The sequence below is a fragment of the Salmo salar genome, chromosome 26 (assembly GCF_965601325.2).
Source record: "Salmo salar chromosome 26, fSalSal1, whole genome shotgun sequence".
NCBI classification, from domain to species: Eukaryota; Metazoa; Chordata; class Actinopteri; order Salmoniformes; family Salmonidae; genus Salmo; species Salmo salar.
The window spans coordinates 42717029-42789117 of NC_138316.1; the positions used below are offsets into that span (position 1 = coordinate 42717029).

The 72089-nt window shown below is 44.5% G+C and overlaps 2 protein-coding genes across 3 annotated transcripts; both read left to right on the top strand.

The window, feature by feature from the left end:
• The first annotated feature begins 1888 nt into the window (after positions 1-1888).
• Positions 1889-12966, top strand: LOC106587730 (membrane progestin receptor gamma-B). Of its 2 annotated transcripts, XM_014176335.3 has the most exons (8): positions 1890-2036; positions 2405-2532; positions 4210-4415; positions 5717-5843; positions 7145-7189; positions 9717-9813; positions 10506-10650; positions 10986-12966. In XM_014176335.3, exons 1-8 carry the CDS (start codon positions 1983-1985, stop codon positions 11228-11230), a joined length of 1047 nt encoding a protein of 348 aa, XP_014031810.3. In that variant the 5' UTR covers positions 1890-1982; the 3' UTR covers positions 11231-12966. The 2 variants fall into 2 exon arrangements, with proteins under 2 accessions (XP_014031811.3, XP_014031810.3); XM_014176336.3 differs by lacking the exon at positions 7145-7189 and having other exon boundaries at positions 1889-2036.
• A 400-nt stretch (positions 12967-13366) lies between these two features.
• LOC106587728 (kinesin-like protein KIF23) lies at positions 13367-37749 on the top strand. The gene is given in 24 exon segments (XM_045708378.2): positions 13367-13475; positions 17004-17070; positions 17197-17325; positions 17422-17527; positions 17637-17773; positions 18066-18184; positions 18418-18588; positions 20207-20319; positions 20406-20527; positions 21049-21151; positions 22234-22313; positions 22427-22546; positions 23180-23342; positions 23504-23665; positions 24066-24232; positions 24390-24437; positions 24439-24564; positions 27466-27672; positions 31275-31529; positions 34916-35152; positions 36367-36455; positions 36773-36851; positions 36990-37042; positions 37166-37749. Coding segments are annotated over 24 exon segments (2880 nt in total). The 5' UTR covers positions 13367-13461; the 3' UTR covers positions 37179-37749.
• Positions 37750-72089: the final 34340 nt, after the last annotated feature.

A 72089-nucleotide genomic window follows, 5' to 3' on the forward strand; every position in this document is an offset into this window, starting at 1 on the left:
ATGAGTGAAAGAGATGTTTCTTTCTGCCATTTACACCCTTCATTCATTGCCAGCCTTTATCTGGTGTGACTGAAACTCAGTTTGCATATTTGGCAGAGTTCAATATGGCTTGGTCCCAGATTTGTTTGTGCTGTTACGCAATGACCATACAGATGTAGGATCTTAATTTGATCAATCTTTTTGTTGCTGAGAATTTTCCTGCCGAGCAGGAAATGCAAACTTGTAGTGTATTCAAGGTTTAAAAAGTATTCTAAAGTTTATCATTTCCATTTTAAAATGTCACTTCATTTGCTCTAACGAAAAATGTATCAACCCTTACAAAAATGTCCATTAATTATAATCCACATAAGAATTCACATTTCCTGTTGCTACAGGATTATTTTCCCCCTGTAGCGAACTGGCTCAAATTAAGATCCTACATCTGTAGGAGTTGGAAAAACAGCACAAACAGGTCTGGGACCAGGCTAAATTCACTGCTAATCTCCAGACACCTTCACTTAGGTGTCTCTTAATGGAAAATGGCCACCCATTCTAAAGTGATTCTTAAGACAATGAATGTCAGTAACAGCTGGTTCCTTGGAGACTGAGGTAGTGCTTGTTTTTGTCACTGTTACCTTGAAGTTGAACCAAGACTCCTCACTGCAAAACCTTTTTTATAAATGTATTGTCAAGTGCAGGTAAAAAAAGATAAAATTTCTTTACAATGAATAGCTTAAATAATACCTGTCTTTATTTTGTATTTCTTCCCCATGACTTGCATACCCTCATGTACAGCATCAGAACAGGTACAACCATGCATAGTATCAGAACAGGTACAACCATGCATACCCTCATGTACAGCATCAGAACAGGTACAACCATGCATAGTATCAGAACAGGTACAACCATGCATACCCTCATGTACAGTATCAGAACAGGTACAACCATGCATACACTTATGTACAGCATCAGAACAGGTACAACCATGCATACACTTATGTACAGCATCAAAACAGGTACAACCATGCATACACTTATGTACAGCATCAGAACAGGTACAACCATGCATACACTTATGTACAGCATCAAAACAGGTACAACCATGCATACACTCATGTACAGCATCAGAACAGGTACAACCATGCAATCAGACAAAAAAAAAAAAAGAGTTCATATTCACATGTCTTATTTCTTATTGATTTGCTCTTATTGACATGAATCTGATGTGGGACTGCCAGATATTATGGAAATCATTTGGTTCTGCCTTTGATGTTACAGTAGGACCTAAATCTTGTCCTCAAGGATGTAGCTAGATATTTAATTTAGCCACTGTGTTCAAGTAGGAGGATTGTAGATTTCCAGAATAATGTTATGCATTTCTTTGCTGCATGCATAGACAGATCAATATATATTTTTCTGCTACTTATTCCATGGACCTAGTTCACGAGTACCAAGCAGACACAAGCGAGGCAGGGGTTGAAATCTCTAAACATTACTGTGAAAGCTGCTAAACTTGCTGTACTGCTGTGCTCTTTCCCCTTTGTGATTGTTAGGCTACCGTAATCAGTCATTAACTCATTGTTTTTACTTCAGAGAACAATAGGCCAACTGCTCTCAAAGACAAACTCTGTAACTCATAAACCATTATCTTTCAAAATATGAAAGCTTTTGGTTAGACTTCTGTTGCCTTTTTCAAAAGTTTTCTCCCTTGGCAGCTTTTTCGAAGAATGTGAATATTTTTGTGTGTCTGTGTGTGAACATGAACTCAGCTGCTCAACACCTTTTTGTCTTAGGGTGAAACTAGATGGGGTGTGCAGAGCCTGATGGGAGGGAGAGAGAGAGAGGAGGAGTGGAACAGGTGTACTGAATGTTCTGGGTGGGTGGGGAGTGGGAGGAACCGACAGAACAACATAGCAACAACCTTATAAAGGGAAAGATGCTCCCTCTCTCTGGCTTCAGTTCATACAGCAAGTGAAGTCAACACCACTGTCCTCTCAGACAACATGCTCAGCCTTATTAAACTGCCCAGAGTCTTCACCATCAACCAAGTCCCAAAAGTAAGTTACTTTACTTCACTACGTTTTATAATGACATATCCTACAATATTATTTTCAGAGTCGAGGTTATATTTTCTATTTAAGTCCAGTTAATTCAGAAGTTGGACATGTGGACATGGAATTTGAGTGGAACACTATTCTGAATCGTGTGTTTATTCGTGCCACTTAGAATGTCAGGAATGTATCATTGTGACTCCCCTCAAGAATGTATAGTCAGTCCTACTTTCACTGGGAAATATGTCAACATCATCACCATTGTCTTTAGAGTAAACAGGTTACCCTCCATATGTATCTAGATATAGCCTACTACTGTGTGGTGAATGAGTGTTGGCCAACTGTGCAGTAACCCTGGGTTTTGTTTTGTTTAGGTGTTCCATGAGGACAGCATCATCTCAGGCTACCGACACCCTCGCAGCTCAGCCACTGACTGCATCCTCAGCCTCTTCCAGCTGACCAATGAAACGCTCAATATCTGGACACACTTCCTGCCCACATGGTATAGCTGAGCGACCCCTGTTACACTTACGGGGTTCCTTGTGAACGCCACATGGGGGCACATGTTTTGGTCACACTTTATTTGGATAGTCCCACACAAGATGCTCTGTAGATGCTCATACTATCAACAAATCTGTTTAGCAATTGCTTGCTAAATTTGGCTTAGGGTTAGGTTTAGAATCAGGGCTAGGGTTAGTGGATAGTTATTTCAATCAATCAAAAGTATTTATAAAGCCCTTCTTACATCAGTTGATGTCACAAAGTGCTGTACAGAAACATTGACATTTGTTTACAGTTATTGAACATCTACTGAACATCTACTTGGGACTATCTAAATAAAGTGTTACCCAGCACTAACACACCTAATTCAAGGTTGAATGGTTACGAGTGCTGGGTAAGAACTAAAATGTGCACTCCTGTCACAGCAGTGGTATGTGTCCTTCAGACAGAGTTGTAGTAAATTCACAACCTTAACATCCTTCATAGATTAAAACAAACTGAGCTCTTTTCCTTAGATTCTTTATTCCAAAACTCTTCATCCTCAAAAAACAATGATCCGTATAGTTAAATGTGTGTCAGGTAATCCTGTGAATTGTAGTTAATAGAAGATGGGGGGACTTCTCAAACTATTTAATAACCCGTATAACATCTCTTTGAGGATCATTGTAGTATTCAATGCAGACCCCCCCCCACCCCCCATGGCAGTCCTCTGCTTCTTATTAAGGACGTGTAAAGAGCAGGTGTAGTCATTTAACATGATGGTTAACTGGAACCTCAGGGGACAGTCTCGTGTCAGTGATACTGGAGGCTTGACTGAGACGAAAGTAAACAGTTGAACTTTTCTCTCATGTTTAGTTATTATCTTTATAATTTGGATATGAACAATGAACATAACATGTATTTTAATGACAGAAAAGAAGCAACTGCATATTGAAACATGCTCTCTCACTCTCAATTCCCTGGAACAATGTTGCTTTGGATTTGGACTAAACCAGAAAACATAATTAACAGGTTTTAGTGAATAGCAGCTGAAGCATATTCCACAGGCTTGAGGCCTTCCACAGGAAGTAGTAGTTGATTAGCAGTGTAGCATGGTGTATGTGACTGTGTCTACCTGATGATGACAGTCGTTAAGACACTTGCCTCTGCACTGCAAGTATCAAGGACTCCTCTTTCTATTTCTCTCTCCCTCTCTCTCTGTCTCCCTCTTCTCTCTCCTCTCACAGCTCTCAAATGAGTTGCCACAATTAGTGAACAGCTCTGTGTAGTGATGGGGAAAACCACAAATAAGGTTTATTTGTTAATGAGGTGTGCAGAGACATGGAAACACAGCCCGCTGCCTCTGTAACTACTGTGTACAGGCCAGGGAAAACCTTGTGGTAGATACAGTAACTCACTGTGGCTGACTGAACTGGAGAATACAGTAATCTTACAAAAGACCAGGCTGGTTAAAGGGGATTTCTTTCTTTTTTTAAGCTATCACTGTGATGTTTAGGCGAACAATCCAAAATAACTATTTCATTTTGAAGAATCATAATTAACTTGCATTCTGATTTAATGCTGAAACAAGTACCACAAAATTGGTAAACGATTGCTCCCCCGATAAACAATTGGTCCTGAAAGGAATGCGTCCTCCAGTGCCAAACTAACCCCCTCTGTCCTCTGTGTGTCCTGACAGGTACTTCTTCTGGAAGCTGCTGACGGTGGTCCTGATGCAGGACGTGTGGCGCGACTCGTTCACATGGCCCCTCCTGGTGTTCCTGATGTCGTGCTGTGTGTACCCGCTGGCCTCTAGCTGTGCCCACACCTTTAGCACCATGTCAACGCGCGCGCGACACATCTGCTTCTTCTTCGACTACGGAGCTCTGAGTCTCTACAGCCTGGGTGAGTAGACATGTCATAGAAATATAATTATTTTCAAAAGAACATTGTTGCCCCTAGCAACATGACTACTATATTATGCAGGTGTATTTCTAGAGGGAAAGGCATTGTATGGATTCTATCTAGTCAATGTATAAGGGGTTGGATTTGTATAGAGTTCTGAACCTGCAGGTCTTTTAACTGAGAGTCGTTGTATGATACCCTGATGGAGTTAGAATGGGTAGGAAGCACAGGGGGTTGGTGGCACCTTTATTGGGGAGGATGGACTTGTGGTAATGGCTGGAGCGGAATCCGTGGAATGGTATCAAATACATCAAACATTGTTTGATGCCATTCCATTTGCTCCGTTCCAGCCATTATTATGAGTTGTCCTCCCCTCAGCAGCCTCCACTGATAGAAAGGGAATGTAGTCCCATTCAAATGGATGTTCTGTGGTGGGTACACTGGCCAGTCATACTTTTGATGTACAATTTGGAGTGTTGGATTGATCACATTACACATCTATGCCTGTTTCATTTGATCTAATTCTGTGGTTTCCCCCAATCCCAAATCAACCCCTAGCCGCTTGTTAATTCCTCATTACAGATCTGATGGAAGTACATGTGTCTGAGATAACTGGCACCAACTGCCTGGCCTACCACAGGCTTTATGACCATATTTGGCCCACCCATTCAATCCTTTTGGATTTTGGAGGGGCTTACAAAAGGTGTCTAGGGGTGGCAGTTGGGATGGCAGTAGGGGTTGATGTGGAAAAACGCATGCATAATGGTTTGCATTTATATAGCTCTGCACCCAGTTTTAAAAATCCCTTAGTGTGTAGCAGGTCTTGAACAGGACATAATGTACAGTCAGGGTAACTATACCCTCAACTAACTAATGTGAAGCACCAACCTGCCATACAAAGGGTGTTATTAGTTATGGAATCCATGCAGGAATGTGCTTAACCACATGTACCATGCATACTGAGTCCTGGACCAACCAGTCCTCAGATTGGAATCTACACTTCTGCCAGCATCTGCATGCTGAAGGGTGACGGTGTGTGTTTGTGTGTACACACGCATGAATGCCTTAGCCACATGAGTTCCCACATGTAGGATCTTAATTTGAGCCAGTTTGCAACAGCATGAAAGATCTCCTGAAACAGGGTGATCAAATTAAGAGCCTCCATCTGTATGTGTGTATATTATACACATCAATATAGTCTATGGTATATACACATAGTTTGCAGTGCCTCTGTATGCACACACGTTTGTATTTGTGTCTATTCCTGCATGTTTGGTTATGCATATTTCTTTCCCCTCCAGGCTCTGCCATAACATATTCTGCCTACGTGATTCCTGATAAGTGGGTGAACAGTTTGTTCCACCAGTACTATATCCCCATCGCTGTGCTAAACACTGTCATCTGTACCGCCTTAGCCTGCTACTCCAGGTAAGAGAGCTTTCTACTGGAAGGCCACTGTTGTTTGCAGGTTAGCGTTTTTCCTTGTTCTGGAGGCAGCTCTGCAGTGGTCACTAGCTGGCACAGCCACAAAGTCATCAAATCTGATTTAAACCTTAACCCCAAACACACTGATAAACCTAACCTTAAATGAAAACCAAAAAGCAAATGTTTGTTTTCATGAATGTTTACAATATAGCCAGCTGGCCTATCTAAGGGGAAAACGCTCAGTTCTGCCTCCAGGTGTCACGGTTGTCGTAGGGTTTATACCAAGACGCAGCGGTAAAATGTATACTCATCTTCTTTTATTAAAGGACAAAGAAGGAAAACCAAAACGTATACAAAAAACACGACGACAAACACCAGGCCGGTAAGGCACAAAGCTATACACAGCAACAATCTCCCACAAAAATCCCATGACAAACACACACCTATTTATAGGACCTTCAACCAGAGGCAACGATAGACAGCTGCCTCCAACTGAAGGCCCCAACACCAATTAACTAAACATAGAAATACAAATGACTAGACTGAACATAGAACAATAACCAAAACCCTGGACTAATAAATCAAATACCCCTCTACATACATAACCACCCCGAACCATATAAACCAAATACCCCCTCTACATGAACACATACACAAACACACCCTGAACCACATAAAACAAATACCCCCTGCCACGTCCTGACCAAACTATAAGAACAAATAACCCCTTTACTGGTCAGGACGTGACACCAGGACAAGACTCATAACAATAAATGTCAACCTGCCTGTTGTTTAGCAACCACTCAATCTCAGGCATCTCATAGTGCTAATGAGGATATTGTATAATTAGCTCTGGGTTTTAAAGGAATGTGATTGTTCAACTTGACCCCTAGCTTTGGATGAATTAATAAGATTACAAAATGACAATATTCCTCCAACCAGAAACAATCACATTTAGTCTAAATCCTACTGTGTGGACACATATTTGACATTAAACATTTTAATGTAGATTTGATACACACACTGCTGTTAAAAATTAATTTGGGGGAATGAAACTGCTCCTTTCAGCTCCTTTCTGTCAAAATATCTTGCATGATAGGAGGCAAATTGGACCAGTCTTTTACCTCAGCTTAGCTTCACTGTGTAGCAGCTATTGTGACTTCGCTTGTCATCGTACACTAAGCCAACACGTTGTTGTTAAAACGCACACTGACTGATTTGCCTACATTTCTTCATAATTATTACTGAGTATTATCTGCTTGATGGCAGTCTCACAATGCTTCTCCCTCCTCTTTTCTGCCAAGGCTTGGTTTACCATATATCCAATATAACCATGACATCATAAAAAGGTAAACATCATGTCGTCTCCGTTAGTCATGCGTTTTCTTTTGCTCTCTGTCAACTGCTGTGCTACTGCTAACCTAACTCACTGTGCTACTGCTAACCTAACTCACTGTGCTACTGCTAACCTAACTCACTGTGCTACTGCTAACCTAACTCACTGTGCTACTGCTAACCTAACTCACTGTGCTACTGCTAACCTAACTCACTGTGCTACTGCTAACCTAACTCACTGTGCTACTGCTAACCTAACTCACTGACTCACAGGAGGTTGGTGGCACCTTAATTGGGGAGGATGGGCTCATGGTAATGGCTGGAGCGGAATGGGTGGAATGGTATCAAATACATCAACCACTTGGTTTCCATTTTCACATATGTAGACACTGGTTTGGTGCTGGAGATAATGAATATGAGGTTGAAAAGTGGCGGAGTTGCCCTTTAAATATTAATGGTACTATGCACCTCCCTTTTCAATTATGTGGGTGTGAGCTAACAAAAAAACATGTAGGCCTCGTCACTCCATAGATAGACTATCAAGTGTGGTTTTAGTTGGAAGAGGTAGTAAGGAGAGGGAACACATGTACAGTAGTTAGCAACAGATCGTGTGTTTTTTATGTGAAGAGGGAGTTGGCTTCATATACACTGGAATGTGTTTCAAAGCTACAAAAACAGAATCTATTTTGCTAATCTGATCTGACAATGACACAGCAGTTATGGTTGTGTGAAAGGTAAGGAGAGCAAGTGAGTGAATTTAATTGAAGCCGTGCATTCGGAAAGCATTCAGACCTCTTGACTTTTCCCACATTTGTTACATTACAGCCTTAAAAAAGCGTTTTTGCTATTAAACTAGAAATTGAGCTCATGTGCATCCTGTTTCCATTGATCCTCCTTGAGATGTTTCTACAACTTGATTGAAGACCACCTGTGGCAAATTCAATTGATTGGATATGATGTGGAAAAGCACATGTCTATATAAGGTCCCACAGTTGACAGTGCAGGTCAGAGAAAAATTGAAGCCATGAGGTCGAAGGAATTGTCCGTAGAGCTCCGAGACAGGATTGTGTTGAGGCACAGATCTGGGGAAGGTTACCAAAACATTTCTGCAGCATTGAAGGTCCCCAAGAACACAGTGGCCTCCATCATTCTTAAACGGAAGAAGTTTAGAACCACCAAGAATCTTCCTAGAGCTGGCCGCCTGGCCAAACTGAGCAATCGGGGGAGAAGGAACTTGGTCAGGGAGGTGACCAAGAACCCGATGGTCACTCTGATAGAGGTCCAGAGTTCCTCTGTGGAGATGGGAGAATCTTCCAGCCATTTCTACAGCGCTCCACCAATCCGGCCTTTATGGTAGTGGCCAGACAGAAGCCACTCTCCAGTAGAAGGCACATGACAGCCTGCTTGGAGTTTGCCAAAAGGCACCTAAAGGACTCTCAGACCATGAGAAACAAGATTCTCTGGTCTGATGAAACCGAGATTGAACTCTTTGGCCTGAATGCCAAGGGTCACGTCTGGAAGGATCCGGCACCATCCCTACAGTGAAGCATGGTGGTGGCAGCATTATGCTGTGGGGATGTTTTTCAGCGGCAGGGAATGGGAGACTTGATGAAAATCTGCTCCATAACTCTCAGGACCTCAGACTGGGGTGAAGGTTCACCTTCCAACAGGACAACGACCCTAAGCACATAGCCAAGACAACACAGGAGTGGCTTTCAGACCAGTCTTTGAGTGGCCCAGCCAGAGCCCGGACTTGAACCCAATTGAATATCTCTGGAGAGCCCGGAAAATAGCTGTGCATCAACGCTCCCCATCCAACCTGACAGCGCTTGAGAGGATCTGCAGAGAAGAATGGGAGAAACTCCCCAAATACAGGTGTGCCAAGCTTGTAGCATCATACCCAAGAAGACTCGAGGGTGTAATTGCTGCCAAAGGTGCTTCAGCAAAGTACTTAGTAAAGGGTCTGAATACTTATGTAAATGTGATATTTCTGTTTATTTTTATTTTTAATACATTTACAAAATGTATTTATTGGGTATTGTGTGTAGATTGATGAGGGGAAGGAAAACATTTGAATCCATTTTTAGAATAAGGCTATAACGTAACAAAATGTGGAAAAAGTCCAGTGGTCTCAATACTCTCCAAATGCACTGTAAGTGATTTGTGATGGGAATATAAAACCATGAAAATGTCCTGTGTAATATTTAAACAAGATGAGTTCATGCTAGATACAAAAATGCACTGAAAAAGTGTCTATTTGGGAGCAAGTTCATAAAGGCTACAGTTTATTCCCAAATTCAATAACGGGAAATGGGTTTCTAATCATTTGAATAACCATGCAACAGTAATGCAATATTTTGTTCCCTAGACGCTGTTAAGAGCATCTTCTATTCATCTATCCTTAATGCACAGAGATGGGGAACAAAGAGATGGCATACGTTGATTAATTAAAATCCGTAATTATTTGCAGTGTATAATGAATGTGCATGGATTTGGCTCATTGTGATGGCTGATAAAACAACCATAACTTTTTTGTTTCAGATTGTCAGAGTGTAAGAGCCCAAAGTTTGGCAAATTTCTCCGCATTCTAGCTTTCGCATTACCCTACCTGTTCGACAACATTCCTCTCTTCTACAGGGTGAGTCATTACATTTCTCACCCCTCTGTGTGACAGACGCACCTTCTCCTGTGCCTGAGGAAAAGTTGAAAAGTATCGAACAGTGTTTGTCATGTTGAAGTGTACTGTGTCAATGTTTGATTCATGTGATGTTTTTGCCAGATCGTGGGACTAGGGATGAAAATGAGCTGAAGCTAGTATTGTCTGATTATTGTACGACTATATATTTTTAAACCTAGCAAGCTCTGTACACTTTGTTGTCTGGTTAATGGTATAATTATAGTCAAGTCAGTGGAATGCAGGTGTACATTTATTATTTATACAAGTATTTATGAACAGTTCTAAAATTCAGCTATTGGATCTTAATTTGACCAGTTTCTCACAGCAGTAAAATAATCCTGCAGCAACAGAAATGTTGATTATAATTATAGATTATAATTCATTTTTGTATGGGTTGATACGTTTTTAGTTAGGGCAAATCAAGTCTGAAATTTTGAACTGTAAATTACCAATGTTAAAATATTTTTTAAAGCTCAAATACACTACAAGTTGGTGTTTCCTGCTGTATAGGAAATGTCCTGCAACAACCGGGTGATCAAATTAATATTCTACACCTGTGCCATGCTATCTTGGTTCAACAGCCATGTGGAGTGTGACTGTGATGAAGCCTGTCACGTGACGCGAGGCTAATACATTCTACTGTGTTTTGACAGCTCTTCTTGTGTGTGGGTGAGGGCTGCACTGACAACGATACCAACGCTCTCCACCACACCCACATCGTCATGGCCTTCCTGACCGCATTCCTCTTCGCCACACACCTACCAGAGCGCCTGGCCCCAGGCAGCTTCGACTACATAGGTCAAAGTGCATGGTTTATCTGGAAAGGCTGCTTGTTTGATTCATTCAGAATGATTTGTCACTGTACTGTGCAAGACTTGTTGCAATACAGTGGATACTGATCAACACTGGCTTGACATTAGTGGTATGACATATGTAGCATTAAAACAACATAGTAGTCTTTATATCACTGCCTCTGGGTCTCACCGTGCCTTCCTGTTTCCCCCTTATGCTGTGGAGGCCAGTTCTTCTGTTGCTGGCCAGTTACAGTTCTCCTCCTTGAGTTCTGCTTCGTACCTTTCCTGTACCACTACTACTGTAGGTATTTAACCACAGTCCTTTTGCACCCTCTGCAGGTCACAGCCACCAACTGTTCCACGTGTTCGGCATAATTGGCACTCATTTCCAGATGGAGGCCATTGAACAGGACATGGTGATGCGACGCCCGTGGCTCCTCACGTACTCTCTGCCCATCACCTTCACCAACACACTGGGGGCGGCACTGCTGAGTGTAACCCTCAGCCTTGCCATCATCTTCCTCTTTAGTCTGCCTCTGCTCTGGTCAGCCACCCGGGGAGAACACACTGAGAAGAAGACATAGTCACATCCAATAGCCAAGGGCTGCCAGTACCACTAGCACTAGCCATTAGCCACATGCTAATGACAATGTATACAGGATGTAGTAACTGGATGGTTCAGTTGGTGGAGCATGGTGCCTGTAATGCCAGGATTGTAGATTTGATTCACAGGGCCACCCACACGTAAAATGTATACAAGCATGAATGTAAGTCACTTTGGATAAGAGCGTCTGCTAAATGGCATATATTTGTATTATATTACTATTATTAAACTGGACACTGTGGTGGGGGTGGGTTTGGGAGAAGAGGTGAACAAGTGAAGTGACCCACTATGACTTATTGGTGTTGGATAGAGGTGAAGTCATGACAAGATACAATGCTGAAGGGGCAATGAAATGTTCTTCACATAATGTCAGCATGGATGAATAAACTGGTAGCTGAGCAAGAGCTCCAGATATACTACAATGAGGGACAGACAGTGGTACCTCTGGTAGTATTACATTGACTATAGGACTAGTACACAGTACTAAACACATAGGCCTTGCTTTTGTTCTCTGATTTACCAACGCTACTGAGGAGCAGGAAGAGGCTGGAGCAGTGGGAAGTCAAACTGTTTATGAAGACTCAATCCACTGAGGAGCAGGAAGAGACTGGAGCAGTGGGAAGTCAAACTGTATATGAAGAATCAATCCACTGAGGAGCAGGAAGAGGCTGGAGCAGTGGGAAGTCAAACTGTATATGAAGAATCAATCCACTGAGGAGCAGGAAGAGACTGGAGCAGTGGGAAGTCAAACTGTATATGAAGAATCAATCCACTGAGGAGCAGGAAGAGACTGGAGCAGTGGGAAGTCAAACTGTATATGAAGAATCAATCCACTGAGGAGCAGGAAGAGACTGGAGCAGTGGGAAGTCACAAACTGTATATGAAGAATCAATCCACTGAGGAGCAGGAAGAGACTGGAGCAGTGGGAAGTCAAACTGTTTATGAAGAATCAATCCACTGAGGAGCAGGAAGAGACTGGAGCAGTGGGAAGTCAAACTGTATATGAAGAATCAATCCACTGAGGAGCAGGAAGAGACTGGAGCAGTGGGAAGTCAAACTGTTTATGAAGAATCAATCCACTGAGGAGCAGGAAGAGACTGGAGCAGTGGGAAGTCAAACTGTATATGAAGAATCAATCCACTGAGGAGCAGGAAGAGACTGGAGCAGTGGGAAGTCAAACTGTATATGACGAATCAATCCACTGAATGTTACATGACGAGGAATTTTCAAAATTCCTTCAATTTCATTTTTCTTTCTTTTTAAACACATTATTTTTATACTAAATATATTGATCACATGATCATTTTTATACACAAACAATGGATATGTACCACAAACATATATCAACAATATTAGGGCCACAGTCTGTAGTCTAAGGGCTGTTCAGTAGAGGGTTTTGGTAGTCTACTGTAAACTAAAATCAGCACTGAAGGATACAATAACTTATTAATTAAGTGTACAGTATGTATGATGGTCAGCTACTAAAGTGAATGTGCCTTTTAGAGATAAAAATGATACATGTCACATCGCTTTCCTGTACACTGTTAAGTACAGTATTATTTAAAGCGTCACCAAGAGATTATAGTTCTCCGTTAGACATTAAACATTTTCTTTGGCTCCTGTAAATCTTGTCTTATTTTAGATCATATATTTTGTAATGTTATTTATTGTGAATTCCCATAAATAAAAGGTGTATGTGTATTGCCTTGAAATGAACTAGAGAGCAAAAACATCCTGTGAATGCAACACAAGAACTAGGCCTACAGCAAACTCCAAACACGGTTTTCTCATTGTAGTACATTTGAAGAAGAGCCTTTAGCTCACTTTCTCTTATTTCATTAACCACATGTAGGCTAGAGGATCACTTTGGATTTTATCATAAGCACAATATTCTTGAAATAGACATTGTACACAATATTTTTTTATTGAATGATTATTGAAGACATGGTTAGTTTTATTCCCAACAAATGATAATGCAGAAGTGTGCAGCACACACTCAGCTGATCCCAGGTTTTCGGTCAGGGTAGATAAGGTCATTTGGGGCAACACAAATGTGGGGGCGGGGCTTCCTTCACATACGGATGAAGCTGTCTGCGTTTTTACTGGCTCAAAACCACCAACACCTACGTGACGTCACACGAGAGGGAATTTTCAAAAACTGAAGAAGCTCACCGAACTTAAGGGGAAAGATAAACAAAGGCAACATAAAAAATGCAAAGACCTGCGTAAGTACAATACTGTACTATTATGTAAAGTTTTCATTAGTTAAAAATTGTGGTTATATTCGTAAGCAGTTTAATAACGATAGCGAACAAGGTAGCTAGCATTCTAGCTAACTAAACTAGCTAGACCGGCAGATAACCTTGATTGATAGATATCACGCCAACTGTGGCTAGCTAGCAAAGTATCATGTCGAATGTAATGTTTGCCAGCTTAGCAAGTTACTCCAACATAATAGCATAGACGTTAGCCAACACAATAAATTGAGACGCCAGTTTGCGCTGTTGACTTGAATATGTACACTTTTCTGAAGGGTGGGCTGATTTTGTAGCCAGCAGATCCGACCCGCTTGCTTACAGCTGCACCAGGGTCTGACAGGCTAACTGTGTAGTTTAAGGCAGAAGGAACCACTGCAAGATATATCGGAAAGGTACCTCAATGCAGGAATGAAGAAATACCTTGTACTCCGAATTGTCCCATTATCCCAATAGTTACACCAATAAGATTGAACAACTGTTAGTTTATAAGTAAACTGCCATCTGTCCTAATGCTAGCTAGTAGTAGCCACATCGGCCATTATGGAATGGCATGTCAAGTTGAACAAGAAAAGGAGTTGATTGGCTGACACGGCCAGTCCAAAATGACTGCTATGACTTCTGCTACCTAACATGAGGACGAAATGGACAGTTTTCCGAGAAACATATGGCGCTGGCTCCATGGTCAATCAAATGTATTTATAAAGCCCTTCTTACATCAGCTGATGTCACAAAGTGCTGTACAGAAACCCAGCCTAAAACCCCAAACAGCAAGCAATGCAGGTGTAGAAGCACGGTGGCTAGGAAAAACTCCCTAGAAAGACCGGAACCTAGAGAGGAACCAGGCTATGAGGGGTGGCCAGTCCTCTTCTGGCTGTGCCGGGTGTATATTTTAACAGAACATGGCCAAGATGTTCATAGATGACCATCAGGGTCAAATAATAATAATAATAATACTAATAATCACAGTGGCTGTAGAGGGTGCAACAGGTCAGCACCTCAGGAGTAAATGTCAGTTGGCTTTTCATAGCCAACCATTCAGAGTATCTGCACATCTATCACTCCAGTGTTTAATTGCTAAATTGTAATTACTTTGTCACTATGGCCTATTTATTGCCTTACCTCCCTAATCTTATCTCATTTGCACACACTGTATATAGACTTTTTGTATTGTGTTATTGACTGTACATTTGTTTATTCCATGTGGAAGTCTGTTTTTTGTCACACTGCTTTGGTCGCAGTTGTTCTCAACCGGCCTACCTGGTTAAATAAAGGTGAAAAAAATTATCTCTACTGCTCCTGCTGTCTCTAGAGAGTTGATAACAGCAGGTCTGGGACAGGTAGCGCGTCTGGTGAACAGGTCAGGGTTCCATAGCCGCAGGCAGAACAGTTGAAACTGGAGCAGCAGCATGACCAGGTGGACTGGGGACAAATCAAATCAAAGTTTATGTCACATGCACCGAATACAACAGGTGTAGACCTTACAGTGAAATGCTTACTTAGAGGCTCTAACCAATAGTGCAAAAAAGGTATTAGGTGAACAATAGGTAAGTAAAGAAATAAAACAACAGTAAAAAGACAGGCTACATACAGACACCGGTTAGTCAGGCTGATTGAGGTAGTATGTACATTATTATGTAAATGTAGATATGGTTAAAGTGACTATGCATATATGATGAACAGAGAGTAGCAGTAGTGTAAAAGAGGGGTTGGCGGGTGGCGGGACAATGCAGATAGCCCGGTTAGCCAATGTGCGGGAGCACTGGTTGGTCGGCCCAATTCAGGTACTATGTACATGAATGTATAGTTAAAGTGACTATGCATATATGATAAACAGAGAGTAGCAGCAGCATAAAAAAGAGGGGTTGGGGGCACACAATGCAAATAGTCCGGGTAGCCATTTGATTACCTTTTCAGGAGTCTTCTGGCTTGGGGGGTAAAAACTGTTGAGAAGCCTTTTTGTCCTAGACTTGGCACTCCGCTACCACTTGCCATGCGGTAGTAAAGAGAACAGTCTATGACTGGGGTGGCTGGGGTCTTTGACAATTTTTAGGGCCTTCCTCTGACACCGCCTGGTGTAGAGGTCCTGGATGGCAGGCAGCTTAGCCCCAGTGATGTACTGGGCCGTACGCACTACCCTCTGTAGTGCCTTGCGGTCAGAGGCCGAGCAATTTCCGTACCAGGAGGTGATGCAACCACTCAGGATGCTCTCGATGTTGCAGCTGTAGAACCTTTTGAGGATCTCAGGACCCATGCCAAATCTTTTTAGTTTCCTAAGAGGGAATAGGCTTTGTCGTGCCCTCTTCACGACTGTCTTTGTGTGTTTGGACCATTCTAGTTTGTTGATGTGGATGCCAAGGAACTTGAAGCTCTCAACCTGCTCCACTACAGCCCCATCGATGAGAAATGGGGGTGTGCTCGGTCCTCCTTTTCCTCTAGTCCACAATCATCTCCTTAGTCTTGGTTACGTTGAGGGATAGGTTGTTATTCTGGCACCACCCGGCCAGGTCTCTGACAGCAAGGAGTCATCAGGCCAGGTAGTCCTGAGGCATGGTCCTAGGGCTCAGGTCCTCTGAGAGAGCACACTTAAATTCAGACAGGAGAAATACTCCAGATATAACAGACTGACCCTAGCCCCCCGACACAAACTATTGCAGCATAAATACGGGAGGCCGAGCCGGGAGACACTGTGGCCCCGTCCGACGATACCCCCGGGCTGGGCCAAACAGGCAGGATATAACCCCACCCACTTTGCCAAAGCACAGCCCCCACACCACTAGGGTTTGAGGCAGAGAATCCCAGTGGAGAGAGGGGAACCGGCCAGACAGAGACAGCGTTTGTTGCACCAGTGCTTTTCTGTTCACCTTCACTCCTGGGCCAGACTACACTCAATCATAGTACCTACTGAAGAGATGAGTCTTCAATAACGACTTAAAGGTTGAGACCGAGTCTGCGTCTCTCACATGGATAGGCAGACCATTCCATAAAAATGGAGCTCTATAGGAGGAAGCCCTGCCTCCAGCTGTTTGTTTTGATATTCTAGGGACAGTAAGGAGGCCTGCGTCTTGTGACCGTAGCGTACGTGTAGGTGTGTATGGCAGGACCAAATCGGAAAGGTAGGTAGGAGCATGCCCATGTAATGCTTTGTAGGTTAGCAGTAAAACCTTTAAATCAGCCCTTGCCTTGACAGGTAGCCTGTCTAGAGAGGCTAGCACTGGAGTAATATGATCACGTTTTCTGGTTCTAGTCAAGATTCCAGCAGCTGTGTTTAGCACTAACTGAAGTCTTAATCTACACAGGAAGCCTGTCTGACCCAAGTGCAGCTGTAAGCAAGCGGGTCGGATCTGCTGTCTTCTGTATTTGTATCTAACTATGTGTTAGTTATGCTAGCCATGTCTTGCTGCAGTGTTTTTTTTTTCAGCCACTTTCTCCAAGTCCGTTACTGTGTAAATGTACTGTAGCTACTCAACCTCTAAATGCCTCTCATTCATTTCACAGAAAGGGCAAAACTCCACGGAGGCCAGCCCTGAAGAAAACATCACACACACAAAAAGACCCAGTTGGTGTAAGTTGGTCACTGTCAGCTGTCACCTCAATTAATAGTTACTAAAAGCAAGTTAATAATGACAAAATAATCTGTACGTAGCTAGTGAATAACATGCCTTACAGTATGGTGATTTGCTGTGTGCAGGTGTACTGCCGTATCCGCCCTTTAGGCGCTACAGATGAGGAGTGTTGTATTGAAATGATCAGCAGCACCACCATTCAGCTGCATGCTCCTGATGGCATCAAAGCCAACCGCAATGGGGAATACAAAGAGGTACAGGTGTAACACAGCTAACTACATTACATGTCTCTCTCTCGCTCCATGATGCATCTTCCTGTGTCATCTCATAATGAACGTGTTCTTTCACAGACTCAGTACTCCTTCAAAAAAGTGTTTGGGATCCAAACCTCCCAAATAGAGTTGTTTGAGGATGTTGCCAAACCACTTGTGGATGACCTCATTCACTGCAAGAATGGTAAGTGACCGAAACTGCTCGTTTATTTTTAATAATGCATACGTTTTTAAAGTATTCGGTTTCGACAGGGTGTTGAGCGGCGATTTTTGTTTTTCTTTGCTGTCCATAGGATTGCTTTTTACTTATGGCGTCACAGGCAGTGGAAAGACGTTTACCATGACAGGCTCTCCTGGAGAAGGTGGTCTCCTCCCCCGCTCTCTGGACATGCTATTCAACAGCATTGCTCCATTACAGGCCAAGAGATTTGTAAGACTTATTTTACGTCATATCTCTGGGTGTAAACTCTGTTCCTACAGGGCATCATTGTATGCTTTTGTCCTCGTCTTTTCATCAGAGATTTATACATTGAACTGGATGTATTGGTACACTAGCCAATCAAGTGCTTGTGAGAGACTTAACTTTGAGTTGGCCATTTTATTCAACAGCTAATATGTGCAAAAAAGCCAATATTATTTTACTATTTGAATTTCAGGTTCTCCAAATGTTACATTGAGTGCTAAACCCTATACGTCTAGCTTTCAAATGTTCAATCTTGTAGGTGTTTAGGACCGACGACAAGAATGGCATGGAGATCCAAGGTCAGGTGGACGCTCTCCTGGAGAGACAGAAGAGAGACTCAAATCAACAGTCTGCAGTGCCCAAAACACCGTCCTCAAAGTATGCATGGGTTTTAGAAGCCAAACATGTTTCGTGCACATATTTGTGATCATCCTCAGATGTAAATAGATGCTAGGTTATTGACATCTTTCATGCATTGATTTGAGTGTTTCAGAGACTATTTGGATGACAAAAAGACAACCTGTTGAAATGATATTGGAAATGGCCATTTCACTTTCTTGATTGTTGAAGCTGGTTTGAGACTGAGGTTTTGTGTTGGTTCTGTCCTTCAGGCAAAAACCTGATCCAGAGTTTGCAGACATGATCAGTCCAGGGGAGGCTTGCAAATGTGAGGGAGTTGACGAGGACAGCTGTTACAGTGTGTTTGTGTCCTACATAGAAATATACAATAACTACATCTACGATCTGCTGGAAGAAGCTCCAATAGACCCCATACGACACAAGTAAGTCCAGGCTTTGTTGCGCTACCAGTAGTTATATATTTTTGTGTAATTTAATTGGAAAGATATGTTAAGGGTGACCAGTAAATCATTCTGCAAGAGTGTTCCTACCGCACGTCTTTCCTGTCATTTGTATCTTCTACAGTTAATTTTAGTGTGAAGAATGCACCAGTCAATGTAAGATGTATTGTAGGTTAGAGATGTGAAATGTTTTGTCTTTGTTAGGCGACCCGGTGGAGACACACCTCTGCGGATCCCTGAGTTGATGTACGTGGTTAGTTTATAACTAGCCTGGGACCACACTGATCAACTAGCTGTTTCATAGGAGCACTTTCATATATCTGATCCCAGGATAAGTGTATACAGTTTAAAAGTATAAAAACATGGCAGAATTATCTAGCCATCATCCCTCCACTACATCCCTTCCCAATCTAGAACCCTGCATATAATACATATGGTACCATGATCCCCTCCCAATCTAGAACCCTGCATGTAATACATATGGTACCATGATCCCCTCCCAATCTAGAACCCTGCATGTAATACGTATGGTACCATCATCCCCTCCCAATCTAGAACCCTGCATGTAATACGTATGGTACCATCATCCCCTCCCAATCTAGAACCCTGCATGTAATACGTATGGTACCATCATCCCCTCCCAATCTAGAACCCTGCATATAATACGTATGGTACCATCATCCCCTCCCAATCTAGAACCCTGCATGTAATACGTATGGTACCATCATCCCCTCCCAATCTAGAACCCTGCATGTAATACGTATGGTACCATCATCCCCTCCCAATCTAGAACCCTGCCTATAATACGTATGGTACCATCATCCCCTCCCAATCTAGAACCCTGCATGTAATACGTATGGTACCATCATCCCCTCCCAATCTAGAACCCTGCATGTAATACGTATGGTACCATCATCCCCTCCCAATCTAGAACCCTGCATATAATACATATGGTACCATCATCCCCTCCCAATCTAGAACCCTGCATGTAATACGTATGGTACCATCATCCCCTCCCAATCTAGAACCCTGCATATAATACGTATGGTACCATGATCCCCTCCCAATCTAGAACCCTGCATGTAATACGTATGGTACCATCATCCCCTCCCAATCTAGAACCCTGCATATAATACGTATGGTACCATCATCCCCTCCCAATCTAGAACCCTGCATGTAATACGTATGGTACCATCATCCCTCCACTACATCCCCTCCCAATCTAGAACCCTGCATATAATATGAGTGGTATGTAGTGTTATTATATAGTATATACATTTAAACATGTAGTATTACCTTTTGGAGTAACTATTTGCTTTTATTCCTCTGTCTCTGGTTGCCTTTGTAGAGGTAGTGCTTTTAACCTCTGCTGATTATCATGAGATTGGTGTAAACACATCCTTGAATGGCTGTGGTGAAACTGATCTGTGCTGCGGCTGGGAAGCTTGACATAATGCATGTCTTTTACCCGTTGACTGTTTTGAACAGTTATAACCGTTGTTTTAACATAGTCATGTTGACTTTTTGCTAGTGGTTAGTCTAGTTTATTTGTTTTAGGCTGTGTGGTGGTTAACCGTATTGTTGCTCTGCACGGTTGCAGACTGCCTCAATCAAAGATTTTACGTGAGGACCAGAACCACAACATGTATGTGTCAGGATGTACAGAGGTCGAGGTGAAGTCCACAGAGGAAGCCTTCCAAGTGTTTTGGCGGGGTGAGTGGGATTTTAGTCATTTCTTTTGAAGAAAAAATATTTTTTCCTTCTGATTGTATTAGTCTACAGTTTTTGCTTTTGTCCAGGTCAAAAGAAAAGGAGGATTGCCGATACTCAGCTGAATCGCGAGTCCAGTCGCTCTCACAGTGTGTTTATTGTCAAACTTGCACAAGCTCCGCTGGATGCAGATGGAGACCACATTCTACAGGTGACTTTGAACCTTGCATCTTTATATCTTGCCGATACAGTTCTTCATATAGAAGTGAAGCCAAAATCCACTACCTTGTCCCAGGGATGGAACAAGGATTTTGGGCATGGCCAGCCAGGCTAGTACACCACACTTTTTTTTAGTAGCCTGGGTCTAATATCTGTGCCACGCGATATCTGAAAATATAAAATGTCACTAGCCAGGAGGCTAGTTGGGAAAATGTTCTACCAGCCCAGTGTGACCCGTACTAGCGTGGGCCCGGTGGGCTGGCATACTCTCTATCCCTGCCTTGACCTAATGTTAAGATAACAAACTCAAACATCCTTTAATTACTATGTGAACTAGCACAATAAATATCTGCTGCTCCTTCACTAGTAGAAGCTGTGTTAGCTCATGTATGTTTCACTAGAAGACCCAATACAGAGCAAGCATGCTAACAGCTATCACTGGACCACGTGGCCTTCAACCAGTGCTAGCTCTGATAGCCTAGTCTCTGATAGCCTAGCCTGGCTGTGTTACAGGACAAGAACCAGGTGACTGTTAGCCAGCTGTGTCTGGTGGACCTGGCAGGGAGTGAACGCACCAGCAGGACTAAAGCAGAGGGCAGCCGCCTCCGGGAAGCAGGTGAGCTGACAACGTGGGACCCATAGAAAAATCCTTTACTTTTCTGTTTGTCTAACAGCATCACTGACCTAGCCTGGGGAACCAGTCTGTTTAGCTAACATTCTGTTTGTCTAACAGCACCACTGACCTAGCCTGGGGAACCAGTCTGTTTAGCTAACATTCTGTTTGTCTAACAGCACCACTGACCTAGCCTGGGGATCCAGTCTGTTTAGCTAACATTCTGTTTGTCTAACAGCACCACTGACCTAGCCTGGGGAACCAGTCTGTTTAGCTAACATTCTGTTTGTCTAACAGCACCACTGACCTAGCCTGGGGATCCAGTCTGTTTAGCTAACATTCTGTTTGTCTAACAGCACCACTGACCTAGCCTGGGGATCCAGTCTGTTTAGCTAACATTCTGTTTGTCTAACAGCACCACTGACCTAGCCTGGGGAACCAGTCTGTTTAGCTAACATTCTGTTTGTCTAACAGCACCACTGACCTAGCCTGGGGAACCAGTCTGTTTAGCTAACATTCTGTTTGTCTAACAGCACCACTGACCTAGCCTGGGGAACCAGTCTGTTTAGCTAACATTCTGTTTGTCTAACAGCACCACTGACCTAGCCTGGGGACCAGTCTGTTTAGCTAACATTCTGTTTGTCTAACAGCACCACTGACCTAGCCTGGGGATCCAGTCTGTTTAGCTAACATTCTGTTTGTCTAACAGCACCACTGACCTAGCCTGGGGAACCAGTCTGTTTAGCTAACATTCTGTTTGTCTAACAGCACCACTGACCTAGCCTGGGGAACCAGTCTGTTTAGCTAACATTCTGTTTGTCTAACAGCACCACTGACCTAGCCTGGGGAACCAGTCTGTTTAGCTAACATTCTGTTTGTCTAACAGCACCACTGACCTAGCCTGGGGACCAGTCTGTTTAGCTAACATTCCACTCCACTCCTTGTGCTCTATGTCATATGCCACATGTTAAGCATGACAGGAGTGGAATCATGGCTAAACAGACTGGTACCCAGACTAGTACTGACCTACTGACAGCTTCACAACATGCACCCATCTTTACCTGGCATCTCCACTCTTTCCCCAGGCAACATCAACCAGTCCCTGATGACATTACGTACCTGTATAGAAGTCCTCAGAGAGAACCAGATGTGTGGAACAAACCGGGTTGGTCACTTTGAATGAATCTCTGTGTACTTGATAAAACTGTAGACCAGATGAGTCAAGCTCTGATATTATGTCATAAAGTAACACGATGATACTGTGTGTTTTTGTTTCAGATGGTTCCTTACAGAGACTCTAAAGTCACTCATCTGTTCAAGAACTATTTTGACGGTGAAGGGAAAGTCCGCATGGTTGTGTGTGTCAACCCTAAAGCCGACGACTATGAAGAAACCATGGTAACTGATCTGAGTTAGATCCCAATAACAGCCCTAAGAAACCATGGTAACTGATCTGAGTTAGATCCCAATAACAGCCCTAAGAAACCATGGTAACTGATCTGAGTTAGATCCCAATAACAGCCCTAAGAAACCATGGTAACTGATCTGAGTTAGATCCCAATAACAGCCCTAAGGAACCATGGTAACTGATCTGAGTTAGATCCCAATAACAGCCCTAAGAAACCATGGTAACTGATCTGAGTTAGATCCCAATAACAGCCCTAAGGAACCATGGTAACTGATCTGAGTTAGATCCCAATAACAGCCCTAAGAAACCATGGTAACTGATCTGAGTTAGATCCCAATAACAGCCCTAAGGAACCATGGTAACTGATCTGAGTTAGATCCCAATAACAGCCCTAAGGAACCATGGTAACTGATCTGAGTTAGATCCCAATAACAGCCCTAAGGAACCATGGTAACTGATCTGAGTTAGATCCCAATAACAGCCCTAAGAAACCATGGTAACTGATCTGAGTTAGATCCCAATAACAGCCCTAAGGAACCATGGTAACTGATCTGAGTTAGATCCCAATAACAGCCCTAAGAAATGGAAATATCAACAAGACGTAACCGTGTGTGTTCCTTCAGTTGGTCATGCGCTTTGCGGAGTTGACCCAGGAGGTTGAGGTGGCGCGGCCGGTGGACAGGCCCATTTGCAGCCTGGCGGCGGGGCGGAGACACCGAAACCAGGCCCTCAGAGATGAGTTGTCACGACGCCAGGAGGAGCGCCCTGGGGGACCCAACAACACCGGTATGTACACACACATAATCACAGAGAGACAGAGAGAGATATATATCTATATCTATATCATCTGATTGTACATGGGTGATGTTAGAACCGTCCAATGTGACCACCACCTCAGGCAGCACTAATGTTAAGTGAAGTTAATCTGTTCTCCACTGATCTTTCAGAGGATGGCTTGGTGCTGAACCAGCTCCTGGACAGCCTGCCGGCCCTGCCTGCCTGTGAGTTGGTGGATCCCACCGATGAGCAGATCCTGCCCCGCCTCATAGAGGTGCTGGAGAGGAGGCACCGCATCCGCCAGATGATCACTGAGCAGTACACCAGAACTGGTACGGACCAGGCCACTATAGACCTAATGAAGGGTATTTTGTCAGTACAGGACCTATTTTATTTATTTTAAATGTATGTACTGTAGTTCTGTTGTTGTCTGTTAATGTTCTGTGTTGACTCCAGGAAGAGTAGCTGCTGCTTTAGCAACATCTTAAGGGGATCCTAATAAAATACTACGGGCTTTAGAGCTGTACATTTAGTCTAGCGTTTGAAATGTCAGACTTCCTCTATTTAAATTCATCATTGTCTTTTGATGTTTATCTGACTTTTCTTAGGGCATGTTTTGCTATATGTAAATGTTTAGTTAGTGTAAACATATTGTCTACCTTTAGTGGACAAGAGTAAAGTTAAATCTGTACCAATGGATTCATTTCCATTCCTTTTCCCCCTTTCCAACAGCCAACACGCTGAAATCGATGCTCCAGGAGTTTGACGGCCACCTGATGGCCAAGGAGAACTTCATCCATGAACAGCGGGGTAAACTAGGGGAGAAGGACAAGATCATGTTCAACCAGAAGAATGAGATGGATCGGCTGGAGAAGAAATCCAAAATGCTGGAATACAAGGTGAAGTCTAAGTCCTCCATCTCTCTCCCCCGCCTTGTTCTCCCCCCCTTTGCCTCGTTCTCTCCATCTCCTGACCTCAGCTGCATTTTTATATCACTGAAACCCATGCATTCGTACATCCCTGAACTTTTTACATGCCTTTTATGCCCCCCCTCAGATTGACATTCTTCAGAAGACCACCAATATCTATGAGGGGGACAAGCGGGTCGCTGCAGCAGGAGCTGGAGAGCCGTGAGCAGAGGCTGCAGCGGGAGCTGTCGGAGAGGAAGCGCATGGAGGCACGCATGCAGGGCATGGTGTCTGACACCAAACACCAGTGGGAGAAGGAGTGTGTAAGTGAAGTGTTACCCTCCCTCCCCTCAGCCCTCCCCTCAGCCCTCCCTCCCTCCCCCTCAGCCCTCCCTCCCTCCCCTCAGCCCTCCCCTCAGCCCTCCCTCCCTCCCCTCAGCCCGCCCCTCAGCCCACCCTCCCCTCAGCCCTCCCTCCCTCCCCTCAGCCCGCCCTCCCCCACTCTTTCAATAGATCTGGTCACTCAGCTGCTAACTAACCCCAGAATGTGAGGGGGGGGGGGGTCACTCAGCTGCTAACTAACCCCAGACTGTGAGGGGGGGGGTCACTCAGCTGCTAACTAATCCCAGACTGTGAGGGGGGGGGTCACTCAGCTGGTAACTAACCCCACCAGTGGGAGAAGGAGTGTGTAAGTGAAGTGTTACCCTCCTTCCCCCAGCCCTCCCTCCCCTCTGACCTCCCTCCCCTCAGCCCTCCCTCCCTCCCTCCCCTCAGCCCTCCCTCCCTCCCTCCCCTCTCAGCCCTCCCTCCCTCCCTCCCCTCAGCCCTCCCTCCCCTCAGCCCTCCCTCCCTCCCTCCCCTCAGCCCTCCCTCCCTCCCTCCCCTCAGCCCTCCCTCCCTCCCCCTCAGCCCGCCCGCCCCCACTCTTTCTGTGGTCACTCAGCTGCTAACTAACCACAGACTGTGAGGGGGGGGTCACTCAGCTGCTAACTAACCACAGACTGTGAGGGGGGGGTCACTCAGCTGCTATCTAACCCCAGACTGTGAGGGGGGGGGTCACTCAGCTGCTAACTAACCCCAGACTGTGAGGGGGGGTCACTCAGCTGCTAACTAACCACAGACTGTTGGGGGGGTCACTCAGCTGCTAACTAACCACAGACTGTTGGGCGGGGGGTCACTCAGCTGCTAACTAACCACAGACTGTTGGGCGGGGGGTCACTCAGCTGCTAACTAACCCCAGACTGTGAGGGGGGGGCACTCAGCTGCTAGCTAACCCCAGACTGTGAGGGGGGGGGGGGTCACTCAGCTGCTAACTAACCCCAGACTGTGAGGGGGGGGGGTCACTCAGCTGCTAACTAACCCCAGACTGTGAGGGGGGGGGGTCACTCAGCTGCTAACTAACCCCAGACTGTGAGGGGGGGGTGTGTCACTCAGCTGCTAACTAACCCCAGACTGTGAGGGGGGGGTGTGTCACTCAGCTGCTAACTAACCCCAGACTGTTGGGGGGGGTCACTCAGCGGCTAACTAACCACAGACTGTGAGGGGGGGGGGGGGGGGTGGGTCACTCAGCTGCTAACTAACCACAGACTGTGAGGGGGGGGGCACTCAGCTGCTAACTAACCCCAGACTGTGAGGGGGGGGTCACTCAGCTGCTAACTAACCCCAGACTGTGAGGGGGGGGGGGGGGTGTCACTCAGCTGCTAACTAACCCCAGACTGTGAGGGAGGGGGGGGGGGGGTGTCACTCAGCTGCTAACTAACCCCAGACTGTGAGGGGGGGGGGTCACTCAGATGCTAACTAACCCCAGACTGTGAGGGGGGGGGGGGGGTGTCACTCAGCTGCTAACTAACCCCAGACTGTGAGGGGGGGTCACTCAGCTGCTAACTAACCACAGACTGTTGGGGGGGGTCACTCAGCTGCTAACTAACCCCAGACTGTGAGGGTGGGAGGGTCACTCAGCTGCTAACTAACCACAGACTGTTGGGCGGGGGTCACTCAGCTGCTAACTAACCCCAGACTGTGAGGGGGGGAGGGTCACTCAGCTGCTAACTAACCAGACTGTTGGGCGGGGGGTCACTCAGCTGCTATTAAACCCCAGACTGTGGGGGGGGGGAGGGTCACTCAGCTGCTAACTAACCAGACTGTTGGGTGGGGGGTCACTCAGCTGCTAACTAACCCCAGACTGTGGGGGGGTCACTCAGCTGCTAAATAACCCCAGACTGTGAGGGGGGGGCACTCAGCTGCTAACTAACCCCAGACTGTGAGGGGGGGGGGGGGGTCACTCAGCTGCTAACTAACCACAGACTGTTGGGCGGGGGGTCACTCAGCTGCTAACTAACCCCAGACTGTGGGGGGGGGTCACTCAGCTGCTAAATAACCCCAGACTGTGAGGGGGGGGGGGCACTCAGCTGCTAACTAACCCCAGACTGTGAGGGGGGGGGGCACTCAGCTGCTAACTAACCCCAGACTGTGAGGGGGGGGGGGGGGGGGCACTCAGCTGCTAACTAACCCCAGACTGTGAGGGGGGGGGTCACTCAGCTGCTAACTAACCCCAGACTGTGAGGGGGGGGGGCACTCAGCTGCTAACTAACCCCAGACTGTGAGGGGGGGGGGGGCACTCAGCTGCTAACTAACCCCAGACTGTGAGGGGGGGGGGCACTCAGCTGCTAACTAACCCCAGACTGTGAGGGGGGGGGGGGCACTCAGCTGCTAACTAACCCCAGACTGTGAGGGGGGGGGGGGGTCACTCAGCTGCTAACTAACCCCAGACTGTGAGGGGGGGGGGTCACTCAGCTGCTAACTAACCCCAGACTGTGAGGGGGGGGTCACTCAGCTGCTAACTAACCCCAGACTGTGAGGGGGGGGTCACTCAGCTGCTAACTAACCACAGACTGTTGGGGGGGGGGTCACTCAGCTGCTAACTAACCACAGACTGTTGGGGGGGGGGGGGGGGGGGGGGTCACTCAGCTGCTAACTAACCCCAGACTGTGAGGGGGGGTCACTCAGCTGCTAACTAACCCCAGACTGTGGGGGGGGGGGGGGGGGTCACTCAGCTGCTAACTAACCCCAGACTGTGAGGGGGGGGGTCACTCAGCTGCTAACTAACCCCAGACTGTGGGTCATAAACATAGTTGAGGGTAGGTGTGGTGTTTATTGTAGTTCAGTGCTACTTACATTTTGTTGAAGTTGTGTAGTTAACATTGGTCTTCCTCTTGCTACCTCAGGAGCGTCGTGTGAATGCCAAGCAGCTGGAGATGCAGAACAAGCTGTGGGTGAAGGATGAGAAGCTGAAGCAGCTGAAGGCCATCGTATCAGAGAGCAACAGCAGCGCCACCTCAGAGCAGCAGCGTCCCCCAGACAAGCCCCAGAGGGCCTCCCGGGAGACGGATCAGCCTCGCGCCCCTGAGAAGAGATCTCGCTCACCACTGCCCGTGAGTTGTTACACCCTGTCACTGCCTCTCTTTCTCCCTCGCCGTCTCTCCCTCGCTCTCTTTCTCTATCCATCTATCGCTCCAGCTATAAATGATTGTGATTTGACGTTATTGTAATAGATATTGACTGTGGAACTAGTCTAATGTTGATGGACCGTTGTGTTGCATGGTGGGTTGAAGTGCTGTGTCATTAGACCACATGTACTATTACTCTGCTGTCTCACCGTTACTGGCCCCCTGCATGTAGTGTCTGTTTCACTCTGCTGTCTGACCGTTACTGGCCCCCTGCATGTAGTGGCTCTGTTTCACTCTGCTGTCTGACCGTTACTGGCCCCCTGCATGTAGTGTCTGTTTCACTCTGCTGTCTGACCGTTACTGGCCCCCTGCATGTAGTGTCTCTGTTTCACTCTGCTGTCTGACCGTTACTGGCCCCCTGCATGTAGTGTCTGTTTCACTCTGCTGTCTGACCGTTACTGGCCCCCTGCATGTAGTGTCTGTTTCACTCTGCTGTCTGACCGTTACTGGCCCCCTGCATGTAGTGGCTCTGTTTCACTCTGCTGTCTCACCGTTACTGGCCCCCTGCATGTAGTGTCTGTTTCACTCTGCTGTCTGACCGTTACTGGCCCCCTGCATGTAGTGGCTCTGTTTCACTCTGCTGTCTCACCGTTACTGGCCCCCTGCATGTAGTGGCTCTGTTTCACTCTGCTGTCTGACCGTTACTGGCCCCCTGCATGTAGTGTCTGTTTCACTCTGCTCGTCTGACCGTTACTGGCCCCCTGCATGTAGTGGCTCTGTTTCACTCTGCTGTCTGACCGTTACTGGCCCCCTGCATGTAGTGTCTGTTTCACTCTGCTGTCTGACCGTTACTGGCCCCCTGCATGTAGTGGCTCTGTTTCACTCTGCTGTCTGACCGTTACTGGCCCCCTGCATGTAGTGTCTGTTTCACTCTGCTGTCTGACCGTTACTGGCCCCCTGCATGTAGTGTCTGTTTCACTCTGCTGTCTCACCGTTACTGGCCCCCTGCATGTAGTGGCTCTGTTTCACTCTGCTGTCTCACCGTTACTGGCCCCCTGCATGTAGTGTCTGTTTCACTCTGCTGTCTGACCGTTACTGGCCCCCTGCATGTAGTGTCTGTTTCACTCTGCTGTCTGACCGTTACTGGCCCCCTGCATGTAGTGTCTCTGTTTCACTCTGCTGTCTCACCGTTACTGGCCCCCTGCATGTAGTGGCTCTGTTTCACTCTGCTGTCTGACCGTTACTGGCCCCCTGCATGTAGTGTCTGTTTCACTCTGCTGTCTCACCGTTACTGGCCCCCTGCATGTAGTGTCTGTTTCACTCTGCTGTCTGACCGTTACTGGCCCCCTGCATGTAGTGTCTGTTTCACTCTGCTGTCTCACCGTTACTGGCCCCCTGCATGTAGTGGCTGTTTCACTCTGCTGTCTGACCGTTACTGGCCCCCTGCATGTAGTGGCTCTGTTTCACTCTGCTGTCTCACCGTTACTGGCCCCCTGCATGTAGTGGCTCTGTTTCACTCTGCTGTCTGACCGTTACTGGCCCCCTGCATGTAGTGTCTGTTTCACTCTGCTGTCTGACCGTTACTGGCCCCCTGCATGTAGTGTCTCTGTTTCACTCTGCTGTCTGACCGTTACTGACCCCTGCATGTAGTGTCTGTTTCACTCTGCTGTCTGACCGTTACTGGCCCCCTGCATGTAGTGTCTGTTTCACTCTGCTGTCTGACCGTTACTGGCCCCCTGCATGTAGTGTCTCTGTTTCACTCTGCTGTCTGACCGTTACTGGCCCCCTGCATGTAGTGTCTGTTTCACTCTGCTGTCTGACCGTTACTGGCCCCCTGCATGTAGTGTCTGTTTCACTCTGCTGTCTGACCGTTACTGGCCCCCTGCATGTAGTGTCTCTGTTTCACTCTGCTGTCTGACCGTTACTGGCCCCCTGCATGTAGTGTCTCTGTTTCACTCTGCTGTCTGACCGTTACTGGCCCCCTGCATGTAGTGTCTCTGTTTCACTCTGCTGTCTGACCGTTACTGGCCCCCTGCATGTAGTGTCTCTGTTTCACTCTGCTGTCTGACCGTTACTGGCCCCCTGCATGTAGTGTCTGTTTCACTCTGCTGTCTGACCGTTGCTGGCCCCCTGCATGTAGTGGCTGTTTCACTCTGCTGTCTGACCGTTACTGGCCCCCTGCATGTAGTGTCTCTGTTTCACTCTGCTGTCTCACCGTTACTGGCCCCCTGCATGTAGTGGCTCTGTTTCACTCTGCTGTCTGACCGTTACTGGCCCCCTGCATGTAGTGTCTGTTTCACTCTGCTGTCTGACCGTTACTGGCCCCCTGCATGTAGTGTCTCTGTTTCACTCTGCTGTCTGACCGTTACTGGCCCCCTGCATGTAGTGGCTGTTTCACTCTGCTGTCTGACCGTTACTGGCCCCCTGCATGTAGTGTCTCTGTTTCACTCTGCTGTCTGACCGTTACTGGCCCCCTGCATGTAGTGTCTGTTTCACTCTGCTGTCTGACCGTTGCTGGCCCCCTGCATGTAGTGGCTGTTTCACTCTGCTGTCTGACCGTTACTGGCCCCCTGCATGTAGTGTCTCTGTTTCACTCTGCTGTCTCACCGTTACTGGCCCCCTGCATGTAGTGTCTGTTTCACTCTGCTGTCTGACCGTTACTGGCCCCCTGCATGTAGTGTCTGTTTCACTCTGCTGTCTGACCGTTACTGGCCCCCTGCATGTAGTGTCTCTGTTTCACTCTGCTGTCTGACCGTTACTGGCCCCCTGCATGTAGTGTCTGTTTCACTCTGCTGTCTCACCGTTACTGGCCCCCTGCATGTAGTGTCTCTGTTTCACTCTGCTGTCTGACCGTTACTGGCCCCCTGCATGTAGTGTCTGTTTCACTCTGCTGTCTGACCGTTACTGGCCCCCTGCATGTAGTGTCTCTGTTTCACTCTGCTGTCTCACCGTTACTGGCCCCCTGCATGTAGTGTCTGTTTCACTCTGCTGTCTGACCGTTACTGGCCCCCTGCATGTAGTGTCTCTGTTTCACTCTGCTGTCTCACCGTTACTGGCCCCCTGCATGTAGTGTCTGTTTCACTCTGCTGTCTGACCGTTACTGGCCCCCTGCATGTAGTGTCTCTGTTTCACTCTGCTGTCTCACCGTTACTGGCCCCCTGCATGTAGTGGCTCTGTTTCACTCTGCTGTCTCACCGTTACTGGCCCCCTGCATGTAGTGTCTCTGTTTCACTCTGCTGTCTCACCGTTACTGGCCCCCTGCATGTAGTGTCTGTTTCACTCTGCTGTCTCACCGTTACTGGCCCCCTGCATGTAGTGTCTCTGTTTCACTCTGCTGTCTCACCGTTACTGGCCCCCTGCATGTAGTGGCTCTGTTTCACTCTGCTGACATTTGTGACATTACAGTGTTCAGATAGAAACTTGTATGCTGTAGAACAGATATGATTGTCTGTCATGTACCTGAATAGGGCATCGTGTTGGTTCTATTTGTTACAATGTTACCTACAACGTTGTGAATACAGTGTTGTAGATGCCATGCTACAGACTTCATATAATACTCCCAGACTCCCTCCTGCTACCACCACCAGGTCAGCACAGCTCAGTGCCACCCCCTTCCACCCTCCTCCTCCGCTGGTAGTCTGTCAGTAGCCTCCGTCATCTCTGAGTGGGAGCAGAGGTTCCCCATAGGTAGGGACCCCCCCGGGACACCCGGAGCGTACGGAAGAACGACCCCATACGGAAGCAGCAGTGTGGGCCGCAGGAGAGGCCAGCGATGGGCCCCTGAGACAGAGGCCCCGGGCCCCAGCCACACATATGGGCTAGACCTAGAGTCAAGTTCAAGGGTTAGTGTGTGTTAGAATTTCACCCTAAGGGACTGGTTTCCCCGACAATGATTAAGCATAGTCCTGCTTTTGGCTTCATCTGTGTCTTGGAAATCAGGAGGTGAACTTTAAGTAGCTGGATCTGCCATGCTTGTAGACCCGGATAGAACTGCACCCTAGACCCGGATAGAACTGTAGCTGCTTGGTTTGTATACTTACCTACTGTACATGTGCTAGCTATTAGGACCAGGCTGATACCAGTATCGATACTCGTTAGTGTCATGGCAAGAAAAGGAAACACAAAGTGGATTTAACTTCTGGAAAACAGTCCTTTTGTTGAAACAAACATCACTATGTTGTCTTCCAGAGTCATGTTCCAAGCTATAACACAGTATTTACCATGTAACAGGTTTTTAAAGGGCCCAAGAGTTTGGTCTGTTTCGTGTTTTAATTTTAGCCATGGAAACAAAAAATTGCGACGCTGATATCACAGTAGTTAGATCTGCTATGCTTGTAGTCCTGTGTGTTCATATGTGTGTAGATGTACCGTAGCTAGTTCTGCTATGCTTGTAGTCCTGTAGGCTTTAATCTGTGTGTTCGTATGTGTGTAGATGTACCGTAGCTAGTTCTGCTATGCTTGTAGTCCTGTAGGCTTTAATCTGTGTGTTTGTATGTGTGTAGATGTACCGTAGCTAGTTCTGCTATGCTTGTAGTCCTGTAGGCTTTAATCTGTGTGTTTGTATGTGTGTAGATGTACCGTAGCTAGTTCTGCTATGCTTGTAGTCCTGTAGGCTTTAATCTGTGTGTTTGTATGTGTGTAGATGTACCGTAGCTAGTTCTGCTATGCTTGTAGTCCTGTAGGCTTTAATCTGTGTGTTTGTATGTGTGTAGATGTACCGTAGCTAGTTCTGCTATGCTTGTAGTCCTGTAGGCTTTAATCTGTGTGTTTGTATGTGTGTAGATGTACCGTAGCTAGTTCTGCTATGCTTGTAGTCCTGTAGGCTTTAATCTGTGTGTTCGTATGTGTGTAGATGTACCGTAGCTAGTTCTGCTATGCTTGTAGTCCTGTAGGCTTTAATCTGTGTGTTCGTATGTGTGTAGATGTACCGTAGCTAGTTCTGCTATGCTTGTAGACCCTTAAACAATCATCCTGCAGAATTGCATCAGTAGCTGCTTGATATGTGTTTGGTTGTCTGTAATGGCCACCACAGGACTGATAACCAGGGTGTCCTCATCACATTTATCATCACCATTATCCTCCCATTTTATGTTACATTGTCCGCTAGTGTAGGCTGTATTACGTACAGTAAGTAACATTTTTCAGCACTTTCACATATACAATATTCACAAATCTCCTCAGACTTTTTGTGTACCCCAGGAAGAGTAGCTGCTTCAGCAACCGCTAGTGGGGATCCTAATAAACTACCAAGTACTAATAATACTCTTATGAAACAATCCATTCATCAATTCATAATGCTATAGATTGCTGCTATAAAACTCATATCTAACCTGGTTTCAATCATAATGTTGGCAGCTGATGTGTATATACAGTGGCAATAGAAAGTGTGTGAAATACCTGGATTTCTGCCTAAATTGGTCATACAAATGTATCTGATCTTCATCTCGGTTACAACAATATACAGTCTGCTTAAACTAATAACACAAACAATTATACTTTTCATTGATCACACTGTAAACATTCACAATGCAGGGTGGGAAAAGTATGTGATCCCTTGGATTTAATAACAGGTTGACACTCCTTTGGCAGCAATAACCTCAATCAAACGTTTCCTGTAGTCGGATCAGACCTGCACAACGGTCTGGAGGAATTTTGAAACATTCCTCTCTTTTACAAAGCTGTTTCAGTTCAGAAATATTCCTGGGATGTTGGGTATGAACTGCTCACGCCACGGCATCTCAATCAGGTTGAGGTCAGGACTGGGCCACTCCAGAAGGCGTATTTTCTTCTGAAGCCCTTCTGCTGTTGATTTACTTCTGTGTTTTGGGTTGTTGTTCTGTTGCATCACCCAACTTCTGTTGAGCATCAATTGGCAGACAGACAGCCTAACATTCTCCTGCAAAATGTCTTTAACTTGGGAATTCATTTTTCCGTCTGATAGCAAGCTGTCCAGGCCCTTAGGCAGCAAAGCAGCCCCAAACCATGATGCTCCCTCCACCATACTTTACAGTTGGGTTGAGGGTTTCATGTTGGTGTGCGGTGCATATATTTATTTTCTTCCACACGTAGTGTTGTGTGTTCCTTCCAAACAACTTTAGTTTCATCTGTCCACAGAGTATTTTGCCAGTGGCGCTGTGGAACATCCAGGTACTCTTTTGCGAACGTCAGACATTCAGCAATGCTTTTTTTGGACAGCAGTGGCTTCCGTGGTGTTCTTCCATGAACGCCATTCTTGTTTTAGTGTTTTACGTATCCTAGACTCGTCAGATGTTAGCATGTTCCAGAGATTTCTGTAAGTCTTTAGCTGACACTCTAGGATTCTTCTCAACCTCATTGAGTATTCTGAGCTGTGCTCTTGCAGTCATCTTTGCAGGACTGCCACTCCTAAGGAGAGTAGCCACACTGCTGAACTTTCTCCATTTATAGACAATTTGTCTTACCATGGACTGATGAACATCAAGGCTTTTAGAGATACTTTTGTAACCCTTTCCAGCTTTATGCAAGTCAACCATTCTTAATCTTAGGTCTTCTGAGATCTCTTTTGTTCGAGGCATGGTTCACATCAGGCAATGCTTCTTCTGAATAGAAAACTCACATTTTCTGAGTTTCTTTTTTTTTTATATGGCAAGGCAGGTCTAACCAACGTCATTGATTGGACTCCAGGTTAGCTGACTCCAATTAGCTTTTGGAGAAGTTATTAGCCTAGGGGTTCACATACTTTTTCCAACCTACACTGAATGTTTAAATTATGTATTCAATATAGACAAAAATACAGTAATTTGTTATTAGTTTCAGCACACTGTCTATTGTTGTGACTTAGATGAAGATCAGATCAAATTTGACAACCAATTAATGCAGAAATCCAGGTAATTCCACAGGGTTCACCTACTATTTCTTGCTACTGTATATTGACTTACAGTATACCTGTCATTGGTCTTCCATTAGCCTAGCTTACAGGAAGGGAAATTATCTTAATCATATCCGATTCATTTGAACCTCCAGAGCATAGAGGATTGTCCAATTTATACCTGTTAAACATAACACCTCAAACTATACTGTGTATAAACCGTGGGCTTTATGTTTTGCCAGCCCACTCTACCCACACTAATGCCTGTCGCCGGTCCGCCGTAGACGCTGCTACTACTAACCCAATGGCCCTTAACACCACAACTGTCAATAATTCCCTGATTTTTGTCTTTTCCTCACTGTTTTAAATGGGACCCACCAGACCACGGGGACACCGATTCGCCTGCACCACAGACGCTCACACTCAGCGGGTGGGGAGCGATGGGTAGATCACAAACCACTCTCTAATTTGGATTTAGACACGGTCATGCAGCCAATCATACCCAATGCAATCAAGGTGTCAGCGGCCAGCGAGAAAGCTCTGTCTAAATGCCACAAGTATGTTCTCACGCATCAGGAGCTTGCCTCCGATGGGGAGATTCAGACCAAACTGATCAAGGTAAAAAAGAAAGAGGGGGGAAAAATTCCTCAATTGGTGTCTTTTTTTTTTGTTTCTGTCTCATATTTTAGACTTTTTCACCTTTTTGGGTTTGAATCTTTCCGACTACTATAGAATATTGATACCTGAGCAATGAGTAGTAGTAGTAGTAATAATGTTTCAAATAGAGATTTGTACTGCTACAACCATGGAAAGTGTTCAGACCCCTTGACTTTTTCCACATTTTGTTACGTTACAACCTTATTCAAACATTGATGAGAGAGAAAAAACAATTTAATCTATCTAGACACAATACCCCATAATGGATACATATACATAAGTATTCAGACCCTTTACTCAGTACTTTGTACCTTTTTGGAAGCGATTACACCCTCGTCTTCTTGGGTATGACGCTACAAACATCCCCACAGCATGATGCTGCCGCCACCATGCTTCACCGTAGGGATGGTGCCAGGTTTCCTCCAGACCTGATGCTTGGAATTCAGGCCAAAGAGTTCAATCTTGGTTTCATAAGAGCAGAGAATCTTGTTTCTCATGGTCTGAGAGTCCTTTAGGTGCCTTTTGGCAAACTCCAAGCGGGCTGTCTTATGCCTTCTCCTGGGGAGTGGCTTCCGTCTGGCCATTCTACCATAAAGGTCTGATTGGTGGAGTGCTGCAGTGAAGGTTGTTCTTCTGGAAGGTTCTCCCATCTCCTCATAGGAACTCTGGAGCTCTGTCAGTGACCATCAGGTTCTTGGTCACCTCCTTGACAAAGGCTCTTCACCCCCGATTGCTCAGTTGGAATCTTAGTGGTTCCTAACTTCACGTGTGTGTGTGTGTGTGTGTGTGTGTGCGCGCGCCTTTCCAAATCATGTCCAATCAATTGAATTTACAACAGGTGGACCCCAATCAAGTTGTAGAAACATCTCAAGAATGATCAATGGAAACAGGATGCACCTGAACTCAATTTCGAGTCTCATAGCAAAGGGTCTGAATACTTATTTAAAATTTAATAAAAACTCTTCTTTGTCGTTATGGGGTATTATGTATAGATTTAGTAAAAAAAAAAATATCTTAATCCATTTTAGAATAAGGCTGTGGGAAAAGTTGTGAGGTCTGAATACTTTCCGAATGCACTGTACCTGATTTACCTGTGAAGGGGAATGCATTTGTATCCCTCACTTTGAGTCTTTCTGCGTGGTACATCTCTTAATCTGATAGTTGTCCATCTTCAGGGAGACGTGTTCAGAACGAGAGGTGGAGGACAAGCCGTGCAGTTCACAGACATCGAAACGCTTAGACAGGAATGCCCAACTGCTTCAAGGTATGCCCATTGGCCAACCTATCCGTTATTATGCAGACACTTTGCCAGATGTTGTGTTTAGCGTTGCAAAATTCTGATGACTTTCCCAACATTTCTAGGTTTCCCGAAATCCCGTTTGCAGGATTCCATATTTTATGCTTATTTCCAGGAATATTCCAAGTGGTGTTTCTGGAAACCTTTTGCAACCCTATCAGAAATCATCTTCTGTTGAGATGAGGACATTACCTCACTGTCTCATCTTCTTGAAATAAATGTTGGCTATGTTTTTAGTGTAAGTCATTCAGAGACCTGATGTGAATATTTTCTGTTCCATGAAGTCGTAAGAGGAGGTCATCGGAAGACGGGCCAGGACAACATGATGAGAACAAGATGGACTGGAACGACAGAGAGAACAGGGTAAGCTGTCCATCACTCATTCACCTAGGCTGGAGTAAAACGGCCATTAGAGTTTTGTAATGATACCTGCTCATAAAGGTATAAATCAGCTAGACATTTGGTGTGACCCAGGGTATAAAATATGTTTTCTCCCAACAGGCACCAGTGGCAAGCACAAGCTCGGGTCTTGGTCTCCAGATTGGCTATCAGAAGTGAGCATTTATATCACATTCCAGTAGGGATTTTGACTGACAACATTGCATGTTTTCATAGTATTGACTAATCAACTGTTGTTGACAAATTCCACTTCTTCTTTTCTCCATCCCTTCTTTCAGACGCAGAAAGTAGGAACTGGACAGATCATCTTTGTCTATGCTGGATTTGTCTTGTGCATTGGACTAGTGAACTTACCTTCACTTTAAACTATGCATCTTTTTTTTTAAAGTCAAACTTTTTATATAACTGTTTTTCTAGACAAGTGATGATCAAGACCTGAGTTGTATTTAATCATGACCGTAGCTTAAAAGGGACATTTTTCAATTAGATTTGTATTAGATGATTTAGATAAGAGAACTACAAGTTATCACATTGTATAGCGTGTCATTGTATAGTTTACTACCTTCACCTATGACACTTCCCTTCACTGCGTTTTCACACCCAAAGATTATTTAGATGACAAAATGTAACTTTCTTTTTTTCTCTCTCTCTGTTTCAAGGTACTTGTTTTGTTGTTGTATAGACCTATATTCAGACACATAATCTGCAGAAAATCAATGGTAGAAAGCTGCTAGTTCAACGACCCCAATTATATACTTTACTAAAGCCTGCCGGTCAGTCTCTGACTGCAAATACATGTATTTTTGAAGGAATGTACTATTTAAAAACTGTAAAAAAAATAAATCAAGAAATGAGAATCTTATCTTTAACCACCTTTTTTATATTACTGTATAACCATGTGAATGGCAGGTCTTGCTTTGGAGGTAGGTGTAGCGCTGCAGGCCCCAAACATAATCAATTGAAACCAGTTGGCATCCAAAAAGATTTGGTGTGGCAACATGAGTACCAATCTATCAAATTAATTTTATTACTTTAAGTCAGCAGTAATGTTAGGGGAAACAGTGCTACACTCTACCTAATGTCCTAACCCAACCTTCCCCATCTTAGCAGCACCACTGCCAGACTCCTGTCTGAATAACTGGTGTCCTTATAGTTCACATCCCCTTATATTTGCCCCAGCCAGGCAGCCACAGGCACCAGCCTTTTTTAAATGGAAGGGAGTGCTTTAAGACTTTGCTAAGCACACAATGTGCTATGCTAACAAACTGAAATTTTTATGTGGCTGGTGCTGTTTGCTCGACATTCTTTGGTCTGTTGACAGTTGATGAGAAATGTCAAACAGAAGCGCTCACTAGCAAATCTGTATATTTTGTGGGGCCCCTGCTAAAGTCTTGTGCACTGCAGACTATCTGCTAGTCTCCTGGGCAGGTTACATTCCACCAGCATGATGCGAATGGTCCGGGCATATTTATTGTATAGGGCTGCTTTTGGGCTGTCAATGGTTTGAAACATCTTTCTTGTGGGAAGAACATACGCAATGAAAGGCAGAAAATTTTTAGATTTTCTTGTTGCCTGATTCCACTTGTCTGTATGCTGAGTAATTTCACTAAGCCTCAGAAGTATTTGTAAACCTGGCCCAGCATGTTCCATGTGGGCTAGCTGATATGTGTGTATAATTGGAGCCTATCTACATGGTCAAATTCCATCACACAACTAGAACACGTTTAATGTTCATTAATATTTGAAGATACATTTTATACATGTGTCTTTCATCTATAATGTTGCATGACTTACTTTAGCCGTATAATGTAATGACTCAAACACACTACTGTTTGCAGCACACCGAGGAGAGCTTTACAGGGAATTCCTGTAATAATCATTACTAACAGCAGGTGGCAGCAGATACCGTACATTTTATAACAGGGGCCTTTAATATTGGCACTTATTTTGTGACTGGCCATATGGCTCTACAGGTTATTCTGACTTGGAGAATTGTCTGATGGTAACCATGGTCTGGACAGTGTAGATTGGTTGGTGTTAATGCAAAGGTTTTATCCAGTAGTTCCTCAGACTGCATCCTTACCAGACACATTTGACATGACGCGTATACATGTGTTTCCATGCCAACAAACGGTCACGTGAATATGTAATAATTACCACATGCTTTAACTGGGCATACTAGCTCTCCATTTCCACCTTCTTGTTATATTTTAACTGTGCATACTAGATCTCCATTTCCACCTTCTTGTTATATTTTAACTGTGCATACTAGCTCTCCATTTCCACCTTCTTGTTATATTTTATCTGTGCATACGAGCTCTCCATTTCCACCTTCTTGTTATATTTTAACTGGGCATACGAGCTCTCCATTTCCACCTTCTTGTTATATTTTAACTGGGCATACGAGCTCTCCATTTCCACCTTCTTGTTATATTTTAACTCGGCATACGAGCTCTCCATTTCCACCTTCTTGTTATATTTTAACTGGGCATACGAGCTCTCCATTTCCACCTTCTTGTTATATTTTATCTGGGCATACGAGCTCTCCATTTCCACCTTCTTGTTATATTTTATCTGGGCATACGAGCTCTCCATTTCCACCTTCTTGTTATATTTTAACTGGGCATACGAGCTCTCCATTTCCACCTTCTTGTTCTATTTTAACTGGGCATACGAGCTCTCCATTTCCACCTTCTTGTTATATTTTAACTGGGCATACGAGCTCTCCATTTCCACCTTCTTGTTATATTTTAACTGGGCATACGAGCTCTCCATTTCCACCTTCTTGTTATATTTTAACTGGGCATACGAGCTCTCCATTTCCACCTTCTTGTTATATTTTAACTGGGCATACGAGCTCTCCATTTCCACCTTCTTGTTATATTTTAACTGGGCATACGAGCTCTCCATTTCCACCTTCTTGTTCTATTTTAACTGGGCATACGAGCTCTCCGTTTCCACCTTCTTGTTCTATTTTAACTGGGCATACGAGCTCTCCGTTTCCACCTTCTTGTTATATTTTAACTGAGCATACTAGTGTTCCGTTTCCTCTCTCTTGTTATATTTTAACTGAGCATACTAGTGTTCCGTTTCCTCTCTCTTGTTATATTTTAACTGAGCATACTAGTGTTCCGTTTCCTCTCTTGTTATATTTTAACTGAGCATACTAGTGTTCCGTTTCCTCTCTTGTTATATTTTAACTGAGCATACTAGTGTTCCGTTTCCTCTCTTGTTATATTTTAACTGAGCATACTAGTGTTCCGTTTCCTCTCTTGTTATATTTTAACTGAGCATACTAGTGTTCCGTTTCCTCTCTTGTTATATTTTAACTGAGCATACTAGTGTTCCGTTTCCTCTCTTGTTATATTTTAACTGAGCATACTAGTGTTCCGTTTCCTCTCTTGTTATATTTTAACTGAGCATACTAGTGTTCCGTTTCCTCTCTTGTTATATTTTAACTGAGCATACTAGTGTTCCGTTTCCTCTCTTGTTATATTTTAACTGAGCATACTAGTGTTCCGTTTCCTCTCTCTTGTTATATTTTAACTGAGCATACTAGTGTTCCGTTTCCTCTCTCTTGTTATATTTTAACTGAGCATACTAGTGTTCCGTTTCCTCTCTTGTTATATTTTAACTGAGCATACTAGTGTTCCGTTTCCTCTCTCTTGTTATATTTTAACTGAGCATACTGGTGTTCCGTTTCCTCTCTCTTGTTATATTTAGGGGCCTTTCAGATCTCATTGCCTGTGAGTGACTCATTGTGCTGCAGAGAATATGGATGACAGTCTTGACACATTTGACAAGTTGGACTGTGAGTCCATGCCGTCAGCCACGGCCGTTGACTTTGGACAGCTCCAGATATCCTAGGCTCCTCTGCTTCACTGGGCTCGTTTCATAGTGAACGCTTGGTCGGCGGCGAGGTCAGTGCACACTGCACTGCTGAATTGCTCTTCTGCTTGGATGAGGCCCGTCGTCTTTCACCTAAACCGCTGCGTTATCACTTCATCGTAAACGAAGCGCGAGGGAATGTAAGTTAATAGGCAATGTGCACTTAGCAAATCGACTCCAGAGTATGATTTCTTGCTGGAGTGGAGGGGGACTGAGTTTATCAAGTTCACTCTCCCCAGCCACTTACCTTATTCAGAGTAAAAAATATATATATATATTTATATTTGACCTTTATTTTTTTTATTACCAGAGCATTCAATTGTAATGTGTTTTGTAGTTGGTTCCAGCAATGAGGCGCTTTTAAGCTAAAAGCCATTTAACCTGGTTCGGCAGGGAAGTTCACTGTACAATCTGATTCCTGCAATTTAGGGAGAGGCAAGATGCATCTTTAAAAAGAAGCCACATTCTTAGCTTTTTAACTAGCTCATCCATATGTTTTTAACATTTGTCAATCGAAATGCCAAGATATTTAAAGGCGAGAACCCGATCATCTGAAACATTTTTGTGAGCATTAGAGAACAACATATATTTAGTGTTGCCTGCAAGGGTAGGCAGCATAAACGTAACGTGGATTTGTATTAGTATACACATCAAATGTCCCAATGCAAAGTTACATGATGATTTAGCCAGTTGCTGTCATCACCCAGCTTAGCTACATTAACATAAACCAAAGTTTTGGAAATGCACAACGCCATCTAAGCAATTATCAAAGAATGTTAGCTATCTGCAGTTCTTAGCACGCTAGCCAGCCAATCTCAACGCTCAAGGCAATCTCAACGCTGTGCTTTACAGGGAAGACATCCTCCTCCCTCGTGGTACCCTTCCTGCAGGCTCATCCTGACATGACCCTCCAGCATGACAATGCCACCAGCCATACTGCTCGTTCTGTGCATAATTTCCTGCAAGACAGGAATGTCAGTGTTCTTCCATGGCCAGCGAAGAGCCCAGATCTCAATCCCATTGAGCACGTCTGGGACCTGTTGGATCGGAGGGTGAGGGCTACGGCCAATTCCCCCCCCCAGAAATGTCCGGGAACTTGCAGGTGCCTTGGTGGAAGAGTGGGGTAACAAGTCACAGCAAGAACTGGCAAATCTGGTGCAGTCCATGAGGAGGAGATGCACTGCAGTACTTAGCATCTGGTGTGGACACCAGCTGCATTGACTGTTACTTTTGATTTTGACACCCCCCTTTGTTCAGGGACACATTATTCAATTTCTGTTAGTGACATGTCTGTGGAACTTGTTCAGTTTATGTCTCAGTTGTTGAATCTTGTTATGTTCATACAAATATTTACACATGTTAAGTTTGCTGAAAATAAACGCAGTTGACAGTGAGAGGACGTTTCTTTTTTTTGCTGAGTTTATATAGCGAGAACAATCCAAACTTGATAGGTCAGCTAGCGTGCTAGCACTAAACCAAGGTGGAAAAGTTACAAAACTCATGTAGCTTACTTCACAGAGAACATGCCGAAAAGTTGACAAAACAAAATGGAGAACAGATGAGCTATTACACAATTAGAGCAAGCAGGTATGATTTTCTCTCTTGTTTTGAGCCCGTGGCAAGAAGGCACCAGAGCCTGCCATGCTAATGGGATCCCACTAAATAACATTGCCACAAAGTCTGAAGAGTGTGAGGTGTGACTAACATTAGCCAGCTTGATCTAGCTACCGAGCTAGCATACGAACTTGGTAGCACATAGAACTTGGCAGAAGTTCGCTGCATTCCCACCATTCTCAGCTATACAGCTCAAGAAGTTTGACTTTGCTTTTCTTACCAGAGAGGCATCCATTTCTCAAGTGTCTGATGGACTGCCAGTCAGATGTAGTATCAGTCAATCTAGCCTTCTAGATCTTTCCTGTCATTTTTAAGAAAATTCATGCATGAACCAAGTGTTTGACCTATCCTTTACTCTTAGTTTTTTTTATACAGAGAATGCTTATTTGCGACAGTGTTAAACAGAGAAGTTAACATTTTTTTGGGCCTAATCTGAATCAGAGATGCATGACACAATCCCCCAGTCACACAACCTCAGACATGAAATGTTGATCATTAAAATTCCTAAAATGTGGGCTGGGTTTAGGTATTTTAGTAGGCAGTGGGACCAATGGTCACTGAGCTTATTAGCTAAGATTCAATTGGCAGTGTACTTATGAGGGGCATTTGTTAGAATATTAAAAACAAATTAGATTTTTCAGGGTTTTTAAAGTTGGGAAGTTGGTTTAGTTATCAGCTGTGTTAGAATTAGCTCAGTACAAATATCTTTAAAACCATCTGAAACAGGCATCAACCAATCCAGATTAAAATCACCCAATATGAATTATTCAAATTTAGAATGGTCAGACAGTAATTCAGACAATTTGCTTAGAGCACAAGGTAGAGCTGAGGGAGGGGGATAAATTCCCACTAGTGTCATTTGGGCTTTATTACCAGGGCCCACATTTGGGATTAGACATTCAAATTGCTTAGGGACAGAGGTGGAAAGGGGCACAAACATTTAAGTTGCTCTTTAAGAATATGGCGACACCCCCACCGCTGCCAACTCTTTTAGATCTATATATTATAACCAGTCAGAGACACCAGAATTCAGCATGGACTTCTTTAACCAAGATTCTGTAATAAACAGAATGTCTGCGTTTAATTTGAGAAGCCAGAGTAACAATGACATCTATTTTCAAAATCACATTTCTGGCATTTATGTGATACAGTCTAAGGGCGGCAGGCAGTCTAGTAGTTAGAGCGTTGGGCCAGTAACTGAAAGGTTGCTGGATCAAATCCCCAAGCTGCCTAGGTAAAGATCTGTCGTTCTGCCCCTGAACAAGGCAGTTAACCCTCTGTACCATTTAGGTACTGAACGAGGACGTGACTTTAAACAATAGTCAATGAGGGTTACCCGTTGAAATTAAATAAAAATGATTACAATAACACTACAGACAATGAGCAGTGAGTACATGCAGAGCAACATAGGACAAGCACCACGTAGCACGCAGTCAGAGCAACATAGGACAAGTAGCACGCAGACAGATAAACAGTACAAGTAGCACGTATCACGTAGCACGCAGTCAGAGCAACATAGAACAAGTAGCACGCAGACAGAGAAACAGGACAAGTAGCACGTAGCACGCAGTCAGAGCAACATAGAACAAGCACCATGTAGCACGCAGTCAGAGCAACATAGGACAAGCAGCACGCAGACAGAGCAACAGGACAAGCAGCACGCAGACAGAGCAACAGGACAAGCAGCACGCAGACAGAGCAACATAGGACAAGCACCATGTAGCACGCAGTCAGAGCAACATAGGACAAGCAGCACGCAGACAGAGCAACATAGAACAAGTAGCACGCAGACAGAGAAACATAGGACAAGCACCACGTAACACGCAGACAGAGAAACATAGGACAAGCACCACGTAACACGCAGACAGAGAAACATAGGACAAGCACCACGTAACACGCAGACAGAGAAACATAGGGCAAGCACCACGTAACACGCAGACAGAGAAACAGGACAAGCACCACATAGCACACAGACAGAGAAACATAGGACAAGCACCACATAGCACACAGACAGAGAAACATAGGGCAAGTAGCACGCAGACAGAGAAACATAGGACAAGCACCACATAGCACACAGGCAGAGAAACATAGGGCAAGCACCACGTAGCACGCAGACAGAGAAACATAGGACAAGCACCACATAGCACACAGACAGAGCAATAGCACAAAAAGCAACACAACTAAATCCATAAAAGCAGCAGTGTTTCCACACCTCACAAGCTACAGATGACATGGAAAGCTACAATACATAGCTAGGGATTATGTTCACAAGTCTGATTGTCCTTTAGCCATGTCTTCATGTTTTTTGTGAAAGTATGATAGGTGGTGATATGTGTGTCTGATGGCAGTGTGTTCCAGACATGGGAAGCTCTCACAGAGAAAGCAGATTGACCAAAGGTGATTTTCCTCAAGGGAACTATAGTCACATCTCATGGCAGACCTTGTGGATCTGCTGCCGTGGGTTTAGGTTTTCTGTTTGACAAAACTACTAAGTGGAGGGGGAGGAGCCAGGCCATTTAGGATCTTTGAATACAAGACATGCTTGTAGATTTTCCCAACTCAGGAGCTTATGCTTTCTGAGGATGTAGCAGTGGTGATGGCTATTGAGCTTTCTATCAAGCACTTTGAGAGCCTGTGTGTGGACAGACTGAATGGGTTTTAATGTTGTATAGCAAGCTTGGGCCCAACTAGTCAAGCAGTATGTTAAGTGGGGGGGGGGGGGAGTAGCCTATCATTGAAGTACAGTTTTGCCACCTATAGTCAAACAATTTTGTATGAATCAGAAATTAGCTAGCTTGAATTTGGTTATTCAAGTTACCTTTTTCACCTGCTTTATAAAAGAGATGTCAGAATCAAGTATAATGCCAAGGTACTTATACAGGACTTTCTATAGTGCCCTGTGGTTTTTATACAGGACTTTCTATAGTGCCCTGTGGTTTTTATACATTACTTTCTATAGTGCCCTGTGGTTTTTATACAGGACTTTCTATAGTGCCCTGTGGTTTTTATACATGACTTTCTATAGTGCCCTGTGGTTTTTATACAGGACTTTCTATAGTGCCCTGTGGTTTTTATACATGACTTTCTATAGTGCCCTGTGGTTTTTATACAGGACACTCTATAGTGCGCTGTGGTTTTTATACATGACTTTCTATAGTGCCCTGTGGTTTTTATACAGGACTTTCTATAGTGCCCTGTGGTTTTTATACATGGCTTTCTATAGTGCCCTGTGGTATTTATACAGGACTTTCTATAGTGCCCTGTGGTTTTTATACAGGACTTTCTATAGTGCCCTGTGGTTTTTATACAGGACTTTCTATAGTGCCCTGTGGTTTTTATACAGGACTTTCTATAGTGCCCTGTGGTATTTATACAGGACTTTCTATAGTGCCCTGTGGTTTTTATACAGGACTTTCTATAGTGCCCTGTGGTTTTTATACAGGACTTTCTATAGTGCCCTGTGGTTTTTATACAGGACTTTCTATAGTGCCCTGTGGTTTTTATACAGGACTTTCTATAGTGCCCTGTGGTTTTTATACAGGACTTTCTATAGTGCCCTGTGGTATTTATACAGGACTTTCTATAGTGCCCTGTGGTTTTTATACAGGACTTTCTATAGTGCCCTGTGGTTTTTATACAGGACTTTCTATAGTGCCCTGTGGTTTTTATACAGGACTTTCTATAGTGCCCTGTGGTTTTTATACAGGACTTTCTATAGTGCCCTGTGGTTTTTATACAGGACTTTCTATAGTGCCCTGTGGTTTTTATACAGGACTTTCTATAGTGCCCTGTGGTTAAAGAGTTGGACTAGTAACCAAAAGGTTGCAAGATCAAGTCTCTGAGCTGACATGGTAAAAATATGTTGTTCTGCCTCTGAACAAGGCACTTAACCCACCGTTCCTAGGCCATCATTGAAAATAAGAATTTGTTCTTAATAACTGACTTGCCTTGTTAAATAAAGATGGTTTTTATACATGACTTTCTATAGTGCCAGGTGGTTTTTGGGTCCGCCCCCCCCCCCCACCCCTTTATTTGAGAGGGCCATGCTGACATGTCTGGTCTGACTGTTGTCCAGTCCAACGTCCTCTCCTGCACAGTTTGAACAGCGAGTGGCAGCCCGGTCCGGAAACAGCTGTCAGTTGTCTCTCACTTCTAGCGGTCCTGTGTCTCCAGGCCTGCCTGTGAAAATATTGACCTTCCCCCCGCTGCCTGTTTAACCAAGCAGCCTTTAAGCACTGTTTGAGCAAATATCACATGGCCCTGCCGCTTTTCTAAATGACTCCTTTTACTCAAACATTCACTAATGGATGCTTAAATACCCCCTCTTATCCACTGTGTACGTTGTGTTTGCCTTGGAACATTGTATTGAATTGGTCACCTTTTCACGTCCTGAGGCTCTGGAGTAGAAAGTCTGAGAGATTAGCTACCTATTTGTGCTGTTTGTTCCCTTTTATGCCGGGCCTTTCCTTTATGTGGCCGTGTAGCTCAAATATAGATACAGAACAAATATGAGATGTACAAGGTACACACACCAGGCAGGTCACACGGCTGGCTACCTGCTAGCTACTTCTGCTAATCTGACTGGTCTCGTTCTCATGACCCTCCTAGCTACTACTGCCAATCTGACTGGTGTTGTTGGTTGTCATGACCCCACTAGGTACTACTGCTAATGTGACTGGTCTCGTTCTCATGACCCTGATGCTGGCCTGTCAGAGGGAGGATGAGCGTGGTTTAAACTTGCTCATCCTAACGTCGGTGTGCAGGCAGGTCCCAGCCTTGTGACGCACTTCCTGTCGCCGGTTGTAGTTCTTGTCTTCAGCAGTTGACTTATCCGTAGTTTATATACTTAATATTGTAGCATAGCTTCCCCGGTATATTATATAGGTTATGCAAACAAATAGCCAGTTTAACCCTAACACCTGCTAGCTACAACTGCTAATGTGACTGGTCTCGTTCTCATGACCCTGCTAGCTACAACTGCTAATGTGACTGGTCGTGTTGGTTGTCATGACCCTGCTAGCTACTACTGCTAATGTGACTGGTCTCGTTCTCATGACCCTGCTAGCTACAACTGCTAATGTGACTGGTCTTGTTGGTTGTCATGACCCCGCTAGCTACTACTGCTAATGTGACTGGTCTTGTTGGATGTCATGACCCCGCTAGCTACAACTGCTAATGTGACTGGTCGTGTTGGTTCTCATGACCCTGCTAGCTACTACTGCTAACCTGATTGGTCTCGTTCTCATGACCCTGCTAGCTACAACTGCTAATGTGACTGGTCTTGTTGGTTGTCATGACCCCGCTAGCTACTACTGCTAATGTGACTGGTCTTGTTGGTTGTCATGACCCCACTAGATACTACTGCTAATGTGACTGGTTGTGTTGGTTGTCATGACCCTGCTAGCTACTTCTGCTAATGTGACTGGTCTTGTTGGTTGTCATGACCCTGCTAGCTACTACTGCTAATGTGACTGGTCTTGTTCTCATGACCCTGCTAGCTACAACTACTAATGTGACTGGTCTTGTTGGTTGTCATGACCCCGCTAGCTACCACTGCTAATGTGACTGGTCTTGTTGGTTGTCATGACCCCGCTAGCTACAACTGCTAATGTGACTGGTCTTGTTGGTTCTCATGACCCCGCTAGCTACTACTGCTAATGTGACTGGTCTCGTTCTCATGACCCTGCTAGCTATTACTGCTAATCTGACTGGTCTTGTTGGTTCTCATGACCTCGCTAGCTACTACTGCTGATGTGACTGGTCTTGTTGGTTGTCATGACCCCACTAGATACTACTGCTAATGTGACTGGTCTTGTTGGTTGTCATGACCCTGCTAGCTACAACTGCTAATGTGACTGGTCTCGTTCTCATGACCCTGCTAGCTACTACTTCTAATGTGACTGGTCTCGTTCTCATGACCCCGCTAGCTACTACTGCTAATGTGACTGGTCTTGTTGGTTGTCATGACCCCGCAAGCTACTACTGCTAATGTGACTGGTCTCGTTGGTTCTCATGACCCTGCTAGATACTACTGCTAATGTGACTGGTCTCGTTCTCATGACCCTGCTAGCTACTACTTCTAATGTGACTGGTCTCGTTCTCATGACCCTGCTAGCTACAACTGCTAATGTGACTGGTCTTGTTGGTTCTCATGACCCTGCTAGCTACTACTGCTAATGTGACTGGTCTTGTTGGTTGTCATGACCCTGCTAGCTACTACTGCTAATGTGACTGGTCTCGTTCTCATGACCCTGCTAGCTACTACTGCTAATGTGACTGGTCTCGTTCTCATGACCCTGCTAGCTATTACTGCTAATCTGACTGGTCTTGTTGGTTCTCATGACCCCGCTAGCTACTACTGCTAACCTGACTGGTCTCGTTCTCATGACCCTGCTAGCTACAACTGCTAATGTGACTGGTCGTGTTGGTTGTCATGACCCTGCTAGCTACTACTGCTAATGTGACTGGTCTCGTTCTCATGACCCTGCTAGCTACAACTGCTAATGTGACTGGTCTTGTTGGTTGTCATGACCCCGCTAGCTACTACTGCTAATGTGACTGGTCTTGTTGGATGTCATGACCCCGCTAGCTACAACTGCTAATGTGACTGGTCGTGTTGGTTCTCATGACCCTGCTAGCTACTACTGCTAACCTGATTGGTCTCGTTCTCATGACCCTGCTAGCTACAACTGCTAATGTGACTGGTCTTGTTGGTTGTCATGACCCCGCTAGCTACTACTGCTAATGTGACTGGTCTTGTTGGTTGTCATGACCCCACTAGATACTACTGCTAATGTGACTGGTTGTGTTGGTTGTCATGACCCTGCTAGCTACTTCTGCTAATGTGACTGGTCTTGTTGGTTGTCATGACCCTGCTAGCTACTACTGCTAATGTGACTGGTCTTGTTCTCATGACCCTGCTAGCTACAACTACTAATGTGACTGGTCTTGTTGGTTGTCATGACCCCGCTAGCTACCACTGCTAATGTGACTGGTCTTGTTGGTTGTCATGACCCCGCTAGCTACAACTGCTAATGTGACTGGTCTTGTTGGTTCTCATGACCCCGCTAGCTACTACTGCTAATGTGACTGGTCTCGTTCTCATGACCCTGCTAGCTATTACTGCTAATCTGACTGGTCTTGTTGGTTCTCATGACCTCGCTAGCTACTACTGCTGATGTGACTGGTCTTGTTGGTTGTCATGACCCCACTAGATACTACTGCTAATGTGACTGGTCTTGTTGGTTGTCATGACCCTGCTAGCTACAACTGCTAATGTGACTGGTCTCGTTCTCATGACCCTGCTAGCTACTACTTCTAATGTGACTGGTCTCGTTCTCATGACCCCGCTAGCTACTACTGCTAATGTGACTGGTCTTGTTGGTTGTCATGACCCCGCAAGCTACTACTGCTAATGTGACTGGTCTCGTTGGTTCTCATGACCCTGCTAGATACTACTGCTAATGTGACTGGTCTCGTTCTCATGACCCTGCTAGCTACTACTTCTAATGTGACTGGTCTTGTTCTCATGACCCTGCTAGCTACAACTGCTAATGTGACTGGTCTTGTTGGTTCTCATGACCCTGCTAGCTACTACTGCTAATGTGACTGGTCTTGTTGGTTGTCATGACCCTGCTAGCTACTACTGCTAATGTGACTGGTCTCGTTCTCATGACCCTGCTAGCTACTACTGCTAATGTGACTGGTCTCGTTCTCATGACCCTGCTAGCTATTACTGCTAATCTGACTGGTCTTGTTGGTTCTCATGACCCCGCTAGCTACTACTGCTAACCTGACTGGTCTCGTTCTCATGACCCTGCTAGCTACTACTGCTAATGTGACTGGTCTTGTTATCAACTCTTATACATTTTCATTCAATTAGGGCTTGGAGAATACAAGGGTGTGTGTGTGTGGACGGTTTGAAGCAGCCAAATAATACCTGAGCCTTTCACTAACAGAGCAGCATCATGTCACAAAGTACAAGTAGGTCTACTTTTTCAATTTGAGTGTAAAATCAATGACCCACACGATACCTATCCTACTGCTGTCTACACCTGTTTACAGTCTAAAGGTACTCGCTCTAAAATAGTCAAATTCCACGAGGTTTGTTTACGTTGTTACTTACTTAATTAATGTCCAACGTTGTTTGAGTGATGACCACTCGGGGAGGAGATCGGCATTGTTGGAACAGCAGCAGCAGTGTGTGTGTGTGTGTGTGTGTGTGTGTGTGTATCACTGTGTGTGTTCTGCAGTGTGACTTGTCCCCTTAGCAACGCTCTATTTCTCCTTCCTCTATTGTCTTCGGTAAATAATGGCTTCTCTCTAACAAATTGACTTCTTACTCTCTCTCTCTCTCTGTCCTTCTTTTGTTCCCTAGGTCTCTCCCTCCTTGTTGACGCTGTGTAAACTTCCCTAACAATGCTCAACTACACACGAAGGCACACACTGAATGCCCTTAACCTATCTGTGAAAGCCCTTTCTACAATACTACGCCCATAGACAAATCATACTCCTGCAAAACCAACTGCATCCCTTTGTAGTTCTCACTAGTATTGTTGTGGTAACGCATTATGAAACCATTAATAAGCATTTTTTGAGTGTGTCTTTTACAAAGCACCATGAGTCATTGGTTATTGATACTTGTATTTGAGACTGGAATACCCTATACATGCATTACAATACACACAGGTGGATCATAAAGTCTAATCAGTGTTGTTTCACAGCACAGAATTTTACAGACCTTATAAAATATGAGATGATCTATATGGATAAAAGAGACTCGCTCGATAGTCGTCGTAAACGGCAGGTAACAAATGGAAGGGCAGCTATATCAAAGGCCATACTTGCCTTGGGACATATTTCAGTTGTAAAGATCAAAGAGCAAGTGCCATGTCATGTAAACAGAGTTCATATGGGGGAAACGTTAGGTAATATTGGGCCGTATTCATTTGGGGCGCACCGTAGCGAAACGTTTTGTTGCAATGGAAAAGGAACATTTTTGTGTTTCTTATTGGACAAGTTCAGGTTGTTCCTCCGTTTCAGTCTTTTCTTCCGTTAGGTGCCTAATGAATATGACCCTGCTATAGCCGATGACCCTCAAGGTCAATGTTCACTTGCAGGCCGACAGAATGCCAGGTCTAATGCAATCCTGTAGGCACATCCTTATAATCTCCATGATTCCTGTAAATTGCGCATCCCTTTTATAACGCGCAGTTACATTTCACAGTTCACTATTGCACGTTCTGACTAGGTGGGTCGGTTGATCATATAATACGGATTCCACATATCAATTAGTGATGGGGGAAATCATCTATACAGTTACATATCACAATATTATTTTGGACTATATTATATCGATACTTTAACTCCACGTGTCTTGTTTTTTGTTGTTGCTAGGTAGCTTTATCAAGCACTAGTCAGCTGTACCTGCGCCACAACTCAGGTATTTTTCATCCTATGGCTTGTTCTCCATCTTCTTTTTAAATAGTGAGCCAACCTGTTTTTAACCCACTTATTTCCTTCACTGATCAAAACACACTTTTTCTTTGTAGCATTTAAAAAAACCATTTTAGTCATTTAGCTGGTGCTTATTCAGAGCGACTTACAGGAGTAATTAGGGTTAAGTGCTTTGCTCAATGGCACATCAACAGATATTTCACCTAGTCGGCTCGAGGATTTGAAACGGCAACCTTTCGCTTACTGGCCCAATGCTCTTAACCACTATGCTACCTGCAGCAGACATATACATATACACCTGTAGAATCAAGAGAATCGCAATGCATATCTCATTGGCATCTAAGTATTGTGATAATATCATATCGTGAGGTCCCTGGGAATTTCCATCCCTTTATTGCTGTTTTATTGTTTTGCATGTAGATTGTGTGTGTGTGTGTGTGTGTGTGTGTCAGGGTGTGTGTCAGGGTGTGTGTCAGGGTGTGTGTCAGGGTGTGTGTCAGGGTGTGTGTGTGTGAGAGACAGGGTGTGTGTGTGTGTTTACACCTGAGTGTTAACGTTTCTAAAAGCAGGGGTCTGTTTGTGTGTTAGCCTACGATGACAGGCAACTGGATGGTCACAACTAACTCTGTTTACTTTCTTAAGCCTTTTTCTAACACACTGAGACACCATTGTCCTGGAAAATACAAGATGGCCTACTTCCCTCAGTCTATACCTCCCCCCTGATTCAACACAGTGTGTTTGTACAGCCGTCGGTGTGTGGCCACTGCATACAATGGGGGTTTGACGCCGTATTGGGTCGCCTTGTTTCCCGTTTCCTCCTTTTCAGGTTGCATTAAACTGTCAGAACCCAGGGTTCCTTCCAGGGCCAAGTGATGAAGGTCCTCGCCTGCACTTCTCTCTTTTTAGGCCTGTTCCCTCGCTGCTTGACTCATTGCAGTTTCAACGTTATTCAACATATTTTATCAATGTAGTGATAACGCTGCATCAATGTAGCTGGCTGGTTTGAAAATTGCGAAACATTATTAATTAATTCACATTTGTTGACAACTCAATTAGATATCAACCAAAATGAGATGGCTGATCTGTCTTGTTTTCCCGGTGGGTTCTACAGTGAAGCGCAATAGACTTACATAAAGATCTTCATTAAGTTCTAGATTTGGGTGTTCAGAAACATTCACATAGCCGGGATGTGTTCTGAATCACTTGTGGTCCTCTGTAGCTCAGTTATTAGAGCATAGTGCTTTCAACGCCAGTATAGTGGGTTCAATTCCTGGGACCAACCGTACGTAAAATGTATTCACACATGACTCTAAGTCACTTTGGATAAAGGTGTCTTATAATTGCAAATATTGTTATTTGCGAAAAAGGCTGTAACATAAAAAAACACAATGTGAGGCTGGAGTGGGGGAATCTGTCAGGATTTGCTTATTTAATGCAGTAGGTAAAGGACACACTAAATCCAGCTTAGCATCACTCCAATGCGGTTGGGGCTTTTGGCTCTTGCCACATTCAGAACTGACTGCTATGCGTTGGATTGGAGCGTTTTGAGTGACTGCATGCATGATTAAGAATGTGTGTGTGTCTGTGTCTCTCACAGGCTGTTATCATAGTAAAACACATGGGCCTAAACATCCTTAACCATGAGTCCAGTGTGGACATTGGCTACACTTACTGCCACTGTCTCTACCAGATCAATCCAGAGTTGGAATAGGTGAGACCACAGAGGGAAAACAGGAAGACACACACTTTAGTGGAACATGTTTCTGTGTGAACTGAACATTGTCACATCTCACTCACTCACACACTCGCATTCTCACACTCACACACACACACACACACACACACACACACACACACACACACACACACACACACACACACACACACACACACACACACACACACACACACACACACACACACACACACACACAGAGGCTTGTTGTCACAGTGACCCTGCTCTGTGTGTGTCTGTATATATATTTGTCTGTGTGTGTATGGGTGTGAGACAAGGCTCTGTGTGACCTGTGAAAGCCCACCACTATTTGACCCCTGCAATCATCCTTTTCAATGCTGGAGGGTTGGGGAGGGAGGTAAATGCTGTGGCTTGTGTGCCAAAGCTGTAACGTCCTACACATGAGGCTTGCTCTGTTTTACTAGTGCCGTCTACTGTTGATCTAGCTAAAGGTGTTGGCTAACACAACCACCCCCTTCCCTCTGAGACACACACACACAACGTCTCTGTGTGTTGACCCTATTTAAACCTACATTAATAAAGGCTTTTACATCTCGCCCGAATAATCTGGCCACTAGTCAAACAAATCTTTAGTCACAGCCCTTCACAACACCTGTCCTCTAGCTCTGAGGGGAAAACCCACACAAGGACAAAGCTGGGACTGTTCCACCTCAGACATGGAAGTAGCTCAGCCATTACAATGCATAACATTACTATGTCCTTCCATGGCATCTCTGAAATTGTAAAGTCATCAAACTCTTCAAAAATGTTGAAAAAGCCCTTATTACACGGTTGTTACTCCCCAAGTTAACAGCAAGATTTGATATTTTAGTTAATTTGACTGGGTGACGTTGGGGAAAGCTCTTTTTTTCTTCTTTTTGGTTGTGCTTCCATAATTCTGAATGGGAAGGGGGGCAGGCCAGCTTGGAGGCGGTGATGTGGAGACCCATCCTGTACGCAGCGTCTCGCTGTATGCTCTCTGTGCCTAAGGGGGAGAGGGAAAGAGAGTGAGGAAGGCAGATTTGCATCAGAAGTCTTCACTGGTCCAAAAAGTTCCGAAATGGACCTGGGGCTTTCTCATTTGGACCCGACATGCATAAATATATATTTTGTAATATAGAGACCTGTTCTGAACGGACCCGAGGACAACTAGACCCGTTCCATATAGACCTGGTTGAAATCACACCCAGTTTGATCCCAGTGATGGAAGTAGCAGAAAAGTAATTTTTTTAAGCTACTTTATTAACCGTAGCTGATATAACGATAGAGGCTGTAGCAGGCGGGGCAGGCGACTGTACTGTGAGTGACACAGGGAGCAGCTCTCGGCTCTCCCTATACCTCTCTCTTTCTCTCTCTCCTGCTCTTTCTCCCCCTGTCCCTCATGCGCTCTCTCGCTCCCAAACTCTCATGCGCTCTCTCACTCTCTCTACCTCTCTCTCTCTTTCTAATGGATTTATTGCCCCTCATTTTTACTTCTGTTGTCATTGTGTATGTTCGTCTGTGTTTTACAGATAAACTGAGAAAATAATAAATAACACAAGTCAATCCGTATAATTCACAAACTATTTGTGTACAAAGGGAACAAGTAAAGTAGTATGACCTGAGGCTGTTGTTATTCTCCTGATCCCAGGCCTCCTAACCCCCCTCCCCCACCACACACACACCAGTGGAGGCTCCTCAGAGAAAGAAGGGGAGGAACATCCTCCTCAGTGAATAGAGAAACATTAAAGTTACCCTTTTTAGATAAAACTATACTAAATATATTCACATCGCCAAATAACTGATTAAAACACAATGAAAGGTCTACACCATTGTGTAGCCGGAGGACAGCTGTTTTCCATCCGACTCTGGGTACATTGACTTCAATACAAGACCTAGGAGGCTCATGGTTCTCACCCCCTTCCATAGGTTGGATGACGCCCTCTGAAAGTCTATCACAGCTCTTGTAGTGTGAACTGACACGTTGTCCATCCAATCAAAGGATCAGAGAATGAATCTAGTACTGAAAGCATAGCTAGCTAGCACTGCAGTGCTTAAAGTGTGGTGAGTAATTTGACCCGAGAGAGAGAGAAAAACAATAGTTGAACATGTTTGAGCATATTAATTTCTTAAAAAATGAAGCAGCAGCCGAGGGAGAGCTAGCTATCTATATTACTTTTTTCTTCTTAATTTACCTTTCACTTACTAACGGATTTAGCTAATGCAGCTAATTTAGCCTACTCATCTACGTGACTCAGACCGAGAGGAATGCTATTTCTGTTAGTTAGCTGGCTAAGGCTATTCAATAACACTGCAACTCTTCCAAGTCAAGGTAAGCTTTCGGTTTAATAAATGTACTGCCACTGGGGGCCCGCCGGTGTAACTGCTAAACTGCTTGCTGTACACTGCACAGTGTGATTTGTACACATGGATTGGATTGTGGGTTTTAACGAGTTAGTTCTAGTTTGTTGACTAACATTAATATGGTTAAAAAAATGTAGGCCGTGTAGCATTAGTGGTTATGGTATGAAGGTTTGGCTTGGAGAGGTTTATGTGCCTGTTCAGACATCTGTTGTGTTGTGCCCTAAAGGGGGAGTACATCAGCTTTAATATTGCAGATAGATCGTGGCTTCCATCAATGTAATTGTCTGCATCATTTCCAATCCACCATATATTTTTTTGTAAATATAAAATACCATGAGTAACAGGATTCTCTGGTCTGATTAAACCAAATTGAACTCTTTGCCCTGAATGTCAAGCGTCACATCTGGAGGAAACCTGGCACCATCCCGACGGTGAAGCATGGTGGTGGCAGCATCATGCGGTGGGGATGATTTTCAGAGGCAGGGACTGGGAAACTAGTCAGGATCGAGGGAAAGATGAACCGGAGCAAAGTACAGAGAGATCCTTGATGAAAACCCAAGCCAGAGTGCTCAGGACCTCAGACTAGGGCAAAGGTTCACCTTTCAATACGATAATGACCCTAAGCACACAGCCAAAACAACGCAGGAGTGGCTTTGGGACAACTTGAACCCGATCAAACACCTCTGGAGAGACCTGAAAATAGCTGTGCAGGGCGCACCTGGAAATAGCTGTGCAGGGGGCACCTGAGCTCAACAGCCAGGACAACGCAGGAGTGGCTTTGGGACAACTTGAACCCTATCAAACATCTCTGGAGAGACCTGGAAATAGCTGTGCAGCGACACTCTTCTTCCAACCTAACAGAGCTTGGTAGGATCTACAGAAAAGAATGGGAGAAACTCCCCAATACAAGTATGCCTAGCTTGTAGCGTCATAAAAAAGAATAATCAAACAAGGAATAAATACACAAAGTAAAAATTGCTTGCCTATATACATGGGGTACCGAGTCGATGTGCTGGGGTACGAGATAATTGACTAGGCAACAGGATAGATAATAAACAGTAACATCACCATGTGTTGAGTCAAAAGATATGTACATATAGGTAAAGGTATAGTGACTAGGCAACAGGATAGATAATAAACAGTAGCAGCATCATGTGTTGAGTCGAAAGATATGTACATATAGGTAAAGGTATAGTGACTAGGCAACAGGATAGATAAACAGTAGTAGCATCGTGTGTTGAGTCAAGAGGTAGTGCAAAAGGGGTCAATGCAGATATTCTGGGTAGCTATTGGTTAACTATTTAACTAAATCAAATCACATTTTATTGGTCACATACACATTTAGCAGATGTTATTGCGGGTGTAGCGAAATGCTTGTGTTGCCAACTCCAACAGTGCAGTAGTATCTAGCAATTCACAACAATACACACATCTAAAAGTAAAAGAATGGAATTAAGGAATATGTAAATATTAGATTGAGCAATGTCGGAGTGGCATTGACTAAAATACAGTAGAATAGAATACAATATATATGAGATGAGTAAAGCATTATGTAAACATTATTAAAGTGACTAGTGTTCCATTATTAAAGTGGCCAGTGATTCCAAGTGTATGTACACTGCTCAAAAAAATAAAGGGAACACTTAAACAACACATACTAGATCTGAATGAAAGAAATAATCTTATTAAATACTTTTTTCTTTACATAGTTGAATGTGCTGACAACAAAATCACACAAAAATAATCAATGGAAATCCAGTTTATCAACCCATGGAGGTCTGGATTTGGAGTCACACTCAAAATGAAAGTGGAAAACCACACTACAGGCTGATCCAACTTTGATGTAATGTCCTTAAAACAAGTCAAAATGAGGCTCAGTAGTGTGTGTGGCCTCCACGTGCCTGTATGATCTCCCTACAACGCCTGGGCATGCTCCTGATGAGGTGGCGGATGGTCTCCTGAGGGATCTCCTCCCAGACCTGGACTAAAGCATCCGCCAACTCCTGGACAGTCTGTGGTGCAACGTGGCGTTGGTGGATGGAGCGAGACATGATGTCCCAGATGTGCTCAATTGGATTCAGGTCTGGGGAATGGGCGGGCCAGTCCATAGCATCAATGCCTTCCTCTTGCAGGAACTGCTGACACACTCCAGCCCCATGAGGTCTAGCATTGTCTTGCATTAGGAGGAACCCAGGGCCAACCGCACCAGCATATGGTCTCACAAGGGGTCTGAGGATCTCATCTCGGTACCTAATGGCAGTCAGGCTACCTCTGGCGAGCACATGGAGGGCTGTGCGGCCCCCCAAAGAAATGCCACCCCACACCATGACTCACCCACCGCCAAACCGGTCATGCTGGAGGATGTTGCAGGCAGCAGAATGTTCTCCACGGCATCTCCAGACTCTGTCACGTCTGTCACGTGCTCAGTGTGAACCTGCTTTCATCTGTGAAGATCACAGGGCGCCAGTGGCAAATTTGCCAATCTTGGTGTTCTCTGGCAAATGCCAAACGTCCTCCACGGTGTTGGGCTGTAAGCACAACCCCCACCAGTGAACGTCGGGCCCTCATACCACCCTCATGGAGTCTGTTTCTGACCGTTTGAGCAGACACATGCACATTTGTGGCCTGCTGGAGGTCATTTTGCAGGGCTCTGGCAGTGCTTCTCCTGCTCCTCCTTGCACAAAGGCGGAGGTAGCGGTCCTGCTGCTGGGTTGTTGCCCTCCTACGACCTCCTCCACGTCTCCTGATGTACTGGCCTGTCTCCTGGTAGCGCCTCCATGCTCTGAACACTACGCTGACAGACACAGCAAACCTTCTTGCCACAGCTCGCATTGATGTGCCATCCTGGATGAGCTGCACTACCTGAGCCACTTGTGTGGGTTGTAGACTCCTTCTCATGCTACCACTAGAGTGAAAGCACCGCCAGCATTCAAAAGTGACCAAAACATCAGCCAGGAAGCATAGGAACTGAGAAGTGGTCTGTGGTCCCCACCTGCAGAACCACTCCTTTATTGGGGGTGTCTTGCTAATGGCCTATAATTTCCACCTGTTGTCTATTCCATTTGCACAACAGCATGTGAAATGTATTGTCAATCAGTGTTGCTTCCTAAGTGGACAGTTTGATTTCACACAAGTGTGATTGACTTGGAGTTACATTGTGTTGTTTAAGTGTTCCCTTTATTTTTTTTAGCAGTGTATATACTGTAGGGCAGCAGCCTCTAAGTTGCAGGGTTGCGTGGCTGGCTAATGATGGCTATTTAACAGTCTGCTGACCTTGAGATAGAAGCTGTTTTTCAGTCTCTCGGTCCCAGCTTTGATGCACCTGTACTGACCTCACTTTTTGGATGATGGTGGGGTGAACAGTCCGTGGCTTGGGTGGTTGATGTCCTTGATGATCTTTTTGGCCTTCCTGTGACATCGGGTGCTGTAGGTGTCCTGGAGGTCAGGTAGTTTTCCCCTGGTGATGCGTTGGGCAGACCGCACCACCCTCTGGAGAGCCCTGGGGTTGCGGGCAGTACAGTTGCCGTACCAGGCAGTGATAGAGCCCGACAGGAAGCTCTCAATTGTGCATCTGTAAAAGTTTGTGAGGGTTTTAGGGGCCAAGCTAAATTTCTTCAGCCTCCTGAGTTTGAAGAGGTGCTGTTGCACCTTCTTCACCACACTGTCTGTGTGGGTGGACCATTTCAGATTGTCAGTGACGTGTACGCCGAGGAACTTAAAGCTTTCCACCTTCTCCATTGCGATCCCATCGATGTGGATAGGGGCATGCTCCCTCTGCTGTTTCCTGAAGTCCACGATCGGCTCCTTTGTTTTGTTGACGTGGAGTGAGAGGTTATTTTCCTTGCACCACTCTCCCAGGGCCCTCACCTCCTCCCTGTAGACTGTCTTGTCATTGTTGGTTAACAGGTCTACTGCTGTTGTGTTGTCTGCAAACTTGATGATTGAGTTGGAGGCGTGCATGGTCATGCAGTCACGGGTGGCCCGTCAGGAAGTCCAGGATCCAGTTGCAGAGGGAGGTGTTTAGGCCCAGGGTCCTTAGCATAGTGATGAGCTTCGAGGGCGCAATTGTGTTGAACACTGAACTGTAGTCAACAAACAGCATTCTCACATAGGTGTTCCTTTTGTCCAGGTGGGAAAGAGCAGTGTGGAGTGCAATGGAGATTGCATCTCTATCGATCTGTTGGGCTAGTATGTGAATTGGAGTTGGTCCAGGGTGTTTAGGATGATGATGTTGATGTGAGCCATGACCAGCCTTTCAAAGCACTTCATGGCTACATATGTGAATCAAATCAAAGTTTATTTGTCACGTGCGCTGAATACAGCAGGTGTAGACCTTACAGTGAAATGCTTACTTACAGGCTCTAACCAATAGTGCAAAAAAGGTATTAGGTGAACAATAGGTAGGTAAAGAAATAAAACAACAGTAAAAAGACAGGCTATATACAGTAGTGAGGCTATAAAAGTAGCGTGGCTACATACAGACACCGGTTAGTCAGGCTGATTGAGGTAGTATGTACATGTAGATATGGTTAAAGTGACTATGCATATATGATGAACAGAGAGTAGCAGTAGTGTTAAAGAGGGGTTGGGGGGCACACAATGCAAATAGTCCGGGTAACAATTTGATTACCTATTCAGGAGTCTTCTGGCTTGGGGGGTAAAAACTGTTGAGAAGCCTTTTTGTCCTAGACTTGGCACTCCGGTACCGCTTGCCATGCGGTAGTAAAGAGAACAGTCTATGACTGGGGTGGCTGGGGTCTTTGACAATTTTTAGGGCCTTCCTCTGACACCGCCTGGTGTAGAGGTCCTGGATGGCAGGCAGCTTAGCCCCAGTGATGTACTGGGCCGTACGCACTACCCTCCATAGAGCCTTGCGGTCGGAGGCCGCGCAGTTGCCATACCAGGCAGTGATGCAACCAGTCAGGATACTCTCGATGTTGCAGCTGTAGAACCTTTTGCTTAGGCTTTGTCGTGCCCTCTTCACAACTGTCTTGGTGTGTTTGGACCATTCTAGTTTGTTGTTGATGTGGACACCAAGGAACTTGAAGCTCTCAACCTGGTTGAATGCTCTCTGTCACTCTGCCACTCTCTCACTCTCTCTCACGCTCTCGGTCTCTCTCTCTCTCTCTCTCTCTCTCTCTCTCACACACACACTCACTCACACCCCTAGTGCCTGCCTGCCTGTGATCTCAGCTGCAGCCATGAGATGTCAGTACGGTCTGCTGATTCCCTGCCTCACCCCTGTACTTCTAAACTGTTGACTCTCTCTCCAATAGAAAACAGATGGGATATTTGCTGCGGGCAACCACCAAATGGAGAAAATTCTCATTACACCGTCTACAGTTGACCCTGCTTATTTTCATAAAGCCCCCCTCTCAGGGCAGCCTCTCTGTTCGGTTACCACCACCACCCACTCCGAATAGCATGTATTTGATGTCAGCTTGTCACATGTAATGCCTTGTTTGCTGATTGCAGGACATTTTTGTATCTTTAAGGCTAATGACAACCAGATGTCTCTTTAGTTTTTCTTCCAACAGTCAATTATCTTGCCATACAAACCACATCGCTTGTTATTTGAGCTGCTATTGTGTGACTGGTGGTGGTGGGAGCAGTGGGTTGGTAGTGAACCAGAATGTTTGAGGTTTTGGGGGTGTTGGCCAAAATGGAGCGAGCTACTTAGGAGTGGGGAAACAGTCACGTCACCCCCATTATGGTGAGCAGTGAAGCGTATACAAATTATACACGTACATGGCAAGTGGTACAGTATCTATATGCTCGTTAGACTAATGTCAGTCTAATCTTGGTTAACCCAGAACTAAAGTCTCCCGTAATTGGTCAGCTGCTTGATTAAGTTCTGGGTCCAGACGTGTTAAGAGATGCTAGAACAAGGAGCGGAACCGGAATGACAAGCTCCACCCTCTCTCTTTTTGCAAGTTACTGTCCGAATTCCCCCTGCCCTTCCGAAAGTCAAGACGCTAACACCTGCCAAATCATGTTTTGTCCAAATAACCAGTAACGAAAAACCCAAACATGAAGAACTACTGCTGCTCAGTATCCCACGCATCCCATTCTATTCCCGACAGATTCTAGGGTACCAGTCATGTTTACGTAGATCTGTCCAAGAGAGATGAATTTCAGTCAGACAGCACCAGGGATTCAAACACCTACTACTGATATGGACAAATCCTGATTTCAGCCTCCTTAGCCCTCTCATCTGAGACAAAAACATGGATCAAATCCAATCAGATGTGTTCACACTGATTTTAACTAACAGAACACAGTGACTGTTTTAATGCTTCAGAAGGCACACTAAAACACACTCATGCCATTTTCAATAGGTGCCATAACTGGGCTCTGTGCAATATTTAGTTTTTACTACGTATTTATGTGTTTACTACACAAATATTATCAGATCCAACAGCAATATGTGCAATGACTTCTATGTGTAATGTCCTGACCTCTTTTTTTAATGTATGTACGTTGTCTGTTTTGTATATAATGTTTTCATGTTTGTGTTCACCTTCCCGGGGACTGCAGATGGAAATGAGCTAAAACGCCTCACTTCTTACTTCTGAGATGTATGTTTTGTTGTACATGGTCCCTGTTCAAATAAACTTAATAAATAAATAGATTAGAGTTGTAAATATATATTTGGAACGTCAATTTCTGTTTCTATTTTTCAGGATTATAGGATCGAGGCACGAAACACACTTTTATTTCCCCACTGAGTCAGCTGAAAGTATTTTTCTAGCCTTGTTGGTGAATGGAATATAAATGACATCATTACGTAATTTTCAATCTGGAGCCGCAGCAATATTCTATTCTGTGGGAGGCTCGGCTCGAGCTCCCCATATGCTGCGGACTCTCCCAGTCCCCCCTTTTCACAGAGAATATTAAGGAGTTATTAAATTAATCTGTGCTTGCTGGTGCGTGTTATTGCAGTGCAGAGATTTACAGCGAATGAAGCCGTTAGGCCGCCTTTAAGCCGATTTATTAAGGGGTGCCGGGAATCACCAAATAAACCTGATAACCTGTTTTATTTTGCACAAGTGAACACTTACCGGCCGTCAAATCCGCTTATATTAACGCGCCCCCCCCCCCCCCCCCCCCCCCCCCCCCCCTTTATATAAGTTTCCTATTTACGGGAATGGAATTGTATACAGAGGAAATGTTTCTATTCTTACAAGACTTCTTTGCTAATGTTATACTGTGTTCAGAATGTATTGTCTAGAATGAGTGAGTGGCATAGGTTGATGTAAAAAAGCATTATTTCATCATTGCATGAGGATGTCATCTGCATGTCATTTTGACTCGTGATTGTTATTCACTGTATATTTATTCCTTGTGTCATTATTTCAATTTTTTTAATTTGGTATCTTTTATCTTTAACTCTGCATTGTTGGAAAAGGACCTGTCAGTAAGCATTTCACTGTTAGTCTACACCTGTTGTTTCCCAAGCATGTGACAAATTACATTTGATTTGATTTGTATGCTAGCTAAATAGGTGTATGTTCATCTTCTGCTCATCTTATTTCTATGGTCAGTGCTGTCCGGGATCCTTGGGACGTCCCTACCCTAAACCCTTACCTTGCCCTAACCTTAACCCTTACCTTACCCTAACCTTAACCCTTACCTTACCCTACCCTAAACCCTTACCTTGCCCTAACCTTAACCCTTACCCTAACCTTAACCCTTACCTTACCCTAACCTTAACCCTTACCTTACCCTAACCTTAACCCTTACCTTACCCTACCCTAAACCCTTACCTTGCCCTGACCTTAACCCTTACCTTGCCCTAACCTTAACCCTTACCTTACCGTAACCTAAACCCTTACCTTGCCCTAACCTAAACCCTTACCTTAACCCTTACCTTACCTTAACCCTTACCTTACCCTAACCTTAACCCTTACCTTACCCTAACCTTAACAGTTACCTTACCCTAACCTTAACCCTTACCTTACCCTAACCTTAACGCTTACCTTACCTTACCCTAACCTTAACCCTTACCTTAACCATTACCTTATCCTTACCTAACTCTTAACTAACCTTAACCCTTACCTTACCTTACCCTAACCTTAACCCTTACCTTACAGTAACCTAAACCCTTACCTTGCACTAACCTTAACCCTTACCTTTCCCTAACCTTAACCCTTACCTTTCCCTAACCTTAACCCTTACCTTGCCCTAACCTTAACCCTTACCTTGCCCTAACCTTAACCCTTACCTTACCCTAACCTAAACCCTTACCTTGCCCTAACCTTAACCCTTACCTTAACCCTTACCTTACCTTAACCCTTACCTTACCTTACCCTAACCTTAACCCTTACCTTACCCTAACCTTAACTCTTACCTTACCCTAACCTTAACCCTTACCTTACCCTAACCTTAACGCTTACCTTACCCTAACCTTAACCCTTACCTTACCATAACCTTAACCCTTACCTTACCCTAACCTTAACCCTTACCTTGCCCTAACCTTAACCCTTACCTTGCCCTAACCTTAACCCTTACCTTGCCCTAACCTTAACCCTTACCTTGCCCTAACCTTAACCCTTACCTTAACCCTTACCTTAACCCTTACCTTACCTTAACCCTTACCTTGCCCTAACCTTAACCCTTACCTTGCCCTAACCTTAACCCTTACCTTGCCCTAACCTTAACCCTTACCTTGCCCTAACCTAAACCCTTACCTTGCCCTAACCTTAACCCTTACCTTACCCTAATCTTAACCCTTACCTTACCCTAACCTTAACCTGTTGGGTCTAGGGGGCAGCATTTGCACGTCTGGATAAAAAAAATGTACCCGATTTAATCTGGTTACTAATCCTACCCAGTAACTAGAATATGCATATACTTATTATATATGGATAGAAAACACTCTAAAGTTTCCAAAACTGTTTGAATGGTGTCTGTGAGTATAACAGAACTCATTTGGCAGGCAAAACCCTGAGACATTTTCTGACAGGAAGTGGATACCTGATGTGTTGTATTGACTTTAAACCTATCCCATTGAAAAACACAGGGGTTTAGGAATATTTTGGCACTTCCTATTGCTTCCACTAGATGTCACCAGCCTTTACAAAGTGTTTTGAGTCTTCTGGAGGGAGATCTGACCGAACAAGAGCCATGGAACGGTGATGGCCGATTAGACTCTGGCGCGCGAGTTCATGTTGGGTACCCTCGTTCCAATACGTTATAAAAGAGTATGCATTCGTCCACCTTGAATATTATTCATGTTCTGGTTAAAAAAGGCCCTAATGATTTATGCTATACAACGTTTGACATGTTTGAACGAACGGAAATATACTTTTTCCCCTCGTTCATGACGAGAAGTCCGGCTGGCTTACATCATGTGCTAACGAGACGGAGATTTTTGGACATAAATGATGAGCTTTTTTGAACAAAACTACATTCGTTATGGACCTGTGATACCTGGAAGTGACATCTGATGAAGAGAATCAAAGGTAATGGATTATTTACATAGTATTTTCAATTTTAGATCTCCCCAACATGACGTCTAGTCTGTATCGCAACGCGTATTTTTCTGGGCGCAGTGCTCAGATTATTGCAAAGTGTGATTTCCCAGTAAGGTTATTTTTAAATCTGGCAAGTTGATTGCGTTCAAGAGATGTAAATCTATAATTCTTTAAATGACAATATAATATTTTACCAATGTTTTCTAATTTTAATTATTTAATTTGTGACGCTGACTTGACTGCCGGTTATTGGAGGGAAACGATTTCCTCAACATCAATGCCATAGTAAAACGCTGTTTTTGGATATAAATATGAACTTGATAGAACTAAAAATGCATGCATTGTCTAACATAATGTCCTAGGAGTGTCATCTGATGGAGATTGTAAAAGGTTAGTGCATCATTTTAGCTGGTTTTATGGTTTTGGTGACCCTGTCTTTGACTTGACAAAACATTACACACAACTCTTGTAAATGTACTGTCCTAACATACTCTAAATTTATGCTTTCGCCGTAAAACCTTTTTGAAATCGTAAAACGTGGTTAGATTAAGGAGATGTTTATCTTTCAAAGGGTGTAAAATAGTTGTATTTTTGAAAAATTTGAATTTTGACATTTATTTGGATTCAAATTTGCCGCTCTTGAAATGCACCTGCTGTTGATGGAGTGCACCACGGGTGGCACGCTAGCGTCCCACCTAGCCCCAAGAGGTTAACGCTTACCTTACCCTAACCTAAACCCTTACCTTAACCCTTACCTTACCTTAACCCTTACCTTGCCCTAACCTTAACCCTTACCTTGCCCTAACCTTAACCCTTACCTTACCCTAACCTTAACCCTTACCTTACCCTAACCTTAACCCTTACCTTACCCTAACCTTAACCCTAACCTTAACCCTAACCTTAACCCTTACCGTAACCATTACCTTACCCTTACCTAACCCTTACCTTGCCCTAACCTTAACCCTTACCTTAACCCTTACCTTACCTTAACCCTTACCTTACCTTACCCTAACCTTAACCCAACCTTAACCCTTACCTTACCCTAACCTTAACCCTTACCTTAACCCTTACCTTAACCATTACCTTACCCTTACCTTAACCATTACCTTACCCTTACCTAACCCTAACCTTAACCATTACCTAACCCTAACCTTAACCCTTACCTAACCCTAACCTTAACCCTTACCTTAACCATTACCTTATCCTTACCTAACTCTTAACTAACCTTAACCCTTACCTAACCCTAACCTTAACCCTTACCTTAACCATTACCTTACCCTTACCTTAACCATTACCTTACCCTTACCTAACCCTAACCTTAACCTTTACCTAACCCTAACCTTAACCCTAACCTTAACCCTTACCTAACCCTAACCTTAACCCTTACCTTAACCCTTACCTTAACCCTTACCTTAACCCTTACCTTACCCTAACCTTAACCCTTACCCTAACCTTAACCCTTACCTTTCCCTAACCTTAACCCTTACCTTACCCTAACCTTAACCCTTACCTTACCCTACCCTAAACCCTTACCTTGCCCTAACCTTAACCCTTACCTTACCGTAACCTAAACCCTTACCTTGCCCTAACCTAAACCCTTACCTTAACCCTTACCTTACCTTAACCCTTACCTTACCCTAACCTTAACCCTTACCTTACCCTAACCTTAACAGTTACCTTACCCTAACCTTAACCCTTACCTTACCCTAACCTTAACGCTTACCTTACCCTAACCTCAACCCTTACCTTAACCATTACCTTATCCTTACCTAACTCTTAACTAACCTTAACCCTTACCTTGCCCTAACCTTAACCCTTACCTTACCCTAACCTTAACCCTTACCTTACGTAACCTAAACCCTTACCTTGCACTAACCTTAACCCTTACCTTTCCCTAACCTTAACCCTTACCTTTCCCTAACCTTAACCCTTACCTTGCCCTAACCTTAACCCTTACCTTGCCCTAACCTTAACCCTTACCTTGCCCTAACCTTAACCCTTACCTTGCCCTAACCTAAACCCTTACCTTGCCCTAACCTTAACCCTTACCTTAACCCTTACCTTACCTTAACCCTTACCTTGCCCTAACCTTAACCCTTACCTTACCCTAACCTTAACCCTTACCTTACCCTAACCTTAACCCTTACCTTACCCTAACCTTAACGCTTACCTTACCCTAACCTTAACCCTTACCTTAACCATTACCTTATCCTTACCTAACTCTTAACTAACCTTAACCCTTACCTAACCCTAACCCTAACCCTTACCCTTACCTAACCCTTACCTTGCCCTAACCTTAACCCTTACCTTACCCTAACCTAAACCCTTACCTTGCCCTAACCTTAACCCTTACCTTAACCCTTACCTTACCTTAACCCTTACCTTACCCTAACCTTAACCCTTACCTTACCCTAACCTTAACCCTTACCTTACCCTAACCTTAACCCTTACCTTAACCCTTACCTTAACCATTACCTTACCCTTACCTAACCCTAACCTTAACCATTACCTAACCCTAACCTTAACCCTTACCTAACCCTAACCTTAACCCTTACCTTAACCATTACCTTATCCTTACCTAACTCTTAACTAACCTTAACCCTTACCTAACCCTAACCTTAACCCTTACCTTAACCATTACCTTACCCTTACCTAACCCTAACCTTAACCCTTACCTAACCCTAACCTTAACCCTTACCTTAACCCTTACCTTACCCTAACCTTAACCCTTACCCTAACCTTAACCCTTACCTTTCCCTAACCTTAACCCTTACCTTGCCCTAACCTTAACCCTTACCTTGCCCTAACCTTAACCCTTACCTTGCCCTAACCTTAACCCTTACCTTGCCCTAACCTTAACCCTTACCTTACCCTAACCTTAACCCTTACCTTACCCTAACCTTAACCCTAACCTTACCCTAACCTTACCCTAACCTTAACCCTTACCTTGCCCTAACCTTAACCCTTACCTTGCCCTAACCTTAACCCTTACCTTGCCCTAACCTTAACCCTTACCTTGCCCTAACCTTAACCCTTACCTTGCCCTAACCTTAACCCTTACCTTACCCTAACCTTAACCCTTACCTTACCCTAACCTTAACCCTTACCTTATCCTAACCTTAACGCTTACCTTACCCTAACCTTAACCCTTACCTTAACCATTACCTTATCCTTACCTAACTCTTAACTAACCTTAACCCTTACCTAACCCTAACCTTAACCCTTACCTTAACCATTACCTTACCCTTACCTTAACCATTACCTTACCCTTACCTAACCCTAACCTTAACCATTACCTAACCCTAACCTTAACCCTTACCTAACCCTAACCTTAACCCTTACCTTAACCCTTACCTTACCCTAACCTTAACCCTTACCTTACCCTAACCTTAACCCTTACCTTACCCTAACCTTAACCCTTACCTTACCCTACCCTAAACCCTTACCTTGCCCTGACCTTAACCCTTACCTTGCCCTAACCTTAACCCTTACCTTACCGTAACCTAAACCCTTACCTTGCCCTAACCTAAACCCTTACCTTAACCCTTACCTTACCTTAACCCTTACCTTACCCTAACCTTAACCCTTACCTTACCCTAACCTTAACAGTTACCTTACCCTAACCTTAACCCTTACCTTACCCTAACCTTAACGCTTACCTTACCCTAACCTCAACCCTTACCTTAACCATTACCTTATCCTTACCTAACTCTTAACTAACCTTAACCCTTACCTTGCCCTAACCTTAACCCTTACCTTACCCTAACCTTAACCCTTACCTTACCGTAACCTAAACCCTTACCTTGCACTAACCTTAACCCTTACCTTTCCCTAACCTTAACCCTTACCTTTCCCTAACCTTAACCCTTACCTTTCCCTAACCTTAACCCTTACCTTGCCCTAACCTTAACCCTTACCTTGCCCTAACCTTAACCCTTACCTTACCCTAACCTAAACCCTTACCTTGCCCTAACCTTAACCCTTACCTTAACCCTTACCTTACCTTAACCCTTACCTTGCCCTAACCTTAACCCTTACCTTACCCTAACCTTAACCCTTACCTTACCCTAACCTTAACCCTTACCTTACCCTAACCTTAACGCTTACCTTACCCTAACCTTAACCCTTACCTTAACCATTACCTTATCCTTACCTAACTCTTAACTAACCTTAACCCTTACCTAACCCTAACCTTAACCCTAACCTTAACCCTAACCTTAACCCTTACCGTAACCATTACCTTACCCTTACCTAACCCTTACCTTGCCCTAACCTTAACCCTTACCTTACCCTAACCTAAACCCTTACCTTGCCCTAACCTTAACCCTTACCTTAACCCTTACCTTACCTTAACCCTTACCTTACCCTAACCTTAACCCTTACCTTACCCTAACCTTAACCCTTACCTTACCCTAACCTTAACCCTTACCTTAACCCTTACCTTAACCCTTACCTTACCCTTACCTTAACCCTTACCTTACCCTTACCTAACCCTAACCTTAACCATTACCTAACCCTAACCTTAACCCTTACCTAACCCTAACCTTAACCCTTACCTTAACCATTACCTTATCCTTACCTAACTCTTAACTAACCTTAACCCTTACCTAACCCTAACCTTAACCCTTACCTTAACCATTACCTTACCCTTACCTTAACCATTACCTTACCCTTACCTAACCCTAACCTTAACCTTTACCTAACCCTAACCTTAACCCTTACCTAACCCTAACCTTAACCCTTACCTTAACCCTTACCTTACCCTAACCTTACCCTAACCTTAACCCTTACCTTTCCCTAACCTTAACCCTTACCTTGCCCTAACCTTAACCCTTACCTTGCCCTAACCTTAACCCTTACCTTGCCCTAACCTTAACCCTTACCTTGCCCTAACCTTAACCCTTACCTTACCCTAACCTTAACCCTTACCTTAACCCTTACCTTAACCCTTACCTTACCCTAACCTTAACCCTTACCTTACCCTAACCTTAACCCTTACCTTATCCTAACCTTAATGCTTACCTTACCCTAACCTTAACCCTTACCTTAACCATTACCTTATCCTTACCTAACTCTTAACTAACCTTAACCCTTACCTAACCCTAACCTTAACCCTTACCTTAACCATTACCTTACCCTTACCTTAACCATTACCTTACCCTTACCTAACCCTAACCTTAACCTTTACCTTTACCTAACCCTAACCTTAACCCTTACCTAACCCTAACCTTAACCCTTACCTTAACCCTTACCTTGCCCTAACCTTAACCCTTACCTTGCCCTAACCTTAACCCTTACCTTACCCTAACCTTAACCCTTACCTTACCCTAACCTTAACCCTTACCTTATCCTAACCTTAACGCTTACCTTACCCTAACCTTAACCCTTACCTTAACCATTACCTTATCCTTACCTAACTCTTAACTAACCTTAACCCTTACCTAACCCTAACCTTAACCCTTACCTTAACCATTACCTTACCCTTACCTTAACCATTACCTTACCCTTACCTAACCCTAACCTTAACCTTTACCTAACCCTAACCTTAACCCTTACCTAACCCTAACCTTAACCCTTACCTTAACCATTACCTTACCCTTACCTAACTCTTAACTAACCTTAACCCTTAACTAACCTTAACCCTTACCTAACCCTAACCTCCCAAGGAACCCAGATAGCACATACCATGTTTCTATGGAATATCACTTTAAGTTGAGTGGCAGCCATTTGTGTGTGTGAGTGAGTGAGATCTCTCTGACCGGATCAGCAGGGTTAGCACTCACGGATTCAGGCCCAGAATTGTAACCTCATTTACCAGAGTGTATGCCAGCAGTGTAAACATTTAATCCAGCGGCAGATTTCCGGGCTCCTTTGGGACAACAGTTTATCTGGTGTTTTTTTTGGCTTCCAAACAATGTCTGCTTTAAATTACTCTGGCAAAATTGCTTTACAGGGTCCATGCATGATTAAATATTAATTATGTTAAACTAGGCACTTTCTTTGTATATAAATCCATATTAGATTTGGCTGGCAGGCTGCCTGAAGCCACATGATGGATTCCTGGTGTAAAAGCCGCTGACTCCTTAGCAGGTTCTTTCTTCTGGCTTTGTTTGTTTTTGTTCTGATGTAAATGACGACTTGTTGATATTTCACTACCTTTTTGGTCCAGTCGGCCCTGGCACACACGGTCCTTTCAGAGAGGGGAAATGTCTGGATTTACAGCATGGGAGAATAAACAAGTCCAACAGCAGGGGAGAGACACTGATCCCACTCAAAAACGGCCAAAGTGTGTGTGTGTGTGTGATGCAAGAGAAGAGGGTTGTGTGTGTATGTACATTCGTGTGTTAAGGGAGGGGAAGAAGGCAACCATTCCTTTTCAAATAGGGCCAGCTTCCCAAAAAATATTTTATTTTTCCCAGCTAAATATACGTCTTGATTGGAAAGATGACTTAAAAGACCTCATGGAAAATAAATTCTGAAGTATTTGGAATTCCTGTGTGGATTCACCGGGGCCGCTTAGCGTGAGCCACTGTCTATTTGTTTTCCGACTGCAGGAGGGATTGGGGTTGTGTTAACACAGTAGATATGTGGTGTGTTGGGGTTGTGTTAACACAGTAGATATGTGGTGTGTTGGGGTTGTGTTAACACAGTAGATATGTGGTGTGTTGGGGTTGTTAACACAGTAGATAT

Bases quoted from the DNA above. Each gene is read 5' to 3' on its own strand.
- LOC106587730 (XM_014176335.3), top strand. From the start codon at position 1,983: ATGCTCAGCCTTATTAAACTGCCCAGAGTCTTCACCATCAACCAAGTC. The intron at 2,037-2,404 runs GTAAGTTACTTT...TGTTTTGTTTAG, and splicing joins CCATCAACCAAGTCCCAAAA to GTGTTCCATGAGGACAGCAT. The intron at 7,190-9,716 runs GTAAACATCATG...TTTTTGTTTCAG, and splicing joins AACCATGACATCATAAAAAG to ATTGTCAGAGTGTAAGAGCC.